Source organism: Clupea harengus, chromosome 1, assembly GCF_900700415.2.
Source record: "Clupea harengus chromosome 1, Ch_v2.0.2, whole genome shotgun sequence".
In the NCBI taxonomy this organism is placed as follows: Eukaryota; Metazoa; Chordata; class Actinopteri; order Clupeiformes; family Clupeidae; genus Clupea; species Clupea harengus.
In genome coordinates, this window is record NC_045152.1 from 11,200,116 (window position 1) to 11,272,204 (window position 72,089).

General features: G+C 43.0%; 1 protein-coding gene and 1 long non-coding RNA gene across 2 annotated transcripts; both read left to right on the plus strand.

Moving 5' to 3' along the window:
* The first annotated feature begins 33,289 nt into the window (after positions 1 to 33,289).
* Positions 33,290 to 33,963, plus strand: LOC122132858. The gene is made up of 3 exons (XR_006152360.1): positions 33,290 to 33,371; positions 33,726 to 33,796; positions 33,918 to 33,963. It is a non-coding gene; the product is annotated as an uncharacterized LOC122132858 (long non-coding RNA).
* A 598-nt stretch (positions 33,964 to 34,561) lies between these two features.
* Positions 34,562 to 54,975, plus strand: LOC105890750 (integrin alpha-M-like). The gene is made up of 19 exons (XM_042707890.1): positions 34,562 to 34,615; positions 34,723 to 34,865; positions 35,127 to 35,277; positions 35,538 to 35,688; positions 38,552 to 38,676; positions 42,571 to 42,717; positions 42,887 to 43,123; positions 43,384 to 43,517; positions 46,546 to 46,691; positions 47,962 to 48,110; positions 48,424 to 48,555; positions 49,036 to 49,109; positions 50,074 to 50,215; positions 50,995 to 51,093; positions 53,434 to 53,520; positions 53,984 to 54,094; positions 54,324 to 54,437; positions 54,630 to 54,740; positions 54,880 to 54,975. The coding sequence occupies exons 1-19, from the start codon at positions 34,562 to 34,564 to the stop codon at positions 54,973 to 54,975; spliced, it is 2,403 nt and encodes an 800-aa protein (XP_042563824.1).
* Positions 54,976 to 72,089: the final 17,114 nt, after the last annotated feature.

Here is a 72,089-nt window from a genome sequence, read left to right on the forward strand (position 1 = left end):
ATATACATACATGTATACGTCTATGATAATCGCTGCTAAACGCTCACTGTTCTGGTGCTCCCACAGCTCCACCACTTTGAAATACTGAAAATAAATCTAAACTATCGAAATAGTGCATCTTTAACTACTAATATTTGACCATCGTTGAGACAAATGGAACAGAATCTGCAAATAAATCCTCGACTGTTGGGAAAGATTCAATCTACTGAAAAATATGGACTGAAAAGTGTCTAGTGTAGCACTACCGTCATACCGCCCAGCCCTATGGCATGGCAGTCAGAGCACATACTCATCTGTAGTGACGATCACATCGTCACAGTCCTCCATACATACCTCATCTTTCTCATCCTTCTCATGTTTGTCCTCCATAGATATCTCATCTTCCTCTCATCCTACTCATGTTTTCATCCTCCATAGATACCTCATCTTTATCTCATTCAGAAGGGGCCAGGAACCCCACAGGAGCCCCTGCTGACAGACACAAATCACGTCAAAAACAACTAACCCTAACCCTAGCTATATAAACTGCTAAAACATTTGGGTACTTAAGCACCATCATTTTGTATGCCATTGTTTCTTTGGCCGTGGCTATATCATGAGTATTGATGTGTCGGGTTAGCATGGTTATAGATAGGGATGCACCGATACCGATACCAGTATCGGTGCCGATACTTCGTTAAAATACTCGTACTCGTTTTTGAATTGCCGATACCAAGCACCGATACCACTCATCAGTATTTCACTGCATCAAACTGGCCGGGCTATGCTGACACAAAATGTGATTTATTGTCCTACCTGTCCTACCACTCTCTGCCAGACTAGTAAGTAGCTTATTTGCCGTCTTGTGTTGCATTTGCTTGATGTTTGACTGTGTTAGGAAAGTTTGTCATAGTGTCAAAGTATTTCAGTATACAGGTTTCGCTAAATTTAGCTGCTAGCATCTCGTTAGCGATTAGCAATTCCGTTGTTCTGCCTTAACGGCGATTTGGGCTCATTTTAAGATAAATGACGACGACAGGAGTAAGGCACAGTGTAAGATCTGCACTGCTACGGTGTCGAGGGGCGGAAAGGAAAGTACTTTGTTTAACACAAGCAATTTGATTAAACATCTGAAGACACACCATAGTGCTAAGTACACAGAGTTCACTGATGCTAGTGGCGCAAGACCGAAGTAACCAATCTTAACTGACGTCTTGCAAAAGAAAAAAACGCGCACGCACACACAGAGAGAGAGAGGTAGAGAGAAAGACTGTGCCACATAGGTTAAGTGATTGTTTGTGTACTTGAGCAGGAGATTCTTCTGATCCTTTTGTAACTGAAATGTGCTCTTGTGCTAATCCAGTAATAGTTCTGTTCACTTTTTGTTAAGCAAAACTATGTTGTTAACTATGCAGCAAATTGAATTGCCTTTATCTGGTTATATTTGCATTTTGTCTAATGTGCTGATATTGTCTGTTTGAAGGCTTTTTTGTGTGTTAAACCCAGAAAGCTCTGTTTATTTTTGGCTTGGGATAGCCTTCTGTTAATTTTGTACTATAGGCTTGACATAATCTGCAGAGGATAAAATAAAATCTGCCTCCAAATGAATTGCACTTTCATGGAGACCAAATCTAAGAAGTATCGGTATCGGTACTCGGTATCGGCAAGTACACAAATAAAAATACTCGTATCGGTTTGTAAAAAAGTGGTATCGGTGCATCCCTAGTTATAGGCCTCCCCTTCCCAGAAAAACATAATAGCCTACATACCACACCCATGGGGATATAATCTTCTATTGTCCAATTTTGGTGAGCCTGTGCGAATCGTAGCCTCAATTTCCTGTTCTTAGCTGACAGGAGGGGAACCTGGTGTTCCATAAAATGAGACCTTAGTTCCTTAGTTAGAAGTTGTGTCTACTTGAATCAAATAAAACATAAATCAACAGTGACTTCCTGTCACAGGTTTCACCCTAAACTACATGTACACATACATGTATTGGCTTGTGCACATACACACACGCACACATACACATGTCTGGTCTTAAAGTGATAGCCAACTCTTTGCTGGTGGGCTGATTAACAGACATCTGAATGGAAACCACCTGTCAGATGGAAGACGCTTGCAGCTCTGGCATTTGCAGGCCTGGTGGTTTGTCTGCTGGTAGAAAAAAAACCTACTTCCTGTAGGTGGTTTTTTTTTTTGCACGTAATGTATCCCCAATCCCTCACTCGTAAGCACAGTCACAGTATAGTGAACCATGGACGCTACAGGGAGAATCTTGTTGCATGTTCTCTCCAGGTCGGGTAAGGATGAAGTCTGTCTCTCTGTCTCTCTGAATGTGCCTGTGAAGTGGTAGACAAAGGCTTTTTTACAGTAATACCCCTTTGGTAAGGTTATTGCGTTATGATTATGGCTGAGACAAATGAAAAGTCTCAAAAACCGACACATCAAAACTTTGAAAGTAAAGAAAATACATAGCTACTAGAGATGGGCATAATTAATCGATTATCGATTATTGATCATTAAGAATTTCGTCGATGACATTATTTTTTCATCGATAAAACAAATTCGTGTCCTGTTGCGTAGTGTCTTGAAGGAATGCAATGGATTTCGCTATGTGGCAGCAATTAAACATGGGCAATGTTTGAAAAAAAAAACGCCACAGGCCTACTCAATTACCTGCGATTTTCCGTGTATTTCAAAAGTAAACATGAAGAGGTCACGGCTAAGTGTAGCGTGGGACCATTTTAGGTAGGCTAATCTCTCTCTCACCCTCTTTCTCGACTCTGTGCTTTTTTTTTATAGAATCTCGATAGTTAGGGTATAATCGCCATAGATATACATACATGTATACGTCTATGATAATCGCTGCTAGACGCTCACTGTTCTGGTGCTCCCACAGCTCCTTCACTTTGAAATACTGAAAATAAATCTAAACTATCGAAATAGTGCATCTTTAACTACTAATATTTGACCATCATTGAGACAAATGGAACAGAATCTGCAAATAAATGGCTACACTAGACACTTTTCAGTCCATATTTTTCAGTAGATTGCATCTTTCCCAACAGTCGAGGAGACATGACAGTCCTTGCAGGTCATGTGCTTAAAAATTATACCGGGTATCGTATTATACAGCTCTTCAGAATGTTCGAAAAAGTTCATTTGATTTGAATGGGCCACCCCAACGTTTGCAGGTCTGTAATTTCTTTATTTTCACTGCTACGAAAAAGTAATGAAAAAGCAACAGCTTTTGTGCTTCTAATTCACGTCTTTCAGATCATTCCGCAAGTAGTCCGGTAATTTAATGTAACGGAAAGTCATTGTAACTTGAAGTCAGTAAGTAATGGGTTGCTACGCAACACCTGAAACTTTAAAGTTCTATTTGCCTAAAGAACTATTTTTTCTAAGCGGAAATCACGAAACAGCAACAAAATCGTTAAAGAGGTATTTTGGAGGAATGTCTTCTATCGTTTTGGCGAGTAACTGTATAATAAACCGGATTGGATTTCAAAATAAGAGTATACCGCGGTTGAAATGGTATAGCCAAATCTCTTCCGGTAGACACATTTCTACTGTTGCACGGTATATACCAGGGCTCTTCAATTAGTTTGGACCTGGGGCCGGTTCTTTAAACTGAGGCAAAGTCAGGGGCCGGAGGATATGAGTAATCACGATAACAAATAAAGAAATTACAACAACATACTGAAGGAGTGAATATATTCTATTTTGTAAGTGCTTAACAACATATGCCCAAGGATTCAAAAATCAAACCAGGTGAGCAATAACCAAGCCATATTAACAGACAATTGGAGAAATGCAATTAACGAACAAAAACATACCAACACAACTTTACTGGTCATTATCCTCAATATTTAAGATTAAACTGATTTGAGTAACAGGCAGATTCAAATGTATCTCCACCAACAAAGTGCATTGCATGGAACTGAATAGCATTGTAACAACTTAAAAGTGCTTGGTATTCTATCAAGGAAATGGGTTTCAAATTTCATCACTTAGTTCAGGTGAACTGTATCAGTTGGAATTTCATTAATTTAACTGGCAAACAACTTCCAAGTGCACCAATTTTTTTTTTTTTACTATTCTGCCCCCGCTTCCGTGTGTGTTGCATGGTCACTCTAGCCTTGCCATTGGCTTGGCAGATAGATAACAGTTTCCCCAAGAGAAAGTCTGAAGCTTTAAGTTATTTTCAAACTTTTACTTAGGAAGCACTGTAAAACTGAGCAGACTTACAGAATACATCTTAGTCATCTCATCTCGTAACATTCGTTTCTAAAAACAATCACTTAGCATTGCATGTTTAAACTACGTTAGCTTAATGCTAACTTATAGAGGAAATTCCATAGAGACTCCGCTAGCGATTAGCATATTCATCAAAGTAAACAATTCGAACAAACTTCGGTTCATTACAAGTGGTTTCCACAAGAAGTAATGTTTTTAAGTAATAACTGATCAACTATTAAAGAAAACACTTACAGGCAAATGTTTTCTGGCCTTATGTATCAGAGTAGGAAAAAATATACCGCCACCTATACGGGTGAATACCGCCACCTACTGCACGTGAGAGTGTACAATTAGCCAGTCACGAACTGAATGATGCTACCGGAGCACACTCCGGGGGCTAGTCCAAAGCAGCTTGAGGGCCGGATCCGGCCCCAGGGCCGCCTATTGAAGAGCCCTGGTATATACCGTCATACCGCCCAGCCCTATGGCATGGCAGTCAGAGCACATACTCATCTGTAGTGACGATCACATCGTCACAGTCCTCCATACATACCTCATCTTTCTCATCCTTCTCATGTTTGTCCTCCATAGATACCTCATCTTCCTCTCATTCAGAAGGGGCCAGGAACCCCACAGGAGCCCCTGCTGACAGACACAAACCACGTCAAAAACAACTAACCCTAACCCTAGCTATATAAACTGCTAAAATGGACCACAGGAAAATACCATCAAACATCACCAACATTTGCGTACTTAAGCACCATCATTTTGGTATGCCATTGTTTCTTTGGCAGTGGCTATATCATGAGTATTGATGTGTCGGGTTAGCATGGTTATAGGCCTCCCCTTCCCAGAAAAACATAATAGCCTACATACCACACCCATGGGGATATCATTTGCTTGCCCCAGTGCATCTTGGGATATGCACAGGTCTTGGGGCCAGAGGAAGCCATGTGAATGCAGCAGAAACCAAGACTCATCAGACCAGGCAACATTTTTCCAATCTTCTATTGTCAAATTTTGGTGAGCCTGTGCGTATCGTAGCCTCAATTTCCTGTTCTTAGCTGACAGGAGGGGAACCTGGTGTTCCATAAAATGAGACCTTAGTTCCTTAGTTAGAAGTTGTGTCTACTTGAATCAAATCAAACATAAATCAACAGTGACTTCCTGTCACAGGTTTCACCCTAAACTACATGTACACATACATGTATTGGCTTGTGCACATACACACACGCACACATACACATGTCTGGTCTTAAAGTGATAGCCAACTCTTTGCTGGTGGGCTGATTAACAGACATCTGAATGGAAACCACCTGTCAGATGGAAGACGCTTGCAGCTCTGGCATTTGCAGGCCTGGTGGTTTGTCTGCTGGTAGAAAAAAACCTACTTCCTGTAGGTGGTTTTTTTTTTGCACGTAATGTATCCCCATTCCTCACTCGTAAGCACAGTCACAGTATAGTGAACCATGGACGCTACAGGGAGAATCTTGTTGCATGTTCTCTCCAGGTCAAGTATGTCTGAGAAACCGACACATCAAAACAGAGACTTCGAAAGTAAAGAAAATACATAGCTACTAGGGATGGCCATAAATAATCGACGATCGATTAATTGATCATTAAGAATTTCGTCGATGACATTATTTTTTCATCGATAAAACAAATTCATGTTCTGTTGCGTAGTGTCTTGAAGGAATGCAATGTGTAGCGCTCCCTTCGCTACTCTAAGTGATTAGCTAAGGGAGAATAGCTTAAAGTTCATGTATATCTATTTAATATTATGGGTCCCTGTAAAAACCAAACCAATTGACTTATCTAGAGAGTTATTATTCTCAATGGCAAATAGTCATTCACAGCTTAACAAACCATTAATGGTATCACATAGTTAGAAAACTGATTCACCATACATATTTACATATTTACAAAGATCATAGTTGCCGACAAAAGGTCGCTCTCAAACTCAATATCCACATTAGGACAAACAAAAGCAAAACCAGTTAACAAACAAAAACATGTAACAATCACACAATGCTAACACTAACCTGGTAAGCGATTAGCCTACCTGCTAGCTAGCATGCACTCGGTACCGACAAACACAATGTCCACAACGTTGCCGTAGCCGGTAAACCCTCCTCCTAACCCCCAAACGTAGCAGGCCTGGATCTCGTGGCTAGGGTACGTTGTGACCCAAAACGTACTGACCGCTTCACTCTCCTGAGCAGCAAAAGAAAACATAAATCTTCCCTGACCAGTATGCAGTTCACTCCGGTCAGTATGTTCGCTGAAACTCTCCGGTCAGTATGTTCGATGAAACTCTCCGGTCAGTATGTTTGTTGGCACTCTCCATTTACCGTCAGTGTCCCGTCATAGATTGTTTAGCCAACAACTGTACAGTCCACACAACGAACGCGAAGTCCTCTCGAGAAAGCGTGTTGCCTTCCTTGTCCTCCTCGTCATACCTGGGGTTTCCTCTCTCAGGATTCCAGACGCTCACTCTTTAATCCACCAATCAGAACTCACGTAGATAACTAATTGATTAGTGCAGTAGTCGTAATTACATACAGAAAGAAAACCATATCCACAGCAGCAATGGAAATAATAAAACACACAACAGGTATCAGGAAAATAAATATCTTATAAAAAGTAACATATGTATTTTTTAACCCTGTTACAAATGGATTTCGCTATGTGGCAGCAATTAAACATGGGCAATGTTTGAAAAAAAAAAAACCGCCACAGGCCTACTCAGTTACCTGGGATTTACCATGTATTTCAAAAGTAAACATGAAGAGGTCACGGCGAAGTGTAGCGTGGGACCATTTTAGGTAGGCTAATCTCTCTCTCACCCTCTTTCTCGACTCTGTGCCTTTTTTGATAGTTTTGAGTTACATTTGGCAAAACCTGTCAGACCTAAGTATTATATATTTTTGGTTAAGTTATTGTTTAACATGATTGTTTTTTATATTATTATTATTATTATTGTATTATTACAAGGGTGTTTATGAGCACCGGCTTCTAACTGTCGGCTCCGCTGCTTAAGAGTGCAGCAGTGCATATTTTCAAGTGTAACCATTGAACGGATCCCGTTTAACTGCCACAAGAGTTGTTCATCTTGTAATAGAGATCTCAATGAGGAAACACGCTGTGTTTTTTTTCCATTGCATTTTAGTATAGCCTATAAATCAGAGGTCTTCAACCGGGGGTCCGCCAAATTATTTCATCTGAAGCATTTTTTCCCTCTTCCAAAAATTAAAAACGTCCAAAAGACTACATAAACAGAACATAAAAATTGCTTTCTATTCCTTCAAAATAATACATAGGCTACCCATGAGTCTTCACGTGATCATTTGATCATAATGGCAACATATGCACTTTTGGCTAAAGACGTTACCTGCCATAACCATACAAATTGAAATAATTGATCGTTTTGTAATTTCTCGGAACAAAAGCTCCTCGTCAGACACCACTGATGGCGGTTCAGATGATCTACCTTCAGAGGATGCCAACACCCAAAAGCACAAACGGGAGAAGACACGTAAATATTCAGAGAATTATCTGAAGTTTGCCTTCACCTACAAAGAGACCGATGGTGAAGAATTAGCAGTGTGCGTGGTTTGCTCTTCCGTGCTATCAAACGAAACTATGAATCCATCAAAGCTTCAACGACACTCAAAGACAACCCATGCTCACTTGAAAGAAAAAAAACATTTAATATTTCCCGTTTAAAATCTTTTGAGGGCCAGCAGACCTTGATGAGACAATCAGCCAAAATGTGCGAGCTAGCTTTAAAAGCCTCTTATCAAGTTGCATTACGTGTCTCTCAGACCAAACAGCCATACATAATTGCGGAAAGTTTAATATCGCCAACAACTAGTGATATGTGCAAAACAATGTTTGGGAAGGAGTACGTAAAAAAAACTGAAAAGCATCCCAATGCCCGCCCTATTGATGAATTGGCAGCTGATGTGAGGGCACTACTAGTCGCAAAACTCCCGAAGGCAGATTATTTTGCACTACCCACCGATGTGTCAAACGACGCTCAGCTTTTAGCTTTTTTGTGATTTGTCGACCAAAATGAGTTTCAGTAGGAATTTATATTCTGTAGGCAGCTGCCTGGAGGTAAAAAAAAGTTCAGAGATTTTCAAAGTGATCAACATTTTTTTCCGTGAACATGATATACCCTGGCCAAAATGTGTCGCGATGTGCACAGGCAAGAGCCATGTATGACGCACTGCATGCTTCATAGGGAGAATGTTGTTGCCAAAGACATGAATGATGAATTCTCAAACGTCAGATCTCTCACTAGGTATGAGATATTTCATCCATACTTAAGCTTCTCAAGCTACTCAATTCTTTGTCCCTCCCTAATTTAATACAGAGTGATGGCTAACTTTAAGGGAGAAAAAATGTCAATAATAAACAGAATAAATTAAAACGAGTTGTGTGTCACAGATGATTTGTAATTCTGTTCAAACATGTGTAGGGGAGTGTGTGTGTGTGACTGACTGACACTTAGTTCCAAATAAATTATATGAATATCAGGCCCAAATTTGGGGCGGCGGGGGTGGGGGTCCCTGCTCAGTGTCTCTCTCAGCCAAGGAGTCCTTGGGCTGAAAAAGGTTGAAGACCCCTGCTATAAATAGTGAATTTTAATATAAAAATATTAATGATTAATCGAAAATCGATGGTTAATTCTCCCGACGATCGATTAAGACAATTTAATCGAATGCCCATCCCTAATAGCTACCATAGCTGCTAGCACTGGTATGATTCAAAATCCAAATTTCCAAGAAAAAGTATGATCAGGAAATCACAATAATATTGGAAGAGTAATAGATCATACTCAAATGTCAAATGTGACTTTTGTGAGATGTCACAATGTGAGATATGTTTCATTTACGACTATTCATTTTCATTTTCCTTTGACCGGTGAACAGGTATGAGTTCTACAACCATGGTTGCTAGGGAAGTCATGTTGGTTGAAAGTAAGTTAGAGAAAGATGACATAAAAAGTTGAAAAAAGGGTGAGACTTGATGGACAGAGTGATCATAAGAAGAAAGGAAAGAAGAGTGGCTAAGGATTAAGACAGAGTGACGAAAAAGAGTGCAAGGGGAAAAGATTAAAAGAAGTAGAGAAAATGGAGTGAAGCAGAGAGATGGAGTGTGAGAAAGAGGAGTTGGACAGGGATAGGAAAAAACAAGTGGATGGAGGTTCTACAGAGAGTGGTTGCTAGGTTGTTGCTAGGGTAATTGAGGTAGCTGCTAGGGTAGTCATGGTGGTTGCTATGGTAATTGAAGTGGTTGCTATGCTGGTTGCTAGGTAGTCATAGTGCTTGCTAGGTTGTCATTATAGTAGTGGTTACTAGGGTAATTGAGGTGGTTGCTAGGGTAGTCATGTTGGTTGCTATGGTAATTGAAGTGGTTGCTATGCTGGTTGCTAGGGCGTTGCTAGGTAGTCATAGTGGTTGCTATGGTGGGTTCTAGGTTGTCATTAAAGTAGTGGTTGCCAGGTTGTTGCTAGGGTAATTGAGGTGGTTGCTAGGGCGTTACTAGGGTAGTCATGGTGGTTTCTATGGTAATTCAAGTGGTTGCTATCAGTGTTCATTTTGGCAGCTATTTTAGATTTAGTCTTAGTCTTTAGACGAAAATGCATATTAGTTTTAGTCACATTTAGTCTTTTTTATCTTTCTTAGTTTTTGTCTAGTTTTCGTCGACGAAAACTCAGAACATTTTAGTCTAGTTTTAGTCAGGCTAACATAAATAAAAGCACTATACGAACACTGCAAATGGCAGTGAATAAATAAATTAGTACTAAACTCAATCGCGTGCATATAGCCATAGTGGAATAGAATAGATTTTTCATGAGAGATTCACACCCCTATTAGTTAACACTAGCTAATTATCATTGAGAGTTACTAGTTCATTTACCTTAGCATAAATTGAAGGGTTGTGCGCTTTCAGGTGCCGCTTGACGTTTGTTGTGTTCTTCCCACCTATTTTGAAGCCACAAGGTTTCTCTCCCGTTATTGCGGTGCGTTGTGTTTTTTTTCTGTCAAGTTATAATTAAAACGTGTCCAGATATCTATTCTTCTTTTTCTTCCAGTACCGAGTGCTTGAATTTGAGCGCTCATATAACGTTTGATAGGGCGTCACTTGCATGTCTGGGCATTTCAGGGAGTGGAGGCAGGACCGGGCAACACGGGGAAAATCGCTCCTCATTTGCATAGGATTCAACATTTTCCAACTTTTATCGGTCGCGTCGCCCAAAACGGTGGTCTACGTCACAATGGATTTGCTCCCGTTGAAATGCATGGGATTAGACTATCGCGACGCTCGTAACTGTGTCATGGGTTTGCGCCGTAAGTGTCCTTTACAAGACCTGCCATCCGGCATTCCTTTGTCGTTTGTCCTTATATTTGGGGTCACTGTGGTCGTAAAGCTGTCCTCGTTTTTCAATTTCATTTATTAATATAAAGTTATCCATTCTTGAACACTGTCAACTGTCTTACTTACTATTTAACACTTGAATCTACAATCTTGAATCTATCTACTTACTATCACTGTCGTATCTTCAAATAGAAAAGCAACGTTAAAATTGTTAAAAACGTTAAATCTCCATAGTAACATCTTTCAAGGGTTTGGTAAATAATCGGATTTATTGCTTCCTTCATTATTCACAGCAAAATATATAATAATTTTCATTACATTTCATAGATTTATTACCAGACTCTATGTAAAAAGGGCCACGCAAACCTCGAGAAAAATAATAAAAATAGAAGCCAGTCTATTTCTCAATTTTCCGCACGGAAATTGTCGGCACGGAAATTCCGCTTCTGGTGTAGCTGTCATGGCAAAAAATGACTGGACGCCAAAAAGAGCCCGGGTGACGTAATATTGGCTTTCGAACGACTCTTGAGTGACAGTTGCTATACCAACGCTAGCATTACGTCCCCCAGGCTCTTTTTGGAAGTCACAGACTGGCGCTGTATTAAATACCTCAATAACGCAATTTACCCCAGAGCATCTCACATTATACTTCGCTACCTGAGACCAGCTTGCCTGTATTTTACCTGCAATAAACCTAGCAAAACAACCATGTGCTTGATGTTTGACTGTTAGGAAAGTTGTCGACTCACTAGTTTGTTATAGTGTCAAAGTAAGTACATTTCAACAGGTTTCGCCGCCAGCATCTTGTTAGCGATTAGCAATTCCTCCGTTGGCTGCTTTAAGAAGGTCCTTAATGTGTTGTGATTAATAGACATATCTGACGGCACCCACAATTACATTTTCACAAAACAGGGAATTGTTTGCACCACCTTTAACTATAGAGCACAACGGGAGGAATTGCTAATCGCTAATGAGATGCTAGCGGCTAAACCTGTTGAAATTTGCTTACTTACAGGATACCGGCAGGTGTAGCTAAAACGGAATACTTCATAGTTTAGGCGCAAAAATAAGATGTAGCTAAAACGGAATACTTCATAGTTTAGGCACAATATTAAGCAACTAAAAGTAGCTGATGGCTTTCGAACGACTCTTGAGACTCTCTGACTGATAGTCAAAAAGTGCCTGGGTTAGGTAGTGTCCGGATAACGTAATGCTAGCGTTGCTATAGCAACGGTCACTCAAGAGTCGTTCGAAAGCCATATTACGTCACCCGGGCTCTTTTTGGCGCCCGGTCACTTTTTGCCATGACATAGCCACTCTCATTGCTTTCAACGCATTATAACTCTGTTGAGTCCTCACCGCGTCCACAAGGCAGAATTTCCGCGCTTGGTGTAGCCACGGTGTAAGTGTCCTTTACAAGACCTAAGCGCCAAAGTTCGAACAAAGTTTCTACGTTCGAGCTGAATTAAGCGCAGAAGTTTGGTACAAAGAATAAGATGCTAATGATCCAGCTGTGTCCGATGGCGCTTGTGTAGCGGCGTGGAGATCTCGTGCAGGAGAAAGTTTGTCTGTTTTGTTATGTTCTGTGTTCGGTTCCACTATGAGAATCACATACACACGAAATGAACTACTAAACATCAGAGCAACTTTATCCCCTAGTTGCCACCCTGATCTTCAGGGTTTTCATTCGGATATCCTTACAAACTCTACGGATCGTAGCCCAAACAAACACACGAGAGCTCGCCCATGGAGGCTACTCCCCCGCAGCAGAGCGAGGGGCAATCGAGCCGGCTGCAGACTCCACTTGGAGAAGAAAGGTTTCCGTGCACCTTTACCTGGATTAATACTGGCTAACTTGAGATCACTCAGCAACAAGCTGGATGAGCTCCAACTTCGGCTGAGGACGGACAAGGACTATTTGCATATTGCTGCTTTCTGCTTTACAGAAACCTGGCTCCACTCCAATATTCCTGACACGGCGATGAACCTGCCCGGCTATCAGCTCTTTAGAGCGGACCGCGATGCGAAAATACCATCAGCTGGTGCGCTGCGCCACCAGGGGAGAACCAACTCTTGATCAGTGCTATTCTACCATCAAAGAGGCATATCGCGTGTGCGCACCACTAGGCAATCGCGATCATGCTGTGATTAAACATACCAGTCCCTACTCAAGAAACAAAAACCGATGAAGAGGTCTGTCCAGAAACGAACACCTGATGCAACTGAATCACTACAAGCCTGTTTTGACATTACAGACTGGGCAGCTATTAAGCTGGCATGCAATGACATTGATGAGTATGCAGACACATGCTCATCCTACGTCTACTTCTGTGAGGAACTCTGCATCCCCAGACAATCCATTGTCATTTATAGTAATAATAAACCGTGGTTCAACAAGGAGGTGAGGTTACTGAGGAGAGAGAAGGAGGTGGCCCCCAGGAGCGGAGACAAGGACGCGTACACCAAAGCCAAATATGCCCTCAGCAAAGCCATCCAGCATGCTAAAGGGGTGTATAAGACTAGAATTGAACATCAGAGCTGTCTGGAAGGGCCTACAATCTGCCACGGGCTACAAGAAGAAGCCCCCCCCACCTCTAACGACCCAAATCTACCAGACCAGTTCAATGTGTTCTGCACAAGGTTTGAAGCACCGCGTGGGTCCCCCCCCTCCATCCCCCCCCGCCTCCCCTCCCCCTGCCACCTCCTCACCTGCTCCACTGGTCATCACTGAGCATGAGGTTCGGAGGCTCTTCAAAGGTCAGAACACCAGGAAAGCGTGTGGGCCGGACATGGTGTCACCTGTGTAAAGACGTAATTTCCTAGACCAATGAGGGAATAGGTTTGGGTGGATTCGTCTCTCTTTGCTTTGCTGAAAAAGTAACATTTGTTAAAACATCTTTCTTATTATATTCATACTTAATCTGACTCCATTTTCTGTGTCTGACTCCACTCTTTTGGGAACCCAGTCTAAGCTCCTCGCTTTTACTGTAGTTTTACTACCGGAATTGTAGGCTGATCTCCAACTCAATGCACCTATCGTCTGTATTTGAATTTCCTCCCTTACTTACTAATAACTGTGTTATTCACTGGGATGGTGTCATTGAAGGACCTTGTCACGGCCGGCCAATTCCTTCTTGACAAATCCGCAGACATAACCCGCATCTAGTCTGAACTAACCCAGAGGTCCTACAGGTCTGTTACAGGGACATTTCAGCTTGTTAGATATCCGTGGCTCAGTGACAGAGCGCCAGATGCTTGTCCGCTCTATGTATGTCCCCTTGATCCAGTGCAGAGGCTGGTCCGCAATCCTAACTCTATATCATACAATTAACAGTTTATCTGCAGCATGTCTAGTCCAGTTGATTCTAGCCAGGAACCTCAAAAAGTGTGTTGTCCACTCTAGGTCTGTAACCAAATCCTAGTCAGTATTACCGGAACACCATAACCAGAATACCCATCAGTTAAGAATTTCACTGGAGGTCATAGTGGGTCAGAATTACCAATTTATTACGTCAGGTACAAGTGACTACTACCAGTTACAATCTAACAAGTCTAAAGTGAAGAATAGAAGTTTAAACCACCACATGAAACATAAAAACACTTAGAGAACATGAACATACCTGGCTGCTTAGAAGTGGCTACTCACACGGATGTGAGGGAGATCTGAACTGCAGAATGCTCCAAGTTCTTTGACTGTCTTACCCTTAAGTACACATTTTAGTCCTGCATCTGGCCTGATAATTACCCCCATAGATAAGAGGTTTCTCAAGATGAGAATCACACATTAACAACCAAAATGGAGGGAGTTCTCACCCAAAATTGGGGTGAGCCCCCTCCACAGAGAGATACCTTTGCACTCTCACAGAGACCAGAATTATCAGGTCTCTGATATCTATGTTTCAATTAATATATACAGCTGTAGAACTGAGACCATTTTCCTACTCAGACTGAGACCATTAAAATGAACCCAAACATGACAAAGAAATCATCTTACAATGCAATATTTCACTTTAGCACTCTTACACTAATTTCTCTGCCCCTAGTTTCACCCCGGCCTGGAAAAGCACAGAGAGAGAACCAGACACATAGGTTTGAGATAAGAGTCTCAGCAGGGGGTGGGAAAATCAACAATTGGGACAGTGCATCTCTGGAATGTTTGTTGGAGCCACCATAAAGCAACACCCCGGCCCCACCAAATGAGAAGTTACTAGAGGAAGAATGCCATCTGTGATTTTCCACTGCAAAGATCCATTTCTGCCCTTACACCTGCTACCCTCAAGCACTGTGCCAGCGAGCTGGCTCCAGTGTTTACGGACATTTATAATCAGTATCTTAATTCATGCCGTTTTAATTTATGGCAAAACTCTCACCAACGCAAACCAGGCAGTAGAATGATGTCCAGTCAAGGCAAGGCACGGGTGCAGCAGGCGATGTAGGCTACCCTGGCTTTGCGATATTTGTTGTCCACTCATCCGGTATTTTTCCGCGGCACACTCATGAGCAGCAGGGTCTTCTAAAGCGTCACAGTCCAGGCTCACACCCAGTAAGGCTGCTTAACTAGCAATGATTGCGAGCAGAACTATATGGCGAAGACCACGCTGTTGTCGTTGGTCGGAAAACACAGCTTCACCGTCGATGAAAACAATTATTACTCTGACTAATATAGACAAAATAAATATACTGCACATACAATTCTTAACTGCCGTACAATATTTGGGCCAACTAAATGTTTAAGTCTCCAAACATGAGTGGTTCTAAGCAGAGCATACACGTAGCTGAATCCTCTCTCCTCTTGAGGAAATCTGGGATAGGCTACTTAGCTCTAAAGTGGGAAACTATTTTGAAAGAAATGTATAATCTAACTTCTGATTGGCTTATACCTAACCACTATGAATGAAAGGGAATACGAATTGTTTTTAACATACGGTAGAAAGGTTAAAATAATGCATCATAGCTAGAAGCTAATCTAAAGATTTCTGGGAAACTGAGTCCTGGCACTAAGTTATAGCTTAGTAATGAAGAAACAGTAGGACCGGTGCAATAAGCACATTTCTAGAGAGCCCTATAAGTGGTACAGTTGTTAGTCTTGTTGAACAACAAGAAGCTGACTTGGGTTAAATTTCTAAGCAATACAAGGTGCTATAGTGACTTTGGGTAAAAGTTTGTTGTAGTTGCATTTTTGTCTCATTGATAGCCCATAACTTACATATACAGCAGTAATAGTAGGGAAATGTCTTCAGCATAAACTACATCTATATTTTTCTTTGTTAAGTGTTTTGAAAAAGTGTACATGGAATTGAAACAAGTGTGAAAATGATTGGAAAAAACTGAAGCAATCAATATAACAGTTGATAACATGACACCTTTTACAATAATCTGGGCAAATATATTACCTTAAATTATTCCTTTATGTTCCTACTGACATTGACATTGACAACTATCAGAGCCTCCATTTCTCTGTGGACTATTTTATTCAGTCTCATTTGACTTAGAACATTTCAGTGAGATGAGAAACATGATTTACATATTCACGTGTCTGATTTTATGAGATACATCTAACGAACACATTTCCAAGTCAAACACTCTGATCCTCATGTTCATTGATTTTCATGCTTGAGGTTCAAATTATTTTCATAACTGAAATGAACTGTGCAGGTAAACAGGTACTGTGCCGGTAAACAGGATGTTTTCATGCAAATTCATATAAATGTCAGATTGTTATAGCCTTACCACATCCACACAAGGTGTGTGTGTGTGCGTGCGTGCGTTTGTGTCTGTCTGTGTCTGTGCGTTTCTGTGTCTGTGTGTGTGTGTGTATGTAGCATTTTGCTAACTTGTATTAGCTCAGTGCACACAGCGGCTGCATGAGGAAGGGTTCAGTTTTAACACGAGAAACTAATTTAGTGCGGAAGAAAATAGACCTCTGGGGTGGATTCATGGTGCCTGTTCTCTGTGGCTGCTACAGCTCAACCAGACGCTATATTTCAGATTTCGACACCAAAACATTCTTTATTCCCTGTATACTATTAGGAATCATTCGTCATTCGTTAGAGACCAGGATGTGCAGAGTCCAGGAAGAAGTCACAGCTTGGAGAAACAGGCAACGTGGCACACAAAAACACAGCACAAAATGGCAGGACATAGGGACACACGGATCTGGAGGAACCGGGCCAGTTTGTGACATTCAGATCTGGAAAAGGCTATGCTGTTGGTTATTGTAGGATATTATTCATGATATGGAGAAACATTTCAAGACCACAAAAATGACAAAGATTTATATTTGAAGTGTCAGGTAGTACCATTGGAGGAGAGTTTTAACAGCAGAGCTCTTAGTAAAACGTAGGCACTTTCTGACAGTATGTAATATATATGTGAATACAGAAAGAGATTATATAAGTATGAGTATATGTGTTTGCATTGCATTCAATAACATTCTTCATATGCATTTATGTGGAAATGGGTGTATGCTATTTTAGACACAACTCATGTGTTGAATTCAAATAATATAAGAAATATAATTAAACAGGCATTCTGATGGTCCTCAATCAGAGGTCCTTCTTCCTCCATCCCTGGTGAGTCAGCATCACACCATCTTGACTGTGATGTCACTGGGGTAACCTATCTGAATCAGCTTCTCCATGATCTGCATTAGCCAATCAGACAAGTCTGCTATGGTTCCATCTCATACTGTACAATGGGATGTTCTTCACAATGTATGGATATTATTTAGAGCTGTGAAAAATAACGCGTTATGATTAAATTACAGGATTAATTAGTTAATTTTTTTAACGCATTTAACGCATGCGCAAAATGAGCTTCCAATATACCCACAATTCCGCCCAATCTGCATTAGTCGCCGCTGTAGTTCGTGTTTCAAAAAAACAAAGATGGAACATTCAATAAAACCAAAGTGATATGCACACTCTGCGGGAAGACGTTGTCCTTTCACCTTAGCAATACCAGCCTTAAGTACCACCTCAACGCGATGCATGCGTTGGTCGGCGAGGGGAGTTAAAGTGAAATGCCCTAAACCACCCTCACTGAACAACGTAGGCCCCTCATTAAGTGTGCCTGTGACTAGTTGACTAGCACAGTTGCCAAATGGATTTCAAAAGTAATATTGTTGAGGACGAGGGGTTCACCGAAGTTTTGCGAGTGGCAACGGGGGATTCGAGTATCAAACCACCGCAAAGTCGCACAATAATGACAAAAATCCACGAGCTGTATGAAGCTGAAAAGAAAAAAAAGGAAAATGACTTGGCTGCTACGAAACATCAGGCGCTGACCGGGGATCACTGGACTTCTGTGAGTAACGATAACTACCTGGGTGTAACTGCACATCTAATCACCGACGAATGGAAGTTAAAGTTGTTTACACTAACGTGCATGAAAACAGAAGAGCTCCACTTTGCAGAGGCATGTGCACAACAGTTCCAAACTGTTGCAAGCAACTGGGCAATTGAAGACAAAACTACCACTATAGGGATAGACCAGGGGTACTCAATTAGAAACCCAAAAGGTCCGCTCGCCAAATTTCCATTCAGGTCAGGGTCCGGAACAGTGACGGTCAAAATCCAAAAACACAACTCCAACAAAAAAGTTTGAACTATGCACAAAAGGTGATGTGGTCTGGCCTTATTTGTGTGAAAGGTGACACCTTTTTGTGCGTTAAACTTGGGCATTAAAGATGTGAGGGCCAGGCGGAGGCACTGATGTAAGTGTTCATTAGTGAGTGTGCTCCTGTATTTGTTTTGCACCATATTCATGGTTGATAAGGCAGACTCACAACAGTATGTTGAGGTATGCATGCACGCTCTTGTTGTGTGGCTGATCTAACTATTGCATTGCATGTTGCTTGGTATGAGGATTGCAGTTGGTTTATTTTTCTGGCCCTTACCTCAGAGTTCTGGGGGTAATTTTGTTCGAAGTGTGCATGCTTTGTTTCATAGTTACGTTTCACGTTACCACTTTTGACAAGGGCAACCGTCTCGTTGCAAATTAAACACATCGGTGTTGTGCTCCCCACAGGCAGCACAAATGCATAGGCTACTTGTCAGTCCACTCTCTTAAATTCGCAATTTTTGGAATCAACGTTTTTTGTCGGGTTTAGAGCACGCCAAAATGTACGTTCGCTGATAAACAGATACCGTTCACAAATCTATCTGCCCGCGTTGTTGCCATTGACACAAACAACCTGCGTGACCCACAGAGCTCGCGGCCAACATTGAGTGAGTGAGTTGTCATAGTGATGTTGTTATTACAGCTCCTGATTGGACCTCTGGATTGGACACGGAAGATAGAAACCACATCGAATAGGAAAAAAATATATAGCACGAAATCACGCAACAATGAAAACTCGCTTGGATCATGATTAAAATAAAAAATTTGATTTTGGCTTCGGTCCACATTTGATTGCGTCTGGGTCCGGATCCGGACCGGGGTCCGCCTATTGAGTACCCCTGGGATAGACAGTGCACGTAATATGAGAGCCGGGGCTAGACTACTGTAAAAGGGCATTTAGAGGCATTAGATTGTGTCATGGTGTGGTTAATGGTTGTTTGACAAAAAAGAGAAAACATTTCAAACATCCTATAAAAACAATGATTAAGAGGCCCAAATTATTTCTGTTTGATTTAAAAAGAAAAGAAAAATGTTTTATTCAACCATACAATGGCTAAGAAGCCCAAATTCTGTTTAGGATGAAGATTATATTAATGTTCCATATGGAATAGCAAAGATAACTGCTAAAGAACTGCTCAGTTGCAGCACCATTGTTTTTTTTTATGAATAAAAAAAAGAAAACATGTTAAATGTATATATCTGTCTTTTGTCATAAATCTTTTTGTTCTCACAAAAATATACCGTGAAAATATGTGATTAATCATGATTAATCCACAGAAACCTGTGATTAATCTGATTAAAAATTGTAATCATTTCACAGCCCTAATATTATTACAAAGAGTCTGTAACAATCTGTGGCAATTCCAATGGCATTAACAACCTTTTGATAAGAGATGCACACATTAATTAATTTAGTATATGATTTAATCTATAACATATACATTGATTCATTTAGTATATGATTTTATTGAAAGCAACTTGTTGCCTAGTTTTCCATCAGAATTTGTCCCATGAACTTGGTGTTGCTAGCACCCTGCTCTACCATTGTAGCTACTTCAAGAAAAGAAGTTTGTTTCCTGGGAACTAAACCCCACGTCTCTATGTTTTACGAACACTGCATTGAGCAAAAACACTGGAAATAGTGTTTTTCATAAACATTTTAAACATTAAATAAACAATAAACAATTTGTATTTGACGCAAAACTATCTGCAGATAATGACAGTTCTTTCTCACTGTGTGTTGTTCATATGTTCGTCCTCATAGTTCAATCTGATAAAGTAATAATACTCTTAGATATGCACATGTGATCAGAGCTAGTCACCTGTTGAGCCATATCAGACGGGGAGAGCTCTCTCTGGAGGACGACCTTCAGCCTGCCTCTGCTGGAAGTGTGTCTTGGGTTCTGTGTCAAATGAACAGAGGGCTTCATAGTAACTCACACAGGAACAGCAGAGATTGCACTGCTTCTTCTAACTGGGTTAACTTTTCAGATAACTAAGTGAGATGAATTCTACACCCCGTACCTCTGCTAAGAAGACTTAGTGTGTGTGCAACTTCCAATAACACAAATGTATTCCTCACATTCATACTTTATCTAAGTCAGATGAATTCTACACCCACTATGTCGTGGAACTCTGCTGAGATGACACTATCCAGTGTAATTATCCCCTAAAAAAACTTCCAAAATATTTGGCTGCTAAAACACTGTCTTTATTTTTTAGGAGGTAATATTCAACCCATTATTTTTCAACCTCACACATTTAGGCTGCAAATATCCAATATAGATGTCCATTGTCAGTGTGGCCAATGGATGTTCACGCTTTTTGCTCTTAATTAAGATGAGGGGTGCTGCATTCTACTTCTAAAAACTTCCCACAACACCACTGGGTATATGGAAACAATGTTACATTTTACACAGCAACAACATTCGGTCTCAAGAAGTGTCAAGATACAGTGCTATTCAAAAGCATTGAACTTGCCTGAAAGTCATCACCATTTTCTGGTTTACAATAGCTCCACACATTTTACCAATCAGTTATGCTCCAAAATATTTAAATAAAATGTTGCACACTTGAATAAAATGTCACAAAATATCATAGGCAAGTTTTCTTTCCCTTTATTCTGTAACAGCATAGATATTTCATCTCGCACTGTTCTCCCTCTTCTCCACTTAAGATTTTTTTATGAAATAGTCTATCAAATTTTTATTTATTCATTTTAATTTGAGCAAACAAATGACTTATTTTGCTTTTGGAAACAGGCCTATTTGACAAACTATTTCCTAGAACCCAGATCAGGGGGATGAGGTAACGTTAATGTCTTAAAGCAGCATTACTTAACAATTTTACCTTAAAATAACAGCTTCAAAATCATTTTGGTGATACACTAGCTTGTAATACCGAGAATGGCGCCTGTGCCACTGCCACTGCATGCCTGGTATTGCACTATATAACTTTGGGGTAGAGGACACGAGAACTACGTGATGCTTTATGGCACCACCTCACACACCAACAACTAGACCCTTCTGCTAGCTATAAGAGGAAGCTAACGCAGTATTCTCTGTATGGACATTATGGCAGAGGTGACGAAGAAACCCAGGAAGAAGTTGTCAGAGGAGAGGAAGAGAAAAAGAGAGAGTTTATCATAAACATCCCTGCCAATGTTAGTTATGAAAGAATGCGACATAAGCTGTAATCTTATTGGTGTCATCCCCTGCTCTGTTTTCAGTGCAAGCCTGAATCTCCTACCTGGAGTTGTTGGAGCCGGAGTTGTTGGAGAAAGAGTTGTTGGAGGAAGAGTTGTTGGAGAAAGAGTTGTTGGAGAAAGAGTTGTTGGAGGGACTTCTTCCGGACAAGAGGTAAGGGGGTTTTAAGATACTAAATCAAAGTCTGGTCTCAGAGGATTTAATGTACTATTGCCAGCATACCAGAACAGAAGAGCTTTACCTATACAATATACCAAACTGCAGAATCCAGGGTCAAGTAGTTTGTAAACGGTGTACCCTCCTTGACACGCTTTCACCTGGATGGATACATGTTTGTAATAGCAGCAGTTGTCACCCCAGCGCGCACACACCTCTCTGGTCACGATGCCATCTTCTGGGTGGGGGTGAGAACCGTTAAGCCAGATCGAAGTAAACGTGCCACACCCCTCCATGGGCACACAGCTGTCGGGCATCTGTCGGCTCACCCCCCGGCCCTCCACGTGTCGTTCAACACAGTGTACATGTCACAGGGGTCACTCTCGTCATTTAAGGTGGGTTGCAGGAAATGTAGAACTATTATGGGATTCAAAAGAAGCACACATACACACACACACACACACACACACACACACACACACACACACACACACACACACACTCACAAACAGTAATAGCCATCACTCCCAGTTTTTAATCACCTCCATTTTTCCTGCTCTAGGCCGGGCCAAGTCCATGCAGAGTCGCCTGTTATCTGGCTTGCATGTCTGAAAGGGTTACATCACTGAATATGCCCTATGATAACACTCCTCCAAACAGCTCATACATTCATGTACAATTGATGGTACATCATCAGAATTTAGGTAGTATATGCAAAATACTCAAACAAACTTACCCTTTAATTCCAGTGAAATGTACTAATTCAATTACATTACATTTCCCTGCATCCACAACACAACCCCAGATCACTGGAAATGATGTATGCTATTTGGCTGTTGGGGGAAATGTACACCCTATATGGTGTGCTTTGGGTTCCGAGGGAGAGAGATGTTCAACAGGAAGAGAACAGAGCAGAATCTTGTACACTGTATCAGGCAAAGAGGAACACCTATGGTAGCCAGATGGTAGACGTGTCTTCTCTAACCAACCTCTGTAATCATACACAAACACAGGCATTAGGCTAGTTTCTGTCCATGTAAGGCCTGTCCGGTGGCAAATACCATTGGGCCTCATTCTCAAACATTTTCTGAAGTTTCTTCTGAAATGTTTCTTACGGACTTCGGAAAACCAACGTAAGAAAAAGATCTTCACCTGATTCATGAACGCCTGAAAATTTGTTCTTACGCAGCCAAAGTGTCTTACTCAGCTGTGCTCCCTCGAATGAGGATTCTTAAATTGAAAGCGCGTTCTCGTACACCTGGATTTGCATACATACACGCCCCGCCAGCTCCTTATAAGGGCACGCAACTGCAGTGACGTGTGCAGTCGGAATCGACCAAATCCACGCGAAAGCAACTCGAAAGCGAGTCATGTCAAAGCGGAAAGCGGGCACCGGTCGAGTGAACGCAGATCTAACTTCACCGGTGCAGAGGTAGAGGCAGGGACGTGCACAGGAGGGGGCTAAGGTTGCTCGGGGCAACTGCCCGTTTGCCCTCCTCAACTGAAGTTGCCCCTCCGAAGGAAATATATATTTTCTTAAAATAGTATTACGGCTGCAGAACTTCATGTAGGCCTAGATAAAATAATTGCAAAATATGCGTCCAGGGGACGGGGGCGTGGCGGTGACAAAAATGAACGTGTTGCCCCTTTTTTCCAGGGCAGAGCAACTGCCCTTCAAAATTCCTGTGCACGTCCCTGGGTAGAGGTACTGTTGCAGGATGTAGATGTGTCCATTCTATTCCACTATGGCTATATCAACGCGATTGAGTTTAGTGCTTATTTATTTATTCACTTACATTTGCAGTGTTCGTGTAGTGCTTTTATTTATTTTAGGACATCACAATGACTCTTAGAAACATGACTATAAATGTGAAACGTAATTGTTAATGATACAAATATTCTCGTATGTATTATTATTATAATTATTTAAATCCGAGGATGTCTGTAGAGTACGCAATCACCAAGGATTTCTCACAAATTCAGCCTTTAACCCTTCTAACACGGAGCGGCCCGTGGGGCATCTTGTGGTTTTTTGAGGAATCGCATTTAAGAAAACTCTGGCCGATTTACGACTGCTATTTCGTGTTCTGAAATTCTTCTGAAGTTCAGAACAAATCCCAGATGAGAAAACTTTCATGAATGCCAAATTTGTTCCTAAAACACCGGAAGTGGAGTTCAGAAGAAATTCCTTCTTAAATTCTTCTTAACTGCGTTCGAGAATGGGGCCCATTGTTCTTGTGGGCTGTGAGTTGATTTTGTCCTATTCAAATCAGGTACAACAAAAATAAATGACTTCTCGCTTGTAGCCTAAACTATTCACATTTACTAAAATGTGCAATGCAACAAGCAGAAAAGCCGCAGAAAAGCCACAGAAAATATAAACATGTCAAACTTCAATCCACATAACCTAGACAGTCATTCTTAGAAATTATTAAGGTCATGAAGTTGAAAAAGTTCTTACCCAGCAAACAAGCCTTTACCTTCACTCAGAAATGACAGAACTTCCCTCTTTGTGTCTTTTCAGATAGAGCAGTCTATAGAACAGGTCCATAGACACACCCAACAGAAGGGATGTTTGGTGATGTCCTCCCTCCACCTTCCCCCAAGATCTGGGTGTGCAACTCCCAATCTAAGATGTCTGCACTGATTCCCAGTCTAGTTCAGAGGAGACGCTTGTCTTCTGCGCCTGTCCTTCACACTGTGTGTTTTAGTTTACTTAGTTGAATTGAATTGAATTAGTTGATAACAGACAACCATATCAAAATACTTTCTCTAACCTGGCTAAAACCAGACAAAAACCTAGCCTTAAAGGAGTCTACCCCTCCAAGCCATGTTGACTGCCCTGCAGTACAGGACGTGAAGGTGGAGTAGCAACAATTCTCCATGCTAACTTAGATATTTCCCCAAGAGCTGCATTTAAATTTCAAATCATTTCAAGTTCTCGTGCTTGATCTTACCCAAACTGGAAAACCACCCATTAGTCATTCTTGTGACACTATACAGACCACATGGCCCCTACACTGAATTCAGAGTTCTCTGACTTCCTACCCAACTTGGTTATCAACTCTGATACAATCCTCGTAGTGGGAGATTTTAATATCCACAATGGAAATAGCCTTAAAATCGCATTCCAATAGCTAATAGACTCTATTGGGGTTCCTTATCGCAGTTGACTGCGATATAACAGAATGGTACATGACGTCTGTCATGGGCCCAAATCGAAGCATTTATCCATTCACGCCTGAAAGGCTGCAATTCTTCCGCGCTCTCTCCTGAGCCCGCCCCCTCAGGAGCCTATAAATTCAGCAGCGCGACACGAACATATCCTCTTTGAAAACTTCGCATGACGAAGTACCCAGCTCCGAGTACATCCTCTACGCCAGGGGTCTTCAACCTTTTTCAGCCCAAGGACCCCTTGGCTGAGAGAGACACTGAGCAGGGACCTCCACCCCCGCCGCCCCAAATTTGGGGCTGATATTCATATAATTTATTTGGAACTAAGTGTCAGTTACACACAAACACTCCCCTACACATTTTTGAACAGAATTACAAATCATCTGTGACACACAACTCGTTTCAATTTATTCTGTTTATTATTGACATTTTTTCTCCCTTACAGTTAGCCATCACTCTGTATTCAATTAGGTAGGGACAAATAAATGAGTAGCTTGAGAAGCTTAAGTATGGATGAAATATCTCATACCTAGTGAGAGATCTGACGTTTGAGAATTCATCATTCATGTCTTTGGCAACAACATTCTCCCTATAAAGCATGCAGTGCGTCATGCATGGCTCTTGCACCGTCTGCACATCGCGACACATTTTGGCCAGGGTATATCATGTTCACGGCAAAAATTGTCGATCACTTTGAAAATCTCTGAACTTTTTTTACCTCCAGGCAGCTGCTTACAGAATATAAATTCCTCCTTTATCTCATTTTGGTCGACAAATCACAAACAAGCTAAAAGCTGAGCGTCGTTTGACACATCGGTGGATTCGTCTAATTGTAGTGCAAAATAATCTGCCTTCGGGAGTTTTGCGACTAGTGCCCTCACATCAGCTGCCAATTCATCAATAGGGCGGGCATTGGGATGCTTTTCAGTTTACGTACTCATCCTTCCCAAACATTGTTTTGCACATATCACTAGCTGTTGGCAATATTAAACGAGGAGCTGCAGGCGACGTGGGCGACCCCCTACTCTGGCCGTGCCCCAGTGCCGGGGTTCGCCCCGTACATGCACCTCGACAGGGCTAGTGAGAGTGGCTACCTCTCCTTCCCTCCGGTCGAGGATGCAGTGGCGGGCTACCTCTCGCCCACCTCCACCACGATGCGCCTCGGCCAGAAGCCCCTCCTGCCCACGCGAGTGGCCAGGCGCCAGGCGGCTCTGGCCGAGAAGGCCTACTTGGCTGCAGGGCAGGCTGCCTGCACCACAAACACGGCGGTGCTACTCCAACGTTACCAGGCGAAGCTCCTGACTGAGCTGGCCTCGTCGTTGGGGGAGGATCACCCGTCGGTGGTGGAGCTCCGTCGGGCGACGGACCTCTCCCTCCGGCTCACCAGGTGCACTTCCCAGGCCCTGGGGAGGGTGATGGGTTCAGCGGTGGCTACCCAGAGGTCCCTGTGGCTGTCGTTGGCAAAGATAACGGACAGGGAAAAAGCACCGCTCCTCTACGCCCCGGTCAGCTTCAAGGGCATCTTCGGTGAGGCAGTCGACATCATGGCTGCCAAATTCGAAGAGCAAGGAGGTATTCCAAGCCTGGATGCCTCGCTCTAGCGGATCGGGCGAGCAGTCCTCATCAGGACACACTACGCCCACCCAGGGCCAGAAGAGAAGCGGGTTCCGCTCGCCAGCCCCTCCGGCAAAGATGCCCACCAGCAGCAGCAGCCAGCTGCGCGCCCGGCCCAGGGCGCAGCCCAAGCCCCACGGCAGCATGCCGCTCGCCGCAGGAAGGGCAAGGGCAAGCCTCCAGCCACCTGATGGTGACAGTTGCCCGACGACCACACAGAGCGGAGTGGGGGAGCCCACACCGCCTCCACAGAAATCCGCCCGTTGCTCACATGCAAAAATCATGTCTAGCACGGTAAGCAGGTTCTCACAAGCCCCACACTCATATGTCCCAACACCTGCCCCAGTTGGCGCAGTGCCCCGACATGCTTGTGCGACTCCCCCCGCGATGCACACAGTGCACTCGCACCCCTCATTTTTTTGCAAAACCATGAGGGGGCAACCCCAGATCTCGTCCCACTCCCTAGGCGGAGCGGGCGCAGATCTAGGCTTAGACTCATTGACCATGAGCGGGTTAGTTCCCGACCAATTCAACTCAAAGCCCAGCCTGGCAGGCTGCGTTGCGAGTTGGCGCGCATGCGCAGTGTCACCATGGGTGCTGAGAACGCTCACAAAGGGGTACGTGCTGCAATTCGCCCGTCCCCCTCTGCCATTCGGCGGAGTGATCCAATCAGTGGTGCAGCAGGGGCAGTCTCACTTCCTATGGGAAGAGATAGTCTCCCTGCTCCGAAAAGAAGCAATAAGTATAGTGCCTCCCGAGGAGGCAGCTTCAGGCTTCTACAGCCGTTACTTCCTGGTCCCCAAAAAGGACGGGAATTATCGGCCAATATTAGATCTACGTGTGTTGAACAAAGCACTCATGCCGCTAAAGTTCAGAATGCTGACCCCACGCCGGCTAGTGCAGTTCATAAGACCAAACGATTGGTTTATCACGATAGACTTAAAAGACGCATATTTTAACGTTCCGATCCACCACAGACATCGAAGATTTCTGAGGTTTGCGTTCGGAGGAATATCGCACCAATTCAACGCATCCCTGTTCGGCCTAGCTTTGGCACAGAGGGTTTTCACAAAGTGTGTAGAAGCAGCCATCGCCCCATTAAGACTATGCTGTCTGCGCTTATTCAATTATTTGGACGATTGGTTAATAGCTGCTCATTCAAGAGCTGCAGTGGTGCAAGATGGCCATCTAGTGGCACACCTGCATCGGCTGGGCTTTGTAATAAACAAGGAAAAAAGCGTTCTGTGCCCAAGCCAGACTACGCATTTCCTAGGCATGGTTCTAGACTCCACCTCCATGGAGGTCAGGCTGTCTCGAGACCGAATAAATGCCATCAAATATGTGTGCGCCAGTTCAGACTAGGACAGTCAGTCTCGTCGCTGTGCTGCCAACGCCTGTTGGGAATGATGGCATCGGCCGCGATGGCTCTCCCGCTGGGGATGTTGCGTATGCGGCCGTTCCAAATGTGATACCTGTCTTTGAGGCTCAACGCAGTCAAAGACAAATACCGCAGAATAACGGTGTCCTCCAGATGCAGGAGAGCCCTGGCAATCTGGAGAGCCCCCTGGTTCCTCGCGGCGTCAGGCACTATGGGCATAGTGACGCGCCGCGTAGTAGTAACCACAGACGCCTCCACCAAGGGGTGGGGAGCGGTCTGCGAGGGGAGAGGCATGAACGGTCTCTGGTCTGCGACAGAGGCCGCGTCTCATATAAATGTGTTAGAACTGCGGACAGTAGTCCTGGCTCTACTACACTTTCTGCCCAGACTGAGTGGTCAGCATGTGTTAGTGAGGACTTCGGCATTGGCGTATATAAACCGTCAAGGCGTGCGCTCTCCGTCACTGCACCATTGGGCGAACCGCCTGCTCCTGTGGGCAGCGGTTCACGTCCGTTCCCTCAGGGCAGTTCATATTCCAGGACACCTCAACTACGGGGCGGACCTGTTGTCGAGGGGCGACCCTCAAGCAGCAGATTGGTGTCTACACTAGGGCTGTCAACGAATATTCCAAATTCGAATATATATTCGAATAGTTGTTAAAAACAGAATTTCGAATGTGAAAATTAATATTCGAATGTAAAAAAAAAAAAAAAAAAAAACACACAGCAGCGGCAGCAACTTTGCGGTCAGGGACAGGTCACAGGAGTCGCACTGTCTGGCACAGCCTCACTGCTGACAGTTGACTTGCCAGATGCAGAAAGTGCAGAACCCAGCTTGAACGCAGCAGAGAAAGTGATTGTAACCCCCAAAAATCTGAAGAGTGATGTCTGGAAATATTTCGGATTTTGGTCAGTTGATGGTAAACTTGTTGAGCCTACAGCTAAAGTAGTGTGTAAGCTATGTAAGCTAGAGTTAGCTTACCATTCAACAACTAGCAACTTGAGGCTAACTCTAGCTTACACACTACTTTAGCTGTAGGCTCAACAAGTTTACCATCTACTGACCAAAATCCGAAATATTTCCAGACATCACTCTTGAGACAGCAAGATGATAACTATATTCTGTGTTGTTTGACGTTGGATAATGACAGCTCTTAATTATGAAAAGTTGACTACTAGGATGGCTGTATTAATGCCAGTGGGCTAGCCTAATGTTGGTAGTGAAATACTGCGGTCGGTATGCGCATCGATGTGTTTTGTGATACATTGGCCTGTGTGATGGGAGTATGAGGCTGTGAGCGAACTATAGTTTGTAACATAACCAAGTCACGCATGGAGCAGGGTTCCAGATGCTTTGCCTTGCGCATTGTCATATCTATAACTAGCCTACTGGTACGTAAAAAAGGAGAGCCCACCCGCGAAAATCATGTGTGCGCTAACAATTGTCTGGCGCCAGGTCTGGGTATGAGGCATGTTGTTCCGGGGATATACTATTTAGTTAGATGGTCCGCGAGTTTTTTTTTTATTGGCTAAGTGGTCCTTGGTCTGAAAAAGTTTGAGAAACACTGGTATAACAGCACCTAACATGACCAAATGCGTGTAGGTAATATGTTGTTAAATATGTTTAAACTTAAATAAATAACCTATACAAGTAGTTATGTCTCGTATTAATTTGTCCTGTTATTGACGTGCCTAATGCGCAAACAGATATTCGAATATGTTCGAATATATGTGTTTTTTTAAATGGAATATTCGAACGTCATTTTTGAGCAATTTTGACAGCCCTAGTCTACACCCTCAGGTGATAGAGCAGATCTGGCTGCGTTTTTTCAGGGCGCAGGTGGACCTGTTTGCGAACAGGCAGAACACCTGCTGCCCGCTCTGGTTCTCGCTAGGGGGCGACAACCCCCCACTCGGCATAGATGCGCTGGGCCACCAGTGGCCGGACCTACGTCTATATGCCTTTCCCCCGATTCCGCTCCTCCAGCAGGTGCTGAGCAGAGTAGCGGACGAGGGCAGAGAATTGCTGTTGATAGCCCCCCACTGGCCCAACCAGCCGTGGGCAGCGGATCTAATCAATATGCCTCTACGGAGAGACCTCCTAACGCAGGCGCACATGACAGTGTGGCACCCCCATCCGGAGCTGTGGCGTCTCAGGGCCTGGCACCTGAAAGGTGCAGGCTCCTAGCATCAGGCTTATCGGACGCGGTGGTGGCCACGATACAGAGTGCCCGAGCGGTGTCGACACGGGCTCTGTATACGCTAAAGTGGCGCAGTTTCGAACGGTGGTACGCTGCGCGTCAGCATGACCCCATTAACTGCGCGCTGGGCGTCATACTAGAATTCCTACAGCAGTTGTTTGATGAGGGGAAGGCGGCTTCCACTCTCAAAGTGTACCTGGCAGCCATTTCAGCCTGCCATGCAGGCATTAATGGCAGTTCCCCTGGCAGTCACCCGCTAGCGTCACGCTTTATGGCGGGGGTGAGACGGCTCAGGGTGCCGGAGAGACACCTCATACCCTCTTGGGATCTGCTGGTTGTGTTACGCGCTCTCACAGGGCCTCCATTTGAGCCCCTGGAGACGGTGGACATAAAGTTTGTCTCTTTAAAGACCGCGCTGCTACTGGCGTTAACGTCAGCAAAGCGCGTTGGTGACATGCAAGCCCTGTCCGTCAGCCCATCGTGCATTCAGTTCTCGATCGCTGGTGACAGAGTGGTTATGCGACCTAATGCTGCTTACACACCTAAAGTGGTGGCAACCCCATTCCGCAATCAGGTGATTGATTTTGCAGTTTTCTCGCCTCCTCCTTTTGCGTCAGCAGAGGAGGAATGTTTGAATAAGCTCTGTCTAGTACGCGCTCTCCGCTGTTATGTAGAGCGCACTGGGGCTTTCAGACAATCAGATCAGCTATTTGTGTGCTTTGGTGCACGTGCAAAAGGCAGACCTCTATCAAAACCGAGCCTCTCCCGTTGGATAGTAGAGGCTATCGTGTTGTCTTATAAGAGTTTGTCTTTAGATCCCCGGAAAAGCTGCATGCGCACTCTACACGGGGGGTCTCTTCTTCCTGGGCCTTACTGAAGGGGGTCTCAGTGGAAGATATTTGCAAAGCTGCAAGCTGGAGTTCTCGCCACACTTTCATTAGATTCTATATGTTAGATGTGGCTGAGCGGATTTCTCCTCCCAAACCTATTTCTCTTCTTCTGTCATTATTGTCTCCCACTCCGCTTCACACTCCTTTCTCAACCCCTTCTTTTCCCCTCCTCTCCTCTCTTTTTTGGTAAGCTGGAAGAACAGTGTCCACAGAAACGTCCATAGAAACACAAACAGAAACACAATTGCGGGTCTCGGAGAACTTGAAGTTAAAAAAATGTGTATTTAGAAAGCAAGGATATCCTGACATTCCAATCAATACAGTGGCACATAAAAAGAGCTTTACATATTTAGTATTGAGTTCAGTTTGTTGTCTAACACATAGCTATGACAATATAGTACTTTTTTATATTTCTAGCAAACTAAGTTAATTTCCTCAGTAATAAGTAGGACCCCACACCAGATGTTATTTATATAGCACTACTACTGCACAAATGCAGAAAGTATGTCATCTGAACAAGCTGGTGTGTGCCCTTATAGGAGGGGTTTGTGGATAGCACAAACATTTCATATAATGCATTCCAACATTGATTTGTACAGTTTCTGACGCTAGCAGTACATGTCTTTGTCTTCAAGTTTGGACCAATGTTTTTCATCATTTATATCCATCACAGACATCAAAATGGAGAAAACCACCAATATACAGTGGATAAGGTTATTGATGTCTCTTTTCTGTTATCTTCATTTGCACATTTGTCATTGAGATAATCCAAAAGTAACGGAAAGTAATCAAGTTACATTACTTTAATATTGTGATACTTGGATTAGGTTACTGAATACATTTTTAAAGTAATCCTCCCAACCCTGAATATATGGACAAAATAAATTGGTCAATGTGTCAATACTGTTGATGGTGTTTACAATGCATGTCTTAGTTACGCCACTGAAACTACTGAAACTGCTGATGTTTTAAGCATTTGTTGTAGATTTGTCACTTGTGAAGTGTTACAAGATCTTGCTCTCTCTTTCTCTCTCTCGCTCTGTCTCTCTTTATCTTTCTCTCCCTCTCTCTCTGTCTCTCTTTCTAACTCTCTATTTGTCTCTTTCTATTTCCCCTTTCTCTCTGCTATGTAAATCACCCAACCGAACCCCATACCTTGGCTCACAATTCGCTTCAACTTGAAGACAAAGGATGCTTGCCTCATTTTTCACCTTGTGCTTCTTTTCAGGTAAGTTGTGACTATTACCATCATCTCATTTCTTTGTATTGAAAAAAAATAGATCCCTTTTGGTGTCCTTATTTCAATTAACTTATGTAAGTAATACATACTGTTCTGTAATTCTCATGTAACTATATAATATAATTCTATTAATTATAATATATCATACATACAACATACTTGTGATTAATTAAGCAGTAGTCCATGAGAGGCAGTGGTATGTTGAAAATGTACCATAGCTACAACCATTTGTGTGTTTGTAAAGCAGGGCGCCTGTCTCTTGTCTTGAATATACTATTGCCTTCATAATATGTTTAGCTATGGAGAATAACATGTAACAATAACAACAAAAAATCTGACTGAAGATGGTTCAAATGTACTCAATTTGCAACTCTGAGTCATACATCCGACAGAACTGAGAGATAGATGTGTGTCTTGGACATCTTAATTTTTTTTACTTTGTCTTATCAAATTGAATTGAATACTGAATTTACAGTTGAGAGACTGAACCATATTTGTGACAGAAAGAATATTGGTGTGGCTTTGCTTTTTCCCATCTTTATCAAGGCTGGCTCTTTGTGAGGTTCCCTGAAGACGTGTTTCTTCAACTAAGAGCACAACTTCTTCTAAACGCTAACTTCTTGATTTACTTTCAAAAGGCTTTGAATAACAGAAAGGAAATGATGGAGCTACATAAAGACATATGAATAGTTATTTCACAGTTTGTCTCTCATTGACTACTGACTATCATGAATTATTTCAACGCTTACATGAAAACTGTTTTGCATCCAGACAGCTCTGCCAGATACCCATGCCACCTTTCACCAAGTTTGAATATGTTTGGATCGGTAAATGCTTGTCTATCCTGATTATACCATTTTTGTTTATTGTTGTACTATTTCTCTTCAGCATTTCAAATGGTGGCATGTTTCAACATTGAGTCTACTTCTTGGAGACACATCACCCAACCAGCCGAGGGCTTTGGCTACAGAGTGATCCAGGATAGTGCATCACGGTACGAATGAAAGGAATACCCAGAAGATGCTCATACAGCATAATCAATGACGTCGCTAACATTATTTATACGCTCTATAATACTTCCATTTTATCCTCCTCTATAAGCTGCCAGCATAATCAATGACGTTGCTAACATCATATATATACGATCTATAATACTCCCTCTTTATCCTTCTCTATAGTCTGCTGGTAAGCGCCCCTCTTGAGCAGTATAGTGTGGATAGGAGAGGACAGGTTTATCAATGCCAGGTCTCATCCAGCTCCTGTTCACCGCTACCTATAGACGGTATGAGATATATGCTCATATACATGTGTATGTATCAAATGATCTCAGACACTATATAGGATGTATACTGAAGAATTTAATGAAATTAAATATACTGAACACAAAAAGTATTGAAAATAGACCTTAATTGTTTTTCTCAGCTCATCTAATGAATGATATCACTTCCTTATTTTCTACAGAATTTTCCAAAATTCATTATATATTCAATAAAATATAATTAGTTAGCTTTACCAAAATGTAGCTAAGCCTAGAGTTTCTCACGTCATAGATTTGTGCAAGTTCCCTTTGATTGCTTTGCTCTATAGCCTTGTTGCTTATACACCTTGTATGAACCTTGTGTGTGATCTGCAACAGTTCCCTCATATGGAGTGAATATGTCCCTTGGCCTGTCGATGAGCAAGACTGAGACGTCCCCAAAGACAGTGGTAGGTCACCCCCTCCCCTCCCATCCCCTCTCTCTGTCAGTCTTTCTTCTTGCCAACACTCTTTCTCTCCTGTGCTAAGCTTTCTTTTTTCTTACTCTTTCTTACTTTTGTTGTCCGTTAGGTTTGTGGTCCGACTATCCCTAAAGAGTGTGACAGCATCAATCTCTATGCCGGGATGTGTTTCAGCATTAGTTCCAGCGGTCCATTGCAACAAGATGGACCGCTGCCATCTTCTCTTGAAGGTAAGACTACACAAACAATTCTCCTTCATACAAAATGCTAATATCAGGACAGAAGTATCATAGCTCTTCCAAAATGTCTGCTCCCTTCTCTTCTCTCTACACAAAACTTCTTCTTCTACAGTTCAACATTTTTCACACAGGTCCAGGTCCTTCTTATTTGATCATATTTAGTTTGTAACATAATTTAGCACACTTAGATCAGTTTAATTGCATTGATATGTTCAGTTTACTATGACCAGACCTATTAGGAAACTTAAATTGAAGTAAAGAAATGTTTAAATGACCTACAGAAATGTTTGAAAGGGTTACAGTGAAAGTATGAATTAATTTGAACATTAGTAGCTGACTCAACAAAAACATAACTCTGAATAAAATATGTAAAATGGCAGTACTCTAAAGACACACAAAGCATAATGCATAAAGTGCCAAATTAAATGTTCCCTCTTCAGAGTGCCTAAAGCCTACAGATATTGCCTTCTTACTGGATGGATCTGGAAGTGTGGAATCTTACCAGTTCATTACCATGAAAACGTTTGTGAAGAATCTGATCAGAAAACTTCTGAAGCAGAACACCAAAGTAAGCCTGACATCCTTCCTGACCTTACATAACCTTATGTATACCAGTGCATGTAGATTTCCAGTTGACTTTACACTTACCTGCTGAGCTGTTTTTCTCCCCTGCAGTTTGCCTTTGCACAGTACTCCACCTCCTGCACCATCCACACAAACTTTAACCAGTTTCAGAGAACGAGATGGGAAAATCAGGTGGACAATATCCAGCAAATGGGTGAAATCGCGAATACTGCAAGTGGTATCCTGAAAGTTGTGTAAGTCTTAAATGAACCTGAAACCTTCAACCATTCTAATTTGCCCCTTGGACTAGCTCCTGGACGAGACTTTCTTCTCAAAATTGTATTACTTTCTCTTCCATATTAATCCTCTCTCATTGGAACTGTTAAAAAGAAAGTAGGACTTTGTGACTCAGTAGTAAGCACTGAATAACTTTGTCTGTTGTTCATGAAGAGCTTATAATAATATATGATAATCTAAAGTATATATCATGAGACTGTTTATGCTAATTTGCACAGGAACAATGTGTTTGGTTCCTCTGCTGGAGCGCGACCTCAAGCCAACAGGATTCTCATTGTCATCACAGATGGGGAGTCCCAAGATTCCGAAAAATATCCCTCTGTTACAGCACTGGCTGACAGAAATAACATTATTAGATACGCTCTTGGGGTATGAGGTGTTATATGATCACTTTTAACATTTATTCATTTAGCAGATGCCTTTCTCCAATGACATTTAAAGTCCTGTCCAGATATGCATTTTGTCAGTATGTTGTTATATGATATTAGTGTTGCCAGCACCTTGCTCTTCCAGTTGAGCAACAGGAACATTTTTAGATACATTTTCAAAAACAAACATAGGACTTGCTCTGGTGTAAGGAGCTAATTCTCCCCTAATGTGAGATGCTAATTCTCTTCCTCATGTGACAGGTTGGCGATGCTTTTAACAACCGGAATGCAAGAAATGAGCTCAGGAGCATAGCATCCTCACCAGAATCAGACCACGTGTTTAAAGTGGACAGCTTTGAGGCACTGGACAAAATTAGCAATGCCCTGGAAAAGAGCAGCATTGCCATTAAAGGTATGGTCACATTCAGATTTGTCAGCACTTGCAAGTGTTCTTAAAACCAGAGGAAGAAACACCTTTACCTAATGAGGCATTATGGACTTTTGCTATAAAACCAAGGACCTAACTAGTTAACAGCTGACAGACTTGCCTTAAAAAACTAACACAGCACAGTTGGCAGTGATGAAAACTACTGAACTTGTGAACTGATGTATTTCGGTGATATATAGTGTACACAACTGTTTTTTTTTCTCTCCCTCACATGGTCGTTAGCTTGCTATTTTTGAACAAAATCTCCCCAATGCCTCTGAAAAATACAAAGAGCATAAGCCTGCATATAATTGCTTGAATCACGCTCTCACACAAACTCTTCTATTGTGTCAGTAAGACACTGCAGCGTAATCATGGTGGCCAAGTCATATGCAGGAGCATGTTGACGTTATTGTTTCCTGTACCCCTCTCCTTGTACCCCAGGAACCCAAACCACCGGTGACTCCACCAATATGGAATTTGCCCAGAATGGATTTAGTGCAGCTCTTGTGTCCAGCCCAGATGTATGTTACATTTTTTTAATTATTGTGTTGTTACTTAAGTGAGTTTTAAAATGTATCATATTGTGATTATGGGTGATAGTGGTTCAGGAGGTAGAGGAGTCGTTAAGCAAACGGTAGCTTGCTAGTTCGATACTGTCTCCTCCTCACCGGGTTGAAGGGTCCTTGAGCAAGACACTGAACCCCCAACCGCTCCCGATGTGCAACTTAGAGAGTAGCCTCTGCCATCGGTGTATGATGTCTGAGGCATCCGTTTACCAGTCATAATATAGCTAGTATTCTTTATAGACAACTTCAAATTTTAAAGGACTTCTATAATATTGCTGACAACACTAATGTAATGCTATGCATCATATACTCATCATATACATAGACTCTGGCTCCCCCAGTTTACTGATATTGCTGGATTTAAGTGCTGCTTTCGACACGGTGGACCATAACATCCTGTATCGGCGCCTCCAGGAGGTGGGAATTACAGGCACTGCCCTCGACTTCTTTCATTCTTACCTCACAGGACGCCAGGAATATGTTGTCCTCGGCAATCTCACCTCCAGCGTTAGATGTGTTACCTCTGGTGTCCCCCAGGGGTCAGTCCTGGGGCCTCTGCTCTTTTTAATTTACATGCTGCCCCTGGGAAATATACTACGGAGCCATAACATGGAATTCCACTCTTATGCTGACGATACCCAAATTTACCTCCGAACTGCACCTGACAAACACCTGGCTCTTTCCCGGACTACTAAATGCCTGGATGACATCCAGCGCTGGATGAGCAACAACTCCCTTCAGCTCAATGGCAGCAAGTCAGAGGCCATTCTTATTGGCACCTCTTATCAAACTAAAAAGGCCAGCATCACCCACATCACCATAAATGGTCACCCCACCCCTCTCTCCTCACTCGTCACAAACCTGGGTGTCAAGCTGGACTCATTATTGTCCTTTGATGAACACATTAAATCCATCTGCCAAACTTCATTTTACCACCTGAGAAACATCTCAAGGCTGAGACCCTCTCTACCGAAACATGCTGCAGAAAAGCTGGTGCATGCATTCATCAGCTCCCGCCTTGACTACTGCAACTCTCTGCTGGCAGGTCTACCAGCGAAAACCATTCAGAGGCTGCAGTATGTTCAGAACAGTGCTGCCCGGGTTCTCACTCGGACAAGGAAATCAGAACACATCACCCCAGTCCTCTACTCCCTCCACTGGCTTCCAATCAACCAAAGAATCATTTTCAAAGTCCTTCTCCTAGTTCACAAGGCCATAAACACTACCGGCCCAACCTACCTCCAGGACCTCCTCACCCCTCATTTCACATCAAGGACACTTAGGTCCGGAAACTCAAACCTCCTTGCAGTTCCCCGGACAAAATTGACTAAAATGGGAGATCGTGCCTTCTCCTCACTGGGGCCACGACTCTGGAACAAGCTCCCGGAGAACATTAGGGCCTTAGATTCCCTCACTGCTTTTAAATCACACCTCAAAACCCATTTATTTATCTCTGCCTTCACCTAAAGTCCTGGTCTTTGTTTTAGTTTATTTTCTGTGTTGTTTTTAGAATGCATTGTTTTAATTGCTCTGTCCAAAATTACTCTGTTTTTAATACATATTATTCGATCTCATTATAATCTTATTCATTATTTTAAATTAATTTATTATCTTGTTTTGGTATATTATATTATCTTATTTTCTGCACTTCATTAGCACTTCTATTACTTTGTATTATTGTTGTTGTGACTGTCTATACTATGTTAAGCACCTTGATATTTCTTTGTATTTTAAAGTGTGCTATACAAATAAAATCCATTATTATTATTATTATTATTATTATATATAACAACATAACACTGCATTAATATACTATATTTGTATATAGCTATTGGGGATCATGTTAATGGGGAAAATGTGGACCTAAACAGGAAATATGGTCCAGGTTAAAGAAAATCTAAAAATGTCCCTTTAAGACATTATAATTAACTAATGAAACATTTAATGTATATGTAAGGCTGGAACTTCCTGTGGTGTGTAAAAGTGAGCCTCTATGCATTTTATCTTGCAGGAGAGGTTTCTAGTGAGTGTGATTGGGGCAAATGGGTGGAGGGGGGGTTACCAGGACATCCCTCTGTCCAGCAGGACGCCCAGTTTTAGGAGGGTTCATGAGGTCACTCCTGACAGCTATCTGGGTGAGAGACTGCTCACCCTGGCACTGAAATGTTTTATACTCTGCCACCTTGAGCTTTGTGTGTCTAATTTACATAGTGTCGTGTAAAAGTGAAACTTAGCAGTCAGTTATGTTTCTATTGTCATATTTACTAACCCCTCTCCAGGCTATTCGATGGCTGTAGCAAGCAGAGACGGACAGAACTACATCATAATGGGAGCCCCCAGGTATAAACACAAGGGATTGCTCGTGGTCTTCTTTCCTGAAGATGACCCACAGATGCTCAAACAGGTACTGAGGTCACAAATCAAATCAAATCAAACTTTATTTGTACGAGCATTTCATACACGGAGGTAACACAATGTGCCTCACAGTAGGAAAGAAAAGGGGGCGGGGGGGGGGGGGGGGTTACAAACACTCGTAAAAAAAAAACACACAGATTTTCCAGAGATAAATAAACAGGAAATTACGTACTAACCACACTGGCACCGTAAAGGACTGCTCAGCACGGTTATCGTCAAACTAAGAGACAGCTGATTGGGGAGGGGGTTACAAGCACTTGTAAAAAGACACAGATAAGTAAATAAATAAATGTTACATAAATGTTAAATAAATACATTTTACAGAGTGATAAGCGAGATCAAAGAGGTATGTCTTAAGTGCATGTTTAAAGGTTTCAACCTTTTCAGCCATTCTTTGGTATTCTGGCAGAGTGTTCCAAAGGCTGGGGGCATAGAAACTAAAAGCTGCTTTCCCATGTCTCTTTGTCCTGGCTTTTGGAACTGTTAGGAGTTCAGTACCGGAGGACCTCAGGGATCTACTGGGTGTGTACCTTGAGAGCATGTCTGTTATATATTCAGGTGCATGACTATGGAGTGATTTATAGACTAGTAAGAGAATCTTGAAATCTATTCTAAAGCTAACAGGTAACCAGTGCAGTGATTTTAATACTGGTGCGATGTGCGCTCTCCGTCTTGTTTTAGTGAGGACTTGCGCTGCTGCATTCTGTATTGTTTGTAGTTGACTAATGGCTTTTTTTGGTAGACCAGACAAAAGCGAGTTACAGTAGTCTAGCCTGCTCGTGATAAACGCGTGCATCAGTCTTTCAGTGTCAGCCTGAGCGAGAAACGCTTAGCAATGTTTCTTAAGGGATAAAAAGTTGTTTTAATTATATTTTTGATATGGGTTTCAAAATTGAGATCTGAGTCAAATATGACACCTAGGTTTCTGGCTTGGTGCTTGGTGTTAAGTGCTAGTGTTTTTAAATGTGCAGATAGTTTCTCTCTTTCGTTTTTTCACCAATGACTAATACCTCTGTTTTATCTTGGTTGAGCTGGAGAAAGTTTTGTGACATCCATACATTTATATCAGAAATGCAATTTACCAATCAATAGAGCTGTAGTTGTTGGGTGTTACAGAAATATAGAGCTGGTTGTCATCTGCATAGCTATGATAGTCGATGTTGTGCCTCCTCATTACACTACCAAGGGGTAACATGTATAGACTAAAAAGTAAGGGCCCTAAAATGGATCCTTGAGGGACCCCACAGGTCATACAAATGTTTTTTGAGCTGTGGTCTCCGAGGGCGACAAAGTATTCCTGGCCAGTTAGATAGGTGGACCAGCGAGGCCAACACAATTTTCAAGTCTATCAATAAGGATATCATGATCAACAGTATCAAAGGCTGCGCTCAGATCCAGAAGGGCCAAGACAGATAGTTTTTTGGAGTCAGCATTAATCCTGAGATAATTTACAACCTTGACTAATGCCGTTTCTGTGCTATGATTGGAATGAAAACCAGATTGGAAAGTGTCAAATGCACAGTTAGCATGTAGGACATTATTGAACTGTTTAAAGACAATTTTTTCCAGGATTTTGCTTAGAAAGGGAAGGTTGGAGATGGGTCTAAAATTGTTTAGAACTGAAGAGTCTAAATTGCTTTTCTTCAGGAGGGGTCTCACCAGGGCAGTTTTAAGTTCTGATGGGAAAATACCTGTAAGCAGGGAACAGTTAATAATGGCTAGAATGTCCTTAGACACAGAGTTAAAGATGGTCTTAAAAAATGTGGTGGGAATGGGATCAAGAGGGCATGTAGACGGTTTCGTTGTGACCCTACTTTGCTCAGCATTTCTATATCAGCCAGTGCAAAAAAGCTCATACTGTTACAGTATGGTGGAAGGGGATCAGAAAACAAGACATTTGGAATTTGCAATATTCATCCTAATGTTCGTTATCTTATCTCTGAAGCGTGTTGCAAATACCTGACATTTGGAGGTGGAAAAGAGACTATCATCTACTTTGGGTGCAGAATTTATAAGGCTGTCTATTGTTGAAAATTTTGTTAGAATTTATAGATATCAAATTAGAGAAATTATCCTTCCTAGCATTTCTTATTGCTTTATTAAAGACTGAAAGATGATCCTTAAAAATATCAAGGTGGACCTGTAGCTTGGTCTTTCTCCATGTACGCTCAGACCTTCTGCAGGATCTCTTAAGTTTAATAATTTCCTAATTTCTCCATGGAGCTTTTTGTTTGGCTACAACCTTTTTTTGTTTCAATGGTGCTACAGAGTCAAGTGCTGTCCTTAATTTTGTATTGAGAGTAGTTACTAGATCATTAACACATGCCGGCTTGCGTGGTGAAACCACTACAGATGATCCAGAACGCGGCGGCGCGTCTGGTGTTCAACCAACCGAAAAGGGCACACGTCACCCCGCTACTCATCGAGCTCCACTGGCTGCCAGTAGCTGCTCGCATTAAGTTCAAGTCACTTATGCTTGCCTACAGAGTGCTTACTGGTTCTGCTCCCACCTACCTAAATGCTCTTGTAAGGGCAAATGTTACACCCAGGACGCTGCGCTCGTCTAGTGAGCGTCGTTTGGCACTGCCGTCCGTGCAAGCACGGCAATCCAGACTATTTTCATTTGTAGTTCCACGTTGGTGGAACGAACTGCCTAGTACTACCAGAGCAGGGGCGTCCCTCTCTACCTTCAAGAAGCTTTTGAAGACCCAACTCTTCAGAGAGCACCTCCCCTCCTAACTGGCACCTGACTAGCGCTTAACTTGCACTTCAGCAGTTACATTCCTGCACTTCTTTTTCCTCTTTTCTAGGTTGTTGTTTTTCTAATTCTCATGTAAAGTAGTATTTATTGTTACACCATGCTTTTGTATTGCTCTTAGCTTGACTGTTCTCTCCCTTGTACGTCGCTTTGGACAAAAGCGTCTGCTAAATGACTAAATGTAAATGTAAATATGGGGTTTTTGTACTAGTTATGTTCATCATTACTTTGAAATTCTCAGATAGCGTTTCTTAATAAAACATTCAGCACTATTTTTAACTTTAGGTACCAGTGCTGTAAAGAAAATACAAATGTGGTCGGAAAGAGCAAGGTCACAGATAGACGATATAACAGTTGTAAGACCCTTTGTAATAACTAGATCAAGGGCGTGGTCACGGTTGTGAGTGGGTTCAGTAATGTGTTGTGTAAAGTCCATGGAATTCAAGAGATTCATAAAATCCCGGGCCTTTGAATTCGTTCCCATTATCCACATGTATGTTAAAATCACCAGTGATAATAATCTTATCGTAGTTTGTGTGGATAATGGAGAGTAGTTCTGAAAAGTCTGTTAGAAAAGTGGGACATTGCTTGGGTGGCCTATACACAGTTACTGTCAAAACAGGAGGCTGGCACTTTAGAACTATGGTATGATATTCAAACGAGGCAAAATCATCGAAGGAGATGCTCCTGCAGCACATGGCATCCGTGGTTATGGTGGCTGTCCCGCCCCCTTTTTTACCAGTTCTATTGGACTGAAAAAAGCTATAATTGGGAGGGGACGCTTCAATAAGAGCTGCAGACCCATTTATGTTTAGCCAGGTTTCTGTTAAAAACATACAGTCTAATTTACGTTCACCTATAAGATCGTTAATGAGAAATGTTTTGCCTCACAGTGATAACAACTCATATATAATACAAAGCCAAAAAGCGTGGTGCTCATTCAAGCTCGGCACCAGTTTAGACTGTGATTGTCTTTGGGAGCAGCTACTGTACCCGAACACAAATATACAAAAAACGAATTAGCAAAGGTGCCGATATTACCTAGCAACCCTTTAAACATCACCAGCTTCTTCATAATCACCATCAACAACATCATCTATCTCTCTCTCTCTCTGTCTCTCTCAGTCTCAGATCGGTGCTTACTTTGGAGCAGAGGTGTGTGTGGTGGATTTGGATGGAGACTCCAACACTGATCTGATTCTGGCATCTGCCCCCATGCATACAGAAGGAAGGAGAGAGGGGAGAGTGTTTGTCTATAAATTCACCAAGGAGGTATTAGAAAAATATGATGATGATTCACAATTCACATGATTCACAAGTGGCCTGTTGGGCATGTCTAATCATGGACTTATTTCATACGTATGCCAAGACCAAAGGTAACGGTACGTGCCCATAACGCTGCCTCAAATCTCACACCATAAGGAGGCCAATACACACATAGGCTACTTTCATCTTTTCCATGCAGTATTTTCACATGGAGGTGTCTGACACTGGTGTGTGCCTGCTGGGGATGGAGGGTCAGAGGGGGAGGTTCGGCTCGTCTCTGGCCAGCCTGGCAGACCTGAACGGGGATGGGATCAGGGATGTGGCAGTGGGAGCTCCTCTGGAGGATGACGGACAGGGCAGCGTGTACATCTTCAACGGGAGGACACGAGGAGTGAACCCCAACTACTCACAGGTAAGAGAGGGAGAGAGATATGGTGAGCCAGACAGAAGGACATGAATGATTAACTGGTAGTCATGGTAGTTGTTGGGCCATTATACTTGTATACTGCAGCATGGGCCTGTGCGGAATGTGTCTTTGTTTTGTCATACAGTGTGTCTTTAGTCACACTGTTAACAGGAAACCACAGTGGACACAAATAGACATGAAGAAAACAGCTATGCGATTATCAGTACTTCTGTTGAACTCTCTTTCTGTTGCGTTGTCCATGACAGAGGATTGCAGGTTCATCGGTGTGGTCCGGACTGCGGTTCTTTGGCCTGACTGTGGCCCAGTCTGCTTTGGATCAGAGTGGAGACGGGCTGCCTGACATTACAGTCGGGTCCAAAGGAGCGGTTCTGCTGCTCAGGTTAATCATGCTCCAATATTATCATATTATATGATATCATATTACATCCTAGTTCTCATATTAACTACCCACTGCATGCATACAACAACTCACACAGGGGCATGCATACACTACATAGACACACAGAGAGGGGCATGAATACACTACACACACACACACAGGGGCAGGCATAAACTACACACACATACAGGGGCATGCATACTCTACATAATAATAATAATAATAATAATAATAATAATAAAACTTTATTTATATAGCACCTTTCATGTAAAAGAATGCAGCTCAAAGTGCTTTACACATACACACACACAGGAGCATGCATACACACACAGACAGGGGCATGCATACACTACATACACACAGGGGCATGCATACTCTACACCTGGGGTCTTCAACCTTTTTCAGCCCAAGGACCCCTTGGCTGAGAGAGACACTGAGCAGGGACCCCCACCCCCGCCGCCCCAAATTTGGGCCTGATATTCATATAATTTATTTGGAACTAAGTGTCAGTCAGTCACACACACATACTCCCCTACACATGTTCAAACAGAATTACAAATCATCTGTGACACACAACTCGTTTTAATTTATTCTGTTTATTATTGACATTTTTTCTCCCTTAAAGTTAGCCATCACTCTGTATTAAATTAGGGAGGGACAAAGAATTGAGTAGCTTGAGAAGCTTAAGTATGGATGAAATATCTCCTACCTAGTGAGAGATCTGACGTTTGAGAATTCATCATTCATGTCTTTGGCAACAACATTCTCCCTATGAAGCATGCAGTGCGTCATACATGGCTCTTGCCTGTGCACATCGCGACACATTTTGGCCAGGGTATATCATGTTCACGGAAAAAAATGTTGATCACTTTGAAAATCTCTGAACTTTTTTTTACCTCCAGGCAGCTGCTTACAGAATATAAATTCCTACTGAATCTCATTTTGGTCGACAAATCACAAAAAAGCTAAAAGCTGAGCGTTGTTTGACACATCGGTGGGTAGTGCAAAATAATCTGCCTTCGGGAGTTTTGCGACTAGTAGTGCGCTCACATCAGCTGCCAATTCATCAATAGGGCGGGCATTGGGATGCTTTTCAGTTTTTTTTACGTACTCATCCTTCCCAAACATTGTTTTGCACATATCACTAGTTGTTGGCAATATTAAACTTTCCGCAATTATGTATGGCTGTTTGGTCTGAGAGACACGTAATGCAACTTGATAAGAGGCTTTTAAAGCTAGCTCGCACATTTTGGCTGATTGTCTCATCAAGGTCTGCTGGCCCTCAAAAGATTTTAAACGGGAAATATTAAATGGTTTTTTTCTTTCAAGTGAGCATGGGTTGTCTTTGAGTGTCGTTGAAGCTTTGATGGATTCATAGTTTCGTTTGATAGCACGGAAGAGCAAACCACGCACACTGCTAATTCTTCACCATCGGTCTCTTTGTAGGTGAAGGCAAACTTCAGATAATTCTCTGAATATTTACGTGTCTTCTCCCGTTTGCGCTTTTGGGTGTTGGCATCCTCTGAAGGTAGATCATCTGAACCGCCATCAGTGGTGTCTGACGAGAAGCTTTTGTTCCGAGAAATTACAAAACGATCAATTATTTCAATTTGTATGGTTATGGCAGGTAACGTCTTTTGGCACCAGATAGCTAAATTTAGCCAAAAGTGCATATGTTGCCATTATGATCAAATGATCGCGTGAAGACTCATGGGTAGCCTATGTATTATTTTGAAGGAATAGAAAGCAATTTTTATGTTCTGTTTATGTAGTCTTTTGGACGTTTTTAATTTTTGGAAGAGGGAAAAAATGCTTCAGATGAAATAATTTGGCGGACCCCCTGCAGTACCTCCGCGGACCCCCGGTTGAAGACCTCTGCTCTACACACACACATACAGGCGCTTGCACACTCTACACACACATACAGGGGCATGCAAACACTACATACAATTAGTGTGAACAGGTAGGTGGTAAAACCTGCTAGGCTCTAGGCCTGCCGCAACTCCACCGGTGCCCTTTGGGCTAGCTGTGTCATCAGCCGGGGACCACCTTTCACAGATGTTTCGCCCCTTATCCCGGAACATCTGGTGGCGGGGCAGTGAACAGGGACGTCTCCCAGTCACCCCCCGCAGCTAGCCTTTCTCAGGAGTTGCTCGCTCCCCATGCCTTGTCCCGCCTCCTTAACCAAAGCCAAAAACTTGCCTTCTCTGCTTCCTCAGACAGCTCTCTGGTGGCTTTGTGTAGCTCCTTGCCCCTCAGCCCTAGCTCTTTAAGTAGGCGAGTCATTGAGCTTCCCACAAACCCCCTCGTGCCAACCTCCACTGGAAAGAGTTGTGTACTCCAACCGCTCTCCCTGCACTCCGCAACCAGGTCAGAGTACTTTGCCCTCTTCCTTTCGTGGGCTCCCTCCATCCCCTCCTCCCATGGCACCGTCAGCTCCACAAGCAGCGCAGATCTCTCCGTCCTGGCCCACAGCACCACATCTGGCCTCAGTGTGGTGCTGCAGATCTCCCCTGGGAAGTGGAGCTGCCTGCCCAAGTCCACCTCCATTCTCCATTCCACTCCTGGCAACAAAAGGGTGGATGCTGGTCTCCTTCTGACAGTGTCCCCCTTTTCCCCCTTCCCTAAGGAAATGGGTCCACTGCTGGCTCCCCGGCTGCCTCCCAGCGCTTGCCTCTTGCCTTTTCCTCTCCACTACCTCTGCCAGTTTCCTCAGCACCTGATCGTGCCGCCATCCATACCTGTCCTGGGATAGCGCGGTCTTGCAACCTGACAGAGTGTGTTGTAGGGAAGCATTGATACACACACACGGGGGCATGCATACACTACATACACACATGCACTACATACACACTCACAGGAGCATGCATACTCTACATACACACACACACAGGAGCATGCAAACACTACATACACACACACAGGGGCATGCATACACAACATACATACACACAGGGGCATGCATACACTACTATGTGTGTGTTTCTGTGTTTCTGAGACGATTGTTGTATTGTGTTCTGATGGTCAGGTCCAGGCCCATCGTATCCATGGTGACCAGTGTGACCTTTACCCCACCCAAAATCCCCACCTCTATCTCTAGCTGCACGGGTTCCCAACAGATCACAGCATCAGTGTGTTTCAGCATGACCAAGGCCACTAATGACAACTTCAAAGGTACAGTCATCACATGCTCCATCAAAGCATCATCTTCAAAACATGCACTGTGTTCATTATTCCCTACTCATTTTGTGCATGTCAGAAAAAAAACACGTTCAATTCAATTAGTAGTTATATAGCGCCAGTATCGATTGAAATTGTCTCTAGGCACTTTATAGAGCCCAGAGCCTGAACCCCCTAGAGCAGGGGTTTTCAACTGGTTTTGTCCCATGGACCACCATTCTGACTAGTAAGTAATCCGCGGGCCACTGATATGCCAGTGATTCTCAAAGCATTTTACAGTCCCGTACCCTTCTTTTCATGTTTGTAACCGCCACTGCCACGCCCCCTTCCCCCGCACACATATTTTGCCTATAACACTTGTTATAGTAACACTTGTCAATTTGTGAAATTATCAGGGTAGATCACTAACCGCCACGCATAGCACTTGTCAGTGTAATTTCGGAGCTGAATATGGGTCTACATCAGTATTTTTGGCAATGCTACTTGGCTTTTCAGACTATTTAGATTGACATAAATATGTCTACGGGCCCAGGTATATTTATAAAAATAAAAAAGTCAATGGTGAACTGATCAACATAGGCTCATGTCACGGACCCCCTGCAATTCTATTGCGGACCACCAGGGGGCCACGGACTGCCGGTTGAAAACCCCTGCCCTAGAGCACTAAGGTGACTGGGGCAAATATAATTCCCTTTCTCAAAAAGGGGAACCCATCTGCTTGAGAGGGGACAGGTAGAGAGATAGAGATAGAAAAGGAAAGGGGGAATTGGGGGCAGAAGGGAAGGGAGGAGAGAAGGAGAAGAGAGAATCAGGGGCCAACGGATGGATTCATACACGTATCAGAGCATATAACATATGTACATATGTGTGATATAGCATATGTACATGATCCATACGTGATTCCAAGAAACATAGAGGAAATGGAATTGAATTTAACACTATTCAGACACGCCAAGTTCAGACTGTTCAGACGCACCAAGTTCAGACCGTTCAGATGTATCGTTTGGACACACTTAATGGCTCTAGAGTTTCTCTAGAGTTGACTTTATCCTGCAATGAATGCACAATCTTATACCCACTTTCAGTTCTTACACCGGAGTTTACTGACTAGCATCCTCACGTGATATTGTGAGATTTGTGAGATTGAAGTTACCAAATCCTCATCAAAAGAAGCCATCGCTGACCTTGACACTCCAGCAAATGTGTGCTGGCTGACTAAGAGGTGTAAAAGATGGCACTGACTGAGAGCTTGTTCTTTTTTCAGACCTGCAAGCAAAACTCAGCTACACTCTGAAGTTGGATTACGTCCTGCAATGGACTCGCGCCTACTTCACGGCCAATGAAAAAGAGAAAAACTTCCAGTCCTTAGTGAAACTACAAAAAGACTGTTTCCAGCATCCTTTCTTTGTGCAGGTTAGTCTATAGTCCTTAGAAAGGGCAACTACTTTGGGTCCGCTTTGGACTATAACAGTGAAAGGCAAACTACCAAGTTATCCATTCTCAGGACAAAGGCCCTCAAACACACTTAACACATTGATGTAAATGCATATGATTTGGATGAATTTTTGAGGTGGGTCAAGACAATCACGTTTAATGTCGTATACAGAGCTAACGCTACATGTGTTAATGTCATAAATATCATTTTGCATCCTCTAATTTTCATCGAATCTCACCCACCATGTTTCCCTCCATCCCACCTCCACCCCCGGTTCCCTGTCTCCTCCAGTGCTCACCTGAGGACGCTCTGAGTCCTGTGGACGTCCAGGTGATCGTCTCCTTTGAGGGGGTTCCTATACAGACTGCAGACGGCCTGGTACCACAGCTGGCCAGCGGCTCCAGTAAAGTCACAGACCACAAGGTGATAACAACTGTTTTTTCATTAATAGACATCATTACTCTTTGTTGTTTTTGAAGCTAAACCTACTAACATGGCACTCTGGACTAAGATTTTATAATGTTTCGATGTTTTTTAAGAAGCTCTTGAAGACCCAACTCTTCAGAGAGCACCTCCCTTCCTAACTTGCACTTCTACTAGTACTTAACCTGTACTTACAACAGTTACATTCCTGCAGTTTTTTTCTATTTCTTATGTAAAATAGTATTTATTGTTACACTAAGTCTCTATTGCTTGTAGCTTGATTGTTCTCTCCCTTGTATGTCGCTTTGGATAAAAGCGTCTGCTAAATGACTAAATGTAAATGTTTTCGCATGTGTGTATCACCAAGAGGTAAGTGCTGTACAAATAGGGATTTTACTTTTTAAAGGCCTGTTTGTTGTCATAACTAATAGCCTTATATGTCAGTTTGTTGTCTGAGTCCAACTGATTTATGTGCCGCAGTTACATTTTGAGATCGATGGTGGAGAAGACAAAGTCTATGAAGACAATGTACGAGTTGACATTAACTTTTCTGGGTAAGTCTGCAAAGATCAAAGAAGGCTCTCCAATAAATGTAAACCTTATAAACCTTATATGGATCATCAATCATTGTTGCATCTCATAAATTGGATGTGTACCTCCACCAGATGGTGCTACTGAAAGTTACATGATACATTTGTGGAGTGTTCAGTTCAGTAGTATTTATTAGCGCCAGTAGCAATTTAAATAGTGTGTAGGCGCTTCACAGACCCCAGAGCCAGAACCTCTCTGGAGCAACCACTAAGGCGAGAATAAGAAGCAAGCAGATAAATTCAATTCATACATGCATCAGTACAACTAATATTTGCATACATGCTGTATATATGTATACATACACTCAAGGATACATCAGATTGATAGTGGATAAAAAGGGAGAGTGCCAGCGTTGAAAGTATTGGTTGTAGAAAAGCTTAGTGGGAACATGAAGAGAAACTAAAGGAACAGGAAAAGATCTGGTTCTGTAACAGATGCTTTTAGCGAATGAGCGACCACATTTAGAAAGCGGTGACGCTAACCAACCACCGTACCACCACTTGCAGCCCTAAGCAGAGTGAAGTAGAGAGAACAGGGACACTGTAGGTGTTGCAGCTGTGTATGTCTGCAGCTGGTTTACTGACACACTGCAAACACCACAATCAGGACGATCAATGATACTCTTACATTATGGGATGTCAAGTGGAGGTATTTTTTTTCTGGATGTCACCTAATCTGTGGCTCAAAATGCAGCATGATCATGAAACCAAAGCGAATATCAAGACGACACTCTCACTGGGGGGTGAAAACACAATTCAAACCTGAATTGACAGTAATTCATATTGAGGATGTCATAGCCTTGCACCTCACACATTTGACCAGCAGGTGATTGCTGAGAAGAACCATTTTATAAGCAAGGAGTTCCTCTTTTTGGTAAAGACTCCTCGTAGAAGGGTTCTTGAGAGCACTGTTGCCTGATTCCAACAGGTCCTCCACCATAGAGGTGGGCATTGCACAGGAGATGAGTGTGACGGTGATGGTGGAGAATAGAGGAGAAAACTCCTACAACACCCGTGTGTCTCTGTCCTACCCTCACGGCCTCTGCTACAGGACCTTCACCAAGACCCAGGTGTGTGTGTGTGTGTATGTGTGTGTGTATGTATGTCTGTGTGATTGTGTGACTACATATGTGTGTGTCTCTGTCCTACCCTCACAGCCTCTCCTACAGGACCTTTACCAAGACCTAGGTGTGTGTGTGTTTGTGTGTGTGTGTGTGTGTGTGTGTGTGTGTGTGTGTGTGAGTGTGTGACTGTATGTGTGTGTGTCTCTGTCCTACTCTCACGGCCTCTCCTACAGGACCTTCACCAAGAATTGTCTGCTAGTCAAACCCCTTGTCGTCCATTATCCTTAGATATGATTATACTGTGAAGGGACCGACATTTGATAGTTAGTTTAATAAATATATTCCATAGTCAATAATTCAATATATCTGACCTAGTGGTCATTTTAGTGTTCTTTGGATTTCGTGAGTTGTAAAAACTTCTCATGTGTATTCTGTTCCTGGCCTACATGAGGTGTGAGAAAGCCCTCACAGCTTCCCCCCCTGACTAGAGACATATAATAATTAGCATTTAGGGATCCACCCCCCCTGGCATGCACACAGCTTATATTCTGTGCTTTCCCAAAAGATAGGCAGTGAAAGAGATTTAGGTGGAACACACTCAGTGAAATCTATCTCTCTGTCCTCCTCTGGTGCGCGCCATTGAAAGAATAAACCTGAACTTGGTTTTTCATCACAATCTGAATGAGTCTCTGATACATTTGGGATATAGAAATAATTCCTTTCAACTGGTATTCTATGGAAAAGTATGTTCACTACTGAGCTCGTGTCTGTGTTTGCTGTGACAGGGCAGAGTGGAGTGCAGTTCTCTAGACAGTCCAGATGGATCCACCCAGGGAAAGACTGACTGCAGCATCAACAGACCCATCCTTAGAACTGGTGATAAGGTCAGAAAAACTAAGTACATGCTCTATTATTAATTCATTCACGGTAAGCTCCCAAAATGTGCTAAAATACCCATGCCACAGAGCTTTTTCCTGTATCAGAGGTGATAACTGGTCAACACCAGTGGGGGGCGCTGTTTACATCTGAATTGTGTTTTCAACTGAACCAAACGTTTTCATCACAATAGAAAGACTAAAGACTGCCCTCCATGTTTTACTATATGAATCTATTTGTATTGCTTTTTATGGTGAATTCACAAACCATAAAGGAGTGCATACACAGATGCAGACCCGCAAACACAAACACACACACACACACACACACACACACACACACACACAATCACACACACACACACACACACACACACACACACACTGTCCTTTGATAAATACAAAATAAACTAAAGGAAAGTGTTAATGCAAAAGCCTAGTCCAGATATTCTTTTTACATTTGATTTTAATTATAATGATAATTATTTCATTATATTTTTCAGGCTATCTTTGTTGTTCAGTATGGAATTGATGGCAACAGTCAATTTGATGAGAGAGTCACCATACAGGCCCAGGCTTCAAGGTAAATGCTTAAGACTCCAGCTCTACACCCACAATAACGGGCACAATGTGACTACAGCTCAAAGGTTTGGGGTCAAAGCGTTCAAAGGTTTGGGGTCAAAGCGCTCAAAGGTTTGGGGTCAAAGCGTTCAACGGTTTGGGGTCACTTAGGAATTTCCTTGTTTTCGAAAGAAAAGCAAATGGAGGATTCTTTGACAAAAGCAAAGTTTGAAGGACACAATTATTATATAAATTGAAAATCATTATTTCTAACCTTGTCAATGACTATATTACCTATTCAAACTCATTTCATGTATGTTTTCATGTAGTATAGGTTGACCATATATTTTAGTACATCTGTTTTTCACTACCCATGTATTGAGATGTTAGGGCTAAGACCCCATGCTGTAATTAAAGCATTGAGTCAAACTATGATCTGTTTTCAGTGACAACGATAAACACGCTCCTGATAGCGAACTGTCCAAGGCTCTGGCCATTGGGGTCAAATACAGCATCTATGTCATACTGAAAAGGTCAGCGTTCTTTGAAACACTCTTAAACCTTATTTCTCTCAGGCTGCAGTTTTGTTTTTAAATCTGTTTCATTTCTTGTTCAATCAGATTTGATGACACAACAAACTACATTAATTTTACCGCCGGTAATAACGACCTACAAAGGCCAGTGATGCAGAATTTAGAGGTAGAGTAAACCAATGATGCTTGTACTTGCATAACACTACACTTTGAAATTGTTGTTTGAAGTGTTATTAATCTTTGTTACTTTGTAACCTGTATATACGTAGTGGTAGAGTTACTTTAACATTGGATATATAAAGTATGGCATGATATATTTATCATCTTTATTTCGATCACATACCTTTTCTCTGGTATTGACAAGTGCGTGTCCTAACCCATTGTGAGCATGGAGGGGGGCCAGGTCTGGGATGCCAAACACCAGTGTTGAGCATTCAGGGGGTGTTATGGGTCTAATTCAGTGAAACACACTACTGTTGAGCCTTCAGGGGGTGTCATGGGTCTAATTCAGTGAAACACTGACGAAGGAAGGTGTCCACTTGATAACCCCAGTGACATGCTCATGAAGGTGTTTCTGTTGTTGTTGTTAAGTATGGCTATCAGCATGGGAATGATGTCTGCAGTGCACCCTGTTGGGTTATAAGCCATAGGCTAGATTGGTGGGTATCAGCCTGGGCATTAACATCTTTTCTTGTGTAAAAACAAATAAAAACAACATGTACAATCATATCCACAGAGATTGATCCAGCTCTCATCCACACTATTTAGTTAATCTCTCTGTTTCATTTCCTCTGCCTCTCTGTCTCTCTTTCTATCGCAGGTGACAAATGGCCTTAGAGGACTCAATCTGACGACCATCATACATGTTCCAGTAAAACTGAAAGGCAGAGACATCTGGACAAATGTGGACAGCCTATATGTGTGTACTCATTAATATTCACACTATTATTATTTTTATGTAATATATATACATTTACTATATTATTTATACAATTATATATGTATGTGTATATCTCCTATAACTATAATATCATATAATGGGACAAAACATACTGGCCACTGTGATAAGTAGCTGCGGATGATGTTCACAAAAATTGAATATATATTGAATATATATCTTGCGATGTTTCTGTGTATTTAATTGAATTCCCGGGGAGTACAGGGATGTCTATTTTGATCCCATTTGATCCAGGAATAATCTATTTATGTTTTGAATAGTAATTTTAATAGACTGTGTATTTTCATTCTCTGTTAGATCCAGGGATGCACTAGAGGGGGTGAGAAGAGCCCAATCATCACAGACCTGCAGCACACCTTCAAGGACAACAAGGAGCCTGATGTGGTGATTAGCAGAACTTTATAACATTTCAAAGGACTTCAAGGTCCAGCATTTTACTTAAAGTTTTACCTAGAAACGACTCCAAGTACTTTCTTCAAGTGGTACTTGTAGTGTTTAGTGTGATAAGGGAATTAGTTATGATGCTTTCAAAAGTCCACACATCCATTTTTTGGGAGCCCATGAGTGCTTTTCTTGAAGCGTACCCAGTACTTGTTCACCTGAAGCATACCCTAGAACATGCTCACCTGAAGCGGAACCCTAGAACATGCCTACCTGAAACGGAACCCTAGAACATGCTCACTACTTCACTGTCCCCCTCTCTGCCCCCCTTTTCTTGTCTCTGTTTCTGAATCAGAACGTTTTACATTTATAACATAATGCTTATTTTTTTACAGTTACATTTTGTTGACATTGGATGTGTTTTTTGTTACATTGCTGTTTTCTTTTCATCTGTCATCTTCATCAGAACTGCTCCATTGCTGTGTTTCTGGAGTTCAGGTGTACGTCATACATGACTAGAGACGCCCGCAGAGTTTACAAAATCTCAGGGAACGTGAGCTCAGGATGGATTGAACAGGTGCTGACTCTGTTACTTTAAAGGGTTAAAATGATTAAGGCTGATCTTTGTTCAATAATGTGTGGAAAACATACAAACCCTCTATACAGCATTGCATTGGTTATAATTATTATTATTATTATTATTATATGCATTATGTATTATTATTATCTCCTTCCTCTCATTGTTATTATGATATCTTTCCTCTCCTCATCATTATCCTCTCGTTCTTTCTTGTCGTTTCTCTCAGACGGGACTGCGTTCTGCTTTGTTCCATTTGGTCAGCTCTGCCACGCTGGAGTACGACAACAACAAATACATCTTCTACTCCTCAGACTCCTCACGCCTCGCACCTGTCGCCAGGGTAACAGGAGAGAACATAATCAAAAAGTTGCAGTTGCAGAAATCAACAAGTTTAAAGTTTAGAGTTTAAAATGGTGGTGCTGAACAATATTTAAGAGATATGATTATGTATACACACAAAAGGGGAACCGACTTAGGGAATTTGTTTTAGGTTGCCATTAGTACATTGCATTGTTGTGTGTGTTCCCTGTAGATTGAGACTCTTGTGGAGGTCTATGAGAAGCCAAATCTAACTAAGGAGATCATTGGTGGAGTAGTGGGTGGTCTGATCCTATTGGCTCTCATGACAGCTGGCCTTGCCAAGGTAACCAATGAACAATATCAAATTATGCAATTGTTCGATTTTACATCAATCTTCACTCTGTCTTTCTTTCATGCTGTATATCTATCTACCCGTTGTCTGTCTGTCCTTTCTTTCCTTCATATTTGTCTTTCAATTTCAGTCGGGCTTCTTCAAGAGTCAGTACCAACATAAACTAGAGGAGGCAGGAGCTGAAGCAGAAGGAGAAGAGGAACCACTAGAAGCAGTAGCAGAATAACAGCTGTGTGTGTGTGTGTGTGTGTGTTTGAGAAAGAGAGAGAGAGAGAGCTGACCAGTGGATGTGTGTGAGCAAGATTAACTAGGTGTCTGTGTACCAGTTTTTGCAGGCAGTAGTGTGAAATAGCTTATTCTTGCACAGCCAGATGTATATCTACATATAGCCCATAGTTCCCCCTACTTATGGATGTAGGTCTTTTGTGTTAATATGCTCTGGAAAATACAGTCAGCAATGAGAGCTTGCTTCATTATTACTAGCGTCATTATTAATAACGATTTTATTTAGATTTTATTCAGCATTGTTATTTCTGTGAGAGAAACTGAATGCATTTAACAGGTGTGTATAATGCATTAGTAGTTCTTATAATGCACTATCTGTCAAAATGTGATTAATTAATTATACATGATTGATAGCTCATCAAAAGTTTGTTTGATTGATGTCTCTGGTTAGTGTGTGTGATTGACGGTTAGGTTTTTATCTAACAACCAAGTTGTTAGGGTGAGGAGGTTCAGAGCTGCAGTTAAAGTTTGACAGAGGATGGTCTGATGTGTATATTTGTGTATAGGTTCAGTTGGTCCAAGGTTGCACATGGCCTGTCAAACCAACCAATAGGCTTTCTCTTTCTCTTTCTTGCACAAGTATAAAGAGGGTAGATAGCCTATGTGTAGAGCTACAAACTAAGACTTGAAACACAGCTGAAAACATTAGAATGGCTTCAACAACTAAGGATAATACCACTACCACACCAGTTAGGGTTGCTACCGTAGACCCTGAAATGACATACGCACCCAAAAGAGCAAAAAGAGATGGTGCGGTAGGTTGTCTTAGCACTATAAATCCGCCTCTAAGATATGAATGGCCTTTGGCTGATGGTCGTATAGGTGGCTACATTTTCGACAAAGAAGAAGAAGAACGAAGTGTGAAACTATACACATTGGATACCCCCGGTATACGGTATACAGATGCCATGCAACACATCTCATACAATACCGAAGAATGGATGATGTCCAAGAACAACTTCTGGAAAGACCTGGGTGTATCAAGACAGGATGGTGAGCACGTTGTCAGGAAGATTGATATATTATTCAAGATGGGCCAGCTTGAAGACCGCTGCAATGCGATTAAAGTAAGACTATTTTAAACTAATAGGCTTGGTCAATACATGTATGGAAACAACGACACATCCCCTTTTTTTTTCTCTCTTTTCAAAAACCTTGAAAAGGGAGGCGAACCTCTTACAGATGAACACACAGCGTCAACTATGGATATCAATACCGAAGCAGACAGTGATCCCAGGGAATCCATCATCGTGGGGGGACCCACAACCACCACCAAGACGAGTTCCACGCAGACACCTTGGCTAATACCCGAAAACAGCAAAGAGTGCATATATGTGACTTCCGAAGACGAAACAGACGACGATACCACAGACTCTACAAGCCCTGATTCCACCCCCATCAAGATGTACTTCAGGGTACATAAAGATAGCCTTGTAACCATGGAGACACCACCCCAAGTCATCACCGAGTGTGTATATGTGACTGGCGAAGCCGTATCCGACAGTGATACCACGGACTGCGTGAGTCCTGAAAACACCCCCAGTAAGATGACCACACTGCTACCGGCTAATATGATTGCAGATCCAGAGATACCAACCAAAATCGTAAAGGATTGTGTATATGTCATGCTAAGTCATATCATCAACAAGATGTTGCGGGAGGACTGCAATGGTTGCATGATAAACCACCCTAGTCAACGGCAACACCCCTGTCTTTTTGAATCACCATCAGATTACTATGTGAGTAACAAAGCTGCTGTAAAAAAGAGACTTTACTGTCTGGGTTTGTTGCGTGTCCTGGAATATGTCTGTGAAGCCAAGGGTATCAAACCGAACCCTCTCAGAATGATGGGGTCTGTGGATATGTTCATGTTGGAACGAGAAGAGAATGAAGAGGCTGATGATCAGATGGACGATCCATATAAATCCATTGACACGGACACTGCCGCGATCATTACAGCAGCGCTTGAGACCTGTCGGTAAAGGCAGTTGTGTCGAAACGTCTTTTCAACAAATTTAATAACAAAACACATTTGAGTTGTGCTATATGATGGGTAGTTATTTAGGTCGAAAGAAGAGCCCCGCTGAGGATGTTAAGCAACATGTGAAATATGAACTTTCTACATTGCTATGTCATACAATAGTTAATGATTCAAGTCGTGTCACCATAGCCTGCCCGGGATCTGAACGACGTTTGATTGCTCTCCAAAAACAAATGGGGTTAGCCAGGAACTTGTCTACCGAGTGGTCTAATATTTTGTATAGGGTTAATAATATAGACAAACCATGGCATGTAACATTACGTTTAATTGTAGAGGAAACAGTGAAACAGCAGCCGGGTTATTTTAAGTTGGGGCATCTTATTGTTTTATGTGCCTATATGTCTGATATATGTAACATGAATCTCAGTAGAAATAAAAGTGTGGATATCTGTGTAGTAGTAGAAACTTTGGTAGATGTGTTGGTTGAAAGGAGATTTGAGACATGTGTTCAATTTTTAAACTATTTGGATGCTTGAACATTCATGTCTGTAACACTGGATATCTAATAAAAAAAACTGTGATGCCATATGATGTTGTGTCATTATTTCTTGGACGTTCAGCATGTCAGATCTTCTAAAAGCTGTATACTATGATCCCTCCAACGAGGGATCTTTCGGTGGGAAAACACGGTTAAAAGAGGGTGTTTTTAATACCACAGGGGTAAAGGTGCCGGATCGACAAGTGTCAGAATGGCTAGCTGGTGAAGAATCTTACACCTTACACAAAACAGCGCGTGTAAATTACAAGAGAAACAGGGTCATCGTATATGGGGTAGACAAACAATTTCAAGCAGATCTGGTGGATATGTCCAGCTACTCGAAGGAAAATGATAATGTCAAATACATGTTAACATGTATAGACGTTTTTAGCAAATATGCATGGATACGTGTTTTAAAAACCAAGACCGGAACTGAAGTGGCCAGGGCCTTGGATTCCATTTTAAAAGAGGGCCGTGTGCCTCAGAAAATACAGACAGATCGTGGTAAAGAATTTTTCAACAAGGATTTTCAGAAGGTGTTGAGTAAACACAACATTCATCATTTCGCTACAGGGGGTGAATTAAAAGCTAGTGTGGTTGAGCGTTTCAATAGAACTATTAAAACTAGAATGTTGTGTTTACTCAACACCTTGACCAGTTCCGGTCTTGGTTTTTAAAACACGTATCCATGCATATTTGCTAAAAACGTCTATACATGTTAACATGTATTTGACATTATCATTTTCCTTCGAGTAGCTGGACATATCCACCAGATCTGCTTGAAATTGTTTGTCTACCCCATATACGATGACCCTGTTTCTCTTGTAATTTACACGCGCTGTTTTGTGTAAGGTGTAAGATTCTTCACCAGCTAGCCATTCTGACACTTGTCGATCCGGCACCTTTACCCCTGTGGTATTAAAAACACCCTCTTTTAACCGTGTTTTCCCACCGAAAGATCCCTCGTTGGAGGGATCATAGTATACAGCTTTTAGAAGATCTGACATGCTGAACGTCCAAGAAATAATGACACAACATCATATGGCATCACAGTTTTTTTTATTAGATATCCAGTGTTACAGACATGAATGTTCAAGCATCCAAATAGTTTAAAAATTGAACACATGTCTCAAATCTCCTTTCAACCAACACATCTACCAAAGTTTCTACTACTACACAGATATCCACACTTTTATTTCTACTGAGATTCATGTTACATATATCAGACATATAGGCACATAAAACAATAAGATGCCCCAACTTAAAATAACCCGGCTGCTGTTTCACTGTTTCCTCTACAATTAAACGTAATGTTACATGCCATGGTTTGTCTATATTATTAACCCTATACAAAATATTAGACCACTCGGTAGACAAGTTCCTGGCTAACCCCATTTGTTTTTGGAGAGCAATCAAACGTCGTTCAGATCCCGGGCAGGCTATGGTGACACGACTTGAATCATTAACTATTGTATGACATAGCAATGTAGAAAGTTCATATTTCACATGTTGCTTAACATCCTCAGCGGGGGCTCTTCTTTCGACCTAAATAACTACCCATCATATAGCACAACTCAAATGTGTTTTGTTATTAAATTTGTTGAAAAGACGTTTCGACACAACTGCCTTTACCGACAGGTCTCAAGCGCTGCTGTAATGATCGCGGCAGTGTCCGTGTCAATGGATTTATATGGATCGTCCATCTGATCATCAGCCTCTTCATTCTCTTCTCGTTCCAACATGAACATATCCACAGACCCCATCATTCTGAGAGGGTTCGGTTTGATACCCTTGGCTTCACAGACATATTCCAGGACACGCAACAAACCCAGACAGTAAAGTCTCTTTTTTACAGCAGCTTTGTTACTCACATAGTAATCTGATGGTGATTCAAAAAGACAGGGGTGTTGCCGTTGACTAGGGTGGTTTATCATGCAACCATTGCAGTCCTCCCGCAACATCTTGTTGATGATATGACTTAGCATGACATATACACAATCCTTTACGATTTTGGTTGGTATCTCTGGATCTGCAATCATATTAGCCGGTAGCAGTGTGGTCATCTTACTGGGGGTGTTTTCAGGACTCACGCAGTCCGTGGTATCACTGTCGGATACGGCTTCGCCAGTCACATATACACACTCGGTGATGACTTGGGGTGGTGTCTCCATGGTTACAAGGCTATCTTTATGTACCCTGAAGTACATCTTGATGGGGGTGGAATCAGGGCTTGTAGAGTCTGTGGTATCGTCGTCTGTTTCGTCTTCGGAAGTCACATATATGCACTCTTTGCTGTTTTCGGGTATTAGCCAAGGTGTCTGCGTGGAACTCGTCTTGGTGGTGGTTGTGGGTCCCCCCACGATGATGGATTCCCTGGGATCACTGTCTGCTTCGGTATTGATATCCATAGTTGACGCTGTGTGTTCATCTGTAAGAGGTTCGCCTCCCTTTTCAAGGTTTTTGAAAAGAGAGAAAAAAAAAGGGGATGTGTCGTTGTTTCCATACATGTATTGACCAAGCCTATTAGTTTAAAATAGTCTTACTTTAATCGCATTGCAGCGGTCTTCAAGCTGGCCCATCTTGAATAATATATCAATCTTCCTGACAACGTGCTCACCATCCTGTCTTGATACACCCAGGTCTTTCCAGAAGTTGTTCTTGGACATCATCCATTCTTCGGTATTGTATGAGATGTGTTGCATGGCATCTGTATACCGTATACCGGGGGTATCCAATGTGTATAGTTTCACACTTCGTTCTTCTTCTTCTTTGTCGAAAATGTAGCCACCTATACGACCATCAGCCAAAGGCCATTCATATCTTAGAGGCGGATTTATAGTGCTAAGACAACCTACCGCACCATCTCTTTTTGCTCTTTTGGGTGCGTATGTCATTTCAGGGTCTACGGTAGCAACCCTAACTGGTGTGGTAGTGGTATTATCCTTAGTTGTTGAAGCCATTCTAATGTTTTCAGCTGTGTTTCAAGTCTTAGTTTGTAGCTCTACACATAGGCTATCTACCCTCTTTATACTTGTGCAAGAAAGAGAAAGAGAAAGCCTATTGGTTGGTTTGACAGGCCATGTGCAACCTTGGACCAACTGAACCTATACACAAATATACACATCAGACCATCCTCTGTCAAACTTTAACTGCAGCTCTGAACCTCCTCACCCTAACAACTTGGTTGTTAGATAAAAACCTAACCGTCAATCACACACACTAACCAGAGACATCAATCAAACAAACTTTTGATGAGCTATCAATCATGTATAATTAATTAATCACATTTTGACAGATAGTGCATTATAAGAACTACTTGCATTGTCTTTTGTAGCCCTGATCATGAGTGAGACAAGACCACGTTAACATTTTTTAGCTGTTTGATGGGATCACCACCCATAGAAAAGGAAAAAATGGTCAGACATTGACAGGTTCCTGGGCACAAATGTTTAAGTGCCGTCACATACACCATTTTGAGACACCATATCAATGTTATGTTACAGAACAGTATGTACAGTACAGTTACATGGATGCTATAGCTTTTCAAAAGGTAATTTTCCTCTTTTTAGTGTGTATATATCATGGTGAGTTATGGTGAAATATACAATACAAAATATTAAACAAACATTAAGTCCTAAGTCCTCATCTTAAAACTAGCAGCATTGAAATGGGATGTATCAACCAGCTGAAAGACTTGCCTCACATCAATGGCCTAGGCTTGAGATAATGGTGTCAGGATCACTGTATGAAATGTTCTCCATCAGAACTCCTCAAAGGGTAACATCCTTTTTTTCAGAAAAGAATAATTAATAATACAGGGCATTACCAGGTCCAAACCATTGATATGACCAAAGTACTGAGTGCCTCATCAAAACTGAAAGAGATACATTCAGAGTATAAGGACATAACTATAAGGGATGATAAACCTGCTTTTGATGCAATGAATAGCTTGGCAGATGAGTCACATAAATTACGACATTCGTGCAGATATTGCAGATGCAACTGATCTAATGGAGACTGATACATGGGATGAGTGTGATGTGACAGACACAGGAGGACATTCAGGGATGAACAGCGCATGCAATCAGCCAAACAATGAACAATGGGTTAAATGATGCCCAGGATTCACCTGACACTGAGCAGGACACTAATCAGCAGAATGGTGGATGCTCAATAGATTCATGCTTACAGCCATCTGATATTGTCCAGTGTAGTGAAGGGGAAAGAGTAGTCACACCACCCAGACTTGAACCAGGGTCTACAGGGTGCTAAACCTGCACGCTGACCGCAACACCAAAGCGCCAGGCTTGATGGCATGGCAGTCAGAGCACACACTCATGTGTAGTGACGGCACATCATCAGACTGTCCTCCCCTTTGGGAAGGGCACCCTTGCGCTTCAGGCACAATCCCATCACTGCCACCAAATGTCAAAGGGTAACCGTGTTGAGTCTTTTAGGGTAGGCACAAAAGTCAGCAGGGAGAAAAAAACTCGGTAGTTGGAAATGTATTTGACCTCCACCAGATGCACAATCCAAGAATGTGAAAAATATGAACAAAAAGACTAATTATATAAATTGAAACAAAAATGATTTACAAACAACTGTATATGTACATGTAACCAAGGTTAACAAAGTTATCTTTAAGATTCTGTAAATATGTATGAATAGTAATTAATAAATAGTCTAATAATAAACAGTAAACATTGATTAGTTATGTATTTATTAGTACCTTAGGAATTTAGCATAGCTTTTTAATGAATGAATTGTAATAAATTAAATGTAATGTTGGAGCGCCCTCTACATGACGTAGTGCGTGCGGAAGAGCACACATAACTTTTACTTTGAATATAGAGAGAAGACGTTGAGATTAAAAGAAGACGATTTAAAAATTCACGGTGACAACCTTTTAAAAATTAAACGTCTTTACTGACCCAATTAATTAAACCAAATTGAATTATTCGATGATATTTTAAAGTTAAAGTGTTTTGCATGAGCTTGATAGAAAAGGTACAGTTGTACAGTTTGAAAATACTCGATTTATGTTTTCGTGATTTGTGCTAGTTGAGTGCTAACTTGTAGCCTAGCCAGCTAGCTACACCGAGCTACAGCGGACCTGCTGGACAAAGATGTTGGTTTGCAAACTTTGAGGATCGAAATGAAAATTGTCATTGTAGAATCATCTACAGTGAATATTGACTGACTGACTGACTAATTACTCCTTGAAAACAACAACGACGACAACTTGGCAAACTTCCCACCGAACAACAGAAAAATACAGATTCCACACCATAGACATATATACATGTACTATATATATATTGTTGTAATATAGGCTAGTACTTTGACATTGGTCCAGAGAATGTGCTACACTGCCATCTAGTGTCTGTTTGTAGTATAAGTTTCACTTTCACGTACATGCGAATAAACAAATGCAACTTCAATAGGTTATGGGCCCAGAGTGTCGCTAAAAAGGCTGTTTTACACGGAATTTGTGTGGCATAAACAGTGTTGTGGGATTCACAATGGAAGATAAGATGTTTATTGAGAAGCTGAGCGGACCAGAGAACTGGGCAACGTGGAAATTTCAGATTGAACACTTTCTGAAGGCGAAAGGGCTATGGAGCATGGTCATGGAGACGGATACCGTAGCAGCAGATGCTAATGCACAGACTCGAGCAGAATTCCAAAAACGGAGAGGGCATTTTCTGTGCTAGTGTTGAATGTAAATACACCCCAATTGTACCTAATAACAAGCTGTCAGACTCCAAAAAAAGCGCGGGACACGCTTAGAGGACACTTTGAAAGAGACACTCTTGCTAATACGTTGTTTCTTAAGAAGAAATATTTCAGATGTGAAATGAAAGATGGAGAAAATATTACTGAACACTTGAAACGAATGAAGGACCTGACTGATAAACTAGGAGCAATAGGTGCTCAGATTGCCGAAGAAGATCAGATTGTAACACTGCTAGGTAGCCTGCCACCAAGCTATGCAACAATTGTCACTGCACTAGAGACAAAAATGGATAATTTGACACTGCAGTTTGTACAGCAAGCGCTGATAAATGAAGAGCAAAAGCGTGTGCATGCTAATTATGGTGGTGCTAGTGCTAGTGCATCAGGAGGTGCATCAGCCATGTCAACACAAGTATATGGAGAAATGCAGGCTAATCCCAAGGCAGTGGGAGCAGACAAATATAGCTCATATCGATGCTACAATTGTGGGAAGGAAGGTCACCTGAAACGGGACTGTAAAAGTTGGAAAAAGACCAATAAAACGTCTCGGTTACTTACGTAACCTCGGTTCCTTGAGCAGGAACCAGACATAACAGGATGGTACATGACATCAGTCATGGGTCCAAATCGAAGCATTTATCCATTCACGTCTGAAAGGCCGCGAGATCTGTCAGCACGAACTCCTGAGCCCGCCCCCTCAGGAGTCCTTATTTTACGACGTGCCCACAGAACTCCCTTGGAAAGAAAACTGAGCAAGACAATCAATCCAATGTAACACTGTACACGCCAACATTGTTATGTCTGGTTCCTGCTCAAGGAACCGAGGTTACGTAAGTAACCGAGACGTTCCTTGTCGCAGTTCACTGCGACATAACAGGATGGGACCCTATACATTCCCGCGTGATAATACAGTGGCAGCCAATCATAGAGGCTCATACGGCCGCTGGCGGTGAACATATCAACAGGGCAACCTTTATCATAGGCGGCATGGATCCGTGATCCTGCGCCTGTAGGAAAACACCCTGGAATGTGTCATGTGCAACATAACATGTAGACACCAATGAACACACTTATCATATACAACGTTCTCAGGCCAGGGGATTCAGAGATCGCTTGCCTGCAGAACACCATGAATTTAACAGGGCAACCTTTATCATAGGCGACAGGTATCCGCGATCCGCAGAACATCATGAAGAAAACTAGGTTCAGCCACATCTATCATATAGAATCTAATGAAAGCGTGGCGAGAAGTCCAGCTTGCAGCTTTGCAAATATCTTCCACTGAGACGCCCTTTAGTAAGGCCCAGGAAGATGAGACCCCCCACGTAGAGTGCGCATGCAACTTCTCCGGGGGATCTAAGACAAGCTCTTATAAGACAACACGATGGCCTCTACTATCCAACGGGAGAGGCTCGGTTCTGATAGAGGTCTGCCTTTTGCACGTGCGCCAAAGCACACAAATAGCTGATCTGACTGTCTGAAAGATCTAGTGCGCTCTGCGTAACAGCGGAGAGCGCGCTCTGGACAGAGCTTATTCAAACGTTCCTCCTCTGCTGACGCAAAGGGAGGAGACGAGAAAACTGCTAATTCAACCACCTGTTTGCGGAATGGGGTTACCACCACTTTAGGTGTGTAAGCAGCATTAGGTCGTATAACCACTCAGTCACCAGCAATCGAGAACTGAAGACACGATGGGCTGACTGACAGGGCTTGCATGTCACCAACGCGCTTTGCTGACGTTAACGCCAGTGGCAGCGCGGTCTTTAAAGAGACAAACATTATGTCCACCGTCTCCAGGGGCTCGAACGGAGGCCCTGTGAGAGCATATAACACCACTAGCAGATCCCAGAGGGTATGAGGTGCCTCTCTGGCACCCTGAGCCGTCTCACCCCCGCCATAAAGCGTGACGCTAGCGGGTGACTGCCAGGAGAACTGCCATTAATGCCTGCGTGGCAGGCTGAAATGGCAGCCAGGTACACTTTGAGAGTGGAAGCCGCCTTCCCCTCATCAAACAACTACTGTAGGAATTCTAGTATAACGCCCAGCGCGCAGTTAATGGAGTCATGCTGCCGCGCAGCGCACCATTGTTCAAAACTGCGCCACTTCAGCGTATACAGAGCCCGTGTCGACACCGCTCGGGCACTCTGTATTGTAGCCACCACCGCATCTGACAAGCCTGACGCTATGAGCCTGCACCTCTCAGGTGCTAGGCTCTGAGACGCCACCACTCCTGTGCGCCTGCGTTAGGAGGTCTCTCCGCAGAGGCAGCTCCCAGGGCTGTTGCACTGACATATTGAATAGATCTGCCTCCCACGGCTGATTGGGCCATCAATATCAATTCTCTGCCCTCGCACCAGCACCTGCTGGAGGAGCGGAATCGGGGGAAAAGCATATGGGCGCAGACCTGGCCACTGGTGGTCCAGCGCGTCTATGCCTAGTGGGGGGCTGTTGCCCCCTAGCGAGAACCAGAGCGGGTAGCAGGTATTCCGTCTGTTCGCAAACAGGTCCACCTGTGCCCTGAACAAACGCACCCAGATCTGGTCTATCACCTGAGGGCGTAGACACCAATCTGCTGCTCGAGGGTCGCCCCTTGATAACAGGTCCGCACCGTAGTTGAGGTGACCTGGAATATGAACTGCCCTGAGGGAAAGGACGTGACTCGCTGCCCACAGGAGCAGGCGGGTCGCCCAATGGAGCACTCTGAGATTCTTTTGAATGAAGAGCGCATTACAAATAAATAAATTATTTATTTATTATTATTATTAGCAGTGACTGGGAGTGCACTCCGTCTTGACAGTTTATATACGCCAAGGCCGCAGTGTTGTCCGTCTTCACTAGCACATGCTGACCACTCAGTCTGGGCAGACTGTCCTAGTCGGAACTGGCGTACGCATGTTTTGATGGCATTTATTCGTTCTCGAGACAGCCTGACCTCCATGGAGGTGGAGTCTAGAAACCTGCCTAGGAAATGCGTAATTTGGCTTGGGCACAGAACGCTTTTTTCCTTTGTTTATTACAAAGCCCAGTCGATGCAGGTGTGCCACCACTAGATGGCAGTCTTGCACCGCTGTTGCTCTTGAATGTTTGGTCTTATGAACTGCCCTAGCCGGCGTGGGGTCAGCATTCTGAACCTTAGCGGCATGAGAGCTTCGTTCAATACACGTAGATCTAATATTGGATGTAATATCTAATATTGGATCTAATATCCCGTCCTTTTTGGGGACCGAGAAGTGACGGCTGTAGAAGCCTGAAGCTCATTGCTTCATTTTTGGCACCACATGTCATGCTGATCTGTTCAGCTGAATAATTGGTTGGGAGTGAAACCCGCTCATTGCCAATCTGCCCATGCCTAGGTCTGTGCCCGCTCTGTTTAGGGAGAGGGTCAAGATCTAAGGGCACACCCTCACATTCGTTTGAAAATTGAGAGTGTATGGGTGCAGAGGTGGATGCGTTGAGGGGAAATTTACCCAAGCACGACTTATGACTGCGCCCATAGGGGCAGTGTTAGTGACATGTGAGGGTTGTGCTTGTGTAGACTGATACATTGTGCTCGACATGAGGTTGCATGTGAGTGTTGGGCAGTCTTTTATGGTGGTGGGGAGTCCACTCCCCCTCCCTTCAATCGCAGGAGATCAGGTTCGCTGGGACCTGATCAGCCCTTACCCACGGCGGACAGCAAGCCGGTGTGGAGCTGGGAGTAAACCCGCTCATGGCACACCTGCTGCTGTCCAGATCTGTGTCCGCTCGGGGAGGGAGGGTCAAGATCTGGGGGCCCACGTCACATTGCTTCTAAACATGTGGGCATATGGGTGCCGTGGTGGATGCATTGAGGGGGAATTTACACATGCTGACTTACTGCAGCGCCTACAGGGGCAGTGCTTGTGACATGTGAGTGCTGTGCTTGTGAGGACAGACACCCCGCGCTCGGCATGCAGGTTGCATGAAGCAGCGGGTAGTCCCTCTCGGTGTGGGGGCTGGCACCGGGGTGCCGCCGACCTCACACACGCGCAGCACCTACAGGGGCAGTGTCTGTGACATGCGAGTGCTGTGCTTGTGCGGACAGACACCCCGCGCTCGACATGCAGGTTGCATGAAGCAGCGGGTAGTCTCTCTCGGTGTGGGGGCTGGCACCGGGGTGCCGCCGACCTCACACACGCGCAGCGCCTACAGGGGCAGTGCCTGTGACATGTGAGTGCTGTGCTTGTGCGGACAGACACCCCGCGCTCGACATGCAGGTTGCATGAAGCAGCAGGTAGTCTCTCTCGGTGTGGGGGCTGGTACCGGGGTGCCGCCGACCTCACACACGTCCCTCTCGCTGTCGCCCAGCGGCACTCCATCTCCAGCCTGAATCCACCCCTGGAATGGGCTGGTTGAGCGGAGAGGGTGCTCCACTGGGTGAAGTACTGGGATGGTGGAGCGGGAGCGGCTGCAGCCGAAGCGGCTACCGGACCGCCGCTACCTGTTGCCGACGGTGTGCACTGCTCAGCTGGGAGAGTCTCTCCAATCTGAGCAGGCGTCGGCTGTCCCGCATCCCTGTGGTCCCAGCATGGAGGCACTGGAACGAGAGAAAGTTGTACAGCGAGTTCGAAAACTCAGTAGGCTAGCAGCTAACAAGCTGGGTAGCTAACTCAACTTCTTAAGTCTAGGAAGTCTTAACTCTCGGACTCACGCTAGCAACGGGAGTACAGGCCGAGTTCGTTTACTTCCCCAACGGTGATAACCGCCGGGCAACAAGCTAGTTTACAGGGTAGTCCGTGGACTAGCCCGCTATCAAGCTAACAAGCTAGCTAACGGTGGTAACCGTCGGGCAACAAGCTAGTTCACAGGGTAGTCCGTGGACTAGCTAGCTAACAAGCTAGCCTGAATTTTAAGTCTTTAAGCTTTAATTCGTGGCACTAAGCCAGCTAAGGTAATAAGACATAGTCCGCTTACCTTCCCAACGTTGACGGCAGCTAGGCAGCAACCCAGTTTGCAGGGTAGTCAGTGGACTAGCCAGCTAACGAGCTAACTTGGTAGCTCTCGTCAGACGGGAAGAGGCTAGCGGGCGTGGCAGCGGCTGCCTGACACCGCGCTGCCCGGGGCCCAACTCGGTGGCCCTCGCTAGCGTCATGCTAGCGTAGATGTCGTCCTGGCGTGCCCGCAGCCGGGGCAAGCCTGCCTGGACGTATTCTGAAATGAGAAGAAAGTTAATTTCACGAGCACACTATCACACAACTGAATGTTGGGTAGCAAAAAGCTAGCAGGCCAGTCAGAACTGAGCCAGCTAACCAGCTAGGATAGCGACTCTACTTTCTTAATAGTAGGTCGAAACTTGTGGCGCTCTGAGCTAGTGAGGGTAAAAAACCCGATTAGTTCACAAACTCGTAATGAGCAATAGGCACACAAAACTTTGACCAGGTAGCGTAAAGGATATACTCGGAGCTGGCACTTCGTGTCTTGCGAAGTTTTCAAAGAGAGTTCTGTGGGCACGTCGTAAGATAAGGACTCCTGAGGGGGCGGGCTCAGGAGTTCGTGCTGACAGAGCTTGCGGCCTTTCAGGCGTGAATGGATAAATGCTTCGATTTGGACCCATGACTGACGTCATGTACCATCCTGTTATGTCGCAGCGAATTGCGACAAGGAACCCACAAGGCCAAAAGCATGGTGTGTGAAGATGCAGATAATTTGTCTGAGAGTGCCTTTGTTGCTAAAGAGAAAAATCAGAATGAGATACCACAACAGGTTGAGTGGTTGATAGACTCTGGTGCATCAAAGCACATGACATGTCACAGAGAGATTCTGCAAGATTACCAGGAATTTCCAAAACCACAGTCAGTCAAACTTGGTGATGGCAGGGTGGTTGACGCCCTAGGACTTGGAAACGTAAAATTGAGAATGACATTCAAAATCAGCGATATAAAAACTGTCAACATGTATGATGTGCTGTATGTTCCCAAGTTGTCTGGAAATCTTTTCTCAGTGGGAGCTGCTGTCAAAAAAGGAAATACAGTGAAGTTCAATAAGTCTCGTTGCTACATACGTGGAAAAGATGGAGATCTTTGTGGAATGGGGACACAAAGAGCTGATGGGATTTATCAGCTGGATGTCGAAGGTAGCTCATCTGTCTGTCACGGTGGATCAAGTGCATCAGTAGCTGCCAGTCTATGGCATTAGTGACTGGGTCACACGACCAAATTGAAAGAACTGAAAAAACTGACGAAAGGTGTGGACTTTTGTGCAGAGAAAGAATTACCCTTCTGTGAAGCATGTGTTGAAGGTAAACCGTCTCGAAAGCCATACAAACCAGTGGGAGAAATTCGTACCAAGCACAAGCTACAGCTAGTTCATAGTGATGTCTATGGTCCCATGCAGACTGAATCTGTAAGTGGATCGAAATACTTTGTAACTTTCATTGATGACTACTCAAGATGCTACAAAGTATACTTCATGAAACAAAAGAGTGAGGTGCTTAGCTAGGGTGACCAGACGTCCTCTTTTACCCGGACATGTCCTCTTTTCGAGACCTAAAAAATGCGTCCGGCAGGGATTCCAAAATCGTCCGGGATTTTGCCTCTTCGGACATTTGTGTTTGTCTGGGTCTTTCACAAACTAGTTATTACGTCCTTACAAGTTTTGGAAAGGGTATCTCCTTTACGTTCCACCTTCTTGCGCGAGCTCTGACTGTAGCGCGAACTGTCATTGGTCGACCGCCTTCCCAGAGTTGCCAGATATGATAATTATCCTCCAAATACGATCATTTTGACCCTTTCATACATTACGCCATTTCCAATCTGGCAACACTGAGCACCTTGCCGCCTCCACTAGTTGCATCGATTACAACCAGGGCTGTAGTGGAGGGTAAACGCCGTTTATGCACCTCTGGAATTTGGGAAATAGCGTTTACGCACCTCTAAATATCGTTTACGCACCTGTAAGTGCCGTTTACGCACCTCAAAGTTCCCTGGGCCTTGTATTCTGCCGTTGGAATAATCAGAAATAAATTTGGTGTCATTTTAAAACACCTACATTTCAAATTGTTGAACATATAAACGCTGTAGTCTGAATCATTTTCATCTGCGCTGTATTATGGTCTGTGACCCTCCAATCGATGCCTTGGCCGTGGCAGCAACGCCTACCAGTTCGGAATGGATTAATTAGCCATGGATATCAGGCGATTTTTGAAGAGACCATCAGTGCTCCCACTATCACAGATGCCCGCAAAAGGCCTCAAGTACAAAGTAAGACTGAAGAAGATCAATTCACGTTTTTAAACGTTGTTTTGGTTTGGACAACATCGCATTAAGACAGGGACAAACTCTATTAATAACGTGCTTGCAAATACGATGATGGAGGTAACAAGCCAGCCTTCCCGGTGCCATCTAAATAGGCCTAATAAAACGTGAATTATTTCAGCAATTGAAGATGCATGAGTAATTATCCTCACGCATATCGCTGTAGATTAGGCTAATTCATTGAACATTGTAGACAGATTCTTTGCAAACCAGTTAGACATAGCTAAGTGAATTGCTAAGTTAAATGTTTTAGCTTAGCTATAGAATCTTCCATTTTCGCGGTCAAGGTCAAATATAAGTGTAGCAGAAAAGAAACAGCAGAACAAGCATAAACCCGACCGGTGAGGCAGAGGTACTGTTTGCCTCCCCTCATGTCAGATCAGCAATACTAAGAAGGTTCTACGCGTGCGCTCAACCCAGTTTGTGAGGGATTGCGCAATCTGAGATGAGGCACAGTCTCCCCTGCCCGTACATCTTAATATAGCAATTGTGTTGTTGTGTTGTGTTGACATTGGAGGTTTCACCAATGGTTAAAGAACAGGGGAAGTGTTTAATTGCAGCACGATTTCTTTTTATATTATACTTTTCAGCTTTAACACCCAGGGCCTGTTTCCAGAGGCCTTACATTTTTTTAGGTCCTATAGAGGTCCTTTCTTTTGTCTCCCCCTCCACCCCCTTCATTGTTGTGAGGCCTACACATACTTTTCTTTACTGTTTTCTTGAAATTGAATAAACTACAAACACATTTATTCACAGTCATTGATTTAATATGACTTTAACTGATAACATAATGGAATATAGCCAGGACAGCCTTACAGAGTCGCGAGGCTTTGTGTTGCGTTGCTTCGCGTCGAGGTCTGTCTGATCACAAAATTCATAGTTTACCCACCTCTAATTTTACCACTACAGCCCTGTTTACAATAGTACATGACATCTGCATGTGGAAAAGATGTCAAAACTTCGTGGCGGGGGAGGGGGCGGGGTCATATGCATGTGAAAAATATGTCCAAAAACTCCATTGAGGGGGCGGGGTCCCGCGACAAAGTGTCCTCTTTTTCACAAACTCAAATCTGGTCACCCTAGCTTAGCAAATTCAAGTAGTTTGAGAAAACATTCACCAATGAGTGTGGCAGAAACCTCATTAGATTGAGAACAGACAATGGAGGAGAATACACATCCAGAGAATTTCAGGGATACTTGAAGGATCAAGGTATTCACCATGAAATGACTGTACCATATGCACCACAGCAAAATGGTGTTGCAGAAAGAAAAAATAAGACACTAGTCGAAGCAGCCAGAAGTATGTTAGCTCATGCTAAATTGCCAAAGATGTACTGGGCGGAAGCTGTGGCAACTGCAGCTTACATACAGAACAGGCTACCCACATCTGTTCTGAAGGATGGTACGCCCTATCAAAGATGGTGTGGCAAAAAGCCAGACCTGAGTCACAAGAGAGTGTTTGGCTGTGTTGCTTATGCACATGTACCAGAAATAGAGAGAAGAAAACTGGACAAGAAAGCTGTGAAACT

Bases quoted from the DNA above. Each gene is read 5' to 3' on its own strand.
- LOC105890750 (XM_042707890.1), top strand. From the start codon at position 34,562: ATGAAAACGTTTGTGAAGAATCTGATCAGAAAACTTCTGAAGCAGAAC. The intron at 38,677-42,570 runs GTACTGAGGTCA...TGTCTCTCTCAG, and splicing joins ACCCACAGATGCTCAAACAG to TCTCAGATCGGTGCTTACTT. The intron at 54,438-54,629 runs GTAACAGGAGAG...TGTTCCCTGTAG, and splicing joins GCCTCGCACCTGTCGCCAGG to ATTGAGACTCTTGTGGAGGT.